Genomic DNA, 55,003 nt, shown 5'->3' with positions numbered 1-55,003 from the left:
GAGTTCACTAAAGCAAAGTTGTAGTGTTTGGTATAAGGAACAACTTTTATTTTTGGGTCTTTGACTGATTCAGCTCCTAACATGTGTGAATTTGGATCACAAAAATCAGTGAAATCAACCATTTAAGCACTTAGCAAATTTTGCTAAGTCATGAACCCTGACAGCCTGATAAGCCAACCTTGAGCACTGATTTTTCTCTGCTTTCTATTGCGAATTAGAACAAGTGCTTTGAACAAGTATTGTAGCTAGGTACATATGATCTACTAATTTCAGGTTTAGGAAGTTTTGGCTAGAAGTCCACGGATTAAGAGTTTGTTCGACGTGAAAACCCGTCGTCAGGCTCGGTGTGGTTCACTGAAACTGAATTGATCGACGTTGTCAGTGGCCGACCACCGGCAGAGCACACGCGCCTGCGTGTCCAGCGGCGACTGGCTGCGCATTCGCCAACTGCCCTGATCGCACAAGGCCACGACGCGCCTGGGCACGGCCTTAACCCTACCAGCGCCTGCCCGAGCCATCCCGCGCCCTCTTTTCGCTTTTTCTGGCCTCTCTTCCTCGCCGCAACAGCAGCTGAGCTCCCGCAGCTCCTGCCGTCGCCATAACATGTGCACAAGCTCATGCCTAGCCACTCCATCACCACCGCAGCACTCCATCATCACCCCAGCAACCCACTGCCTCCTCCCGTGCCCGCTGATAGCATTCGGTAAGCGCCAGCGTCGTGCGCAAGCTCGCCGAAGCTCCACCGCCAAGTCCGTCACCATGGCTGGGGCGCGTCCCTCCACCGTAGACTGTGTAGCCGTGCGCGTTAGGTTCGCCTGAGTTCAGGGATGCTCGTCCACGCCCCTTTGTGCCTCGCCGTGGCCTCTACCGGCATATAGCCATAGTCCAGCCCCACCGCTCCGCCATGGCCGCCTGCCATCATCTCTAGAGTCGACAATAGGGCCGGCCAAGTGGCTCATTAGATGCGCTAGGTCGAGTAGAAGGTCTGGTGAAGATGTCGCCGCCTAGCGAAGCTCGCTGTCGATGAGCCATAGCCGCGCAGTGCCAAGCAGCGCCGCTGCTCTGTTTCGTCTCGATGACATGTGGGTCCAACTGACGCGTAGGTCCCACCGGTCAGCGACAGCAGTGTTGAGGGCTAGTTCAAAAATTCCAGATTCAAGTGTGATTTGTGATTTTTGTATCTTCAGTTTGGTAGCTCCTAAATTTGTGAAATAAATTTTGTAGTGTTTCATTAGGAAGTGTAGTATTTAGGAAAAATATGTTCTTGACTTGTACAGTAGAAATTTTTGGAGAATTAAATAGGGATTTGAAATGTGCTTTTGAATGCATTCAAATTGGTTTATTTTATATCTAGAGTTCCTGTGCTCCAAAAATTATGAAATTTTTGTGGATAAGCTAGTATTAGCATATATGAACTCTGGTAAAAATTTGAGGACTAGTGCATGAGTAGATTTATAGTTATAGATTTTTCTTTTATCGATAGTCAATCCTTGCATGAATTTTCATAAATTAATTATGAGTCCAAAATTCATGAAAATTTGTTGGAGGTAATCCTAGTACCATATGGATGCTAAGAAAAATAGGAAATCTGTTGCTTGACACTTTTCAATAGGATTTTCCATTTATGCTATTTCAAGCCTTGCTTCCTTGTCATTTTTGTATAGAATGTTCTACTTAGTAAAATGACATGAAATTTTTATAGTAGTCCTTTGATAGCATTAGTAAGGCACTGTAAAGTTTTGAGAATTTATGAATTATATCTGATATATGTTTATTATTTAACCTAGATATCTAAATAAAATAATAAAGGCAATTAAATAAATAGTTTGGGCTTCACCATTATATTATCTTAAATGTATTTGGTATGCTTAAACTGTTGGTAGATTCTATGTTGTCAAATTTTGAATGATTACATGAAGTAGAAGTATTATTACTTTATATTGCATATTAAAAAGTTTCCAGACTGATTCTAGAGTTTGATGAGTTGCATGTTGAAACTGATGTGTACTGTAAAAATGGTTAATAACAAAGTTGTAGAGAATTTGATAAGCTTTCCAGAAAGTCCTAGGATCACTGTTTTTGGATTAGTAGAACTCCAGTTATGAGTGAAACCAGTAGCTACTATTTATGGCATAGTCGATGCATTGTAGAAGTAGTTAAGTAATAATCGAGAAGAGATATGCACCTACTCAATAAACATGATGCACTTGTTAACATTTATGCATTCGTAATACTTATGCCATACTCATGCATCTAGGATCGGAGGAAGAGATCACGTTGCTAGGAATTCGAAGAAGCAGAGGAAGGGAACCAGCAGGAGGATCCGCAAGCCGCAGCTCCCGAAGGCGTGGAGCAGAACCCTGAAGAGCTTCCTGGAGTGCCCTGACCACCTCCCTACTTCCTTTCTGCGAGGCAAGCCCCAGAGCATTATAAGTCTCCCAGTAATTTACAAATGTTTACTTACGTATTTATGGTTGATGCATTAGGTTATAAGAGTTGAATGAAACCACTTGATGCATGTACATTCCTTGTCCAGATATTACACCTTTAACCGGTATAGGTCTAGGATCGAATAAATGCTTAGCCATGCTTAGACCGGTAGAAGTCGGGTGATGTCCTGTCACCTGCGAGATATAGGTGGATACCGGAGCACGGTTGGCTATATCTGCCATCGTGGAACAAAACCATGAGGTAAAAGTAAATCAAGACCGGACAGGGAGGTCGATAGAGAAGCAACAAGACATGGAGGTCTTGGGTGTGGATCTATCCCCGTCTGTGTCGATCAAGGACCGTACCGTTGTTGGAACTTCTGACAAGATTGAACGCATGCCTCTCACTTAGCTGGCCGGATAACTCATTCCGACCGCGAAGCCGAGTAATTCAACTCAGGCCGGGAAATCGTTCTGTTGTGCGCTCCTTCGGGGAACGATCAGACTGAGCCCAAGGGCAGGCTTGGCCTGAGCATCCTGGCATTTAGTGTTCCAGATTGTGCGGCGCAGTATGGACCCACGAAATGTGTACCAGAGTTGTACCAAAGGTGACCTAATGCTATCGTGGCTGGTAGACCTGGGTTTGTGTTAGGAATAAATTCCCAGCTGGTTGAAATCGATTCGAATCGCCAGTCTCTCCCGGATAGTGAGAAACTTGACTAGCTCCAACATCGTAGTAACTGTGTTATGAAACATGATGGTTCGGATGATTATGGAATTACAACACCTGCTATGGTTACTATTGTATGCTTCTAAATGATATACCACATGTTTGGCACAGGATAGTTGCTAATCTAGAAATGGATAGTTATAGTTAACCTGATAAAGAAATTGTAACTGTACCATGACTCAATTGCTTTTACGCAAAATGTTGTCAAGTTACGTCCACTTATACAGCCTTGCATAATCCTTGGAGTCATTTTATTTCTGGTTCATGATGGGTAAGTCTAGCTGAGTACCTTCTCGTACTCAGGGTTTATTTTCCCATTGTTGCAGATGGCACTATGTATCATGGTTATTGCAAGAGTTGCTTCTATCCCGCCGTGGATGAGGAGTAAGCCTTGGGCAGGCTTCTTTAGTAATTCCCATCTTTGCTTTTGTGGACCGTGATCTGGCTTGGCACTGTATCAAACTATGTTGGAAACTTTATCTTCGAACTTATTTGCTTCCGCTTTATTTATCAAACTCGGTTTGTAATAACTTTTATTCGTACCCTGATGATGAAAAGTATCTGTGAACTTTATGTAATATGTGGCATGTATGTTGAATCCTGTACGATCTTGGTTGTTGTAAATCGTTTATCGAGACCCATCGCGGTACTCGACGGACTACCGGGTTTATATGGGTTCAAGTATGACAGTGCGACCGCTTGCGGATTACCATTGTACTTGTATTCTTATAAATTGGTCGGTTCTACGACAGCTAGGCATCAGAGTAAGATTCAACGTTAATTGTCATAAGTGTATTTAAAACAAAAGTTTTTGTTTTCCAAAAACCCTTCTCTAGCAACTATTAGTTATATAATAGGTATTTGAAATCTAAAGTGTGCCAATGATCACTTTCCTTATGCTCCAAATTAAGGACTATTAGGTGGCTATTTAAGTACTAACATGGGGGTTTTTACTTCGTCGTCCATACGGCGTGCTATAGTATGGATACCATTCACTTGAGTGGTAATGTATGGATCAAATGCCTCTACGCCAAGGTAAGATGAGTGTATGACCGCAAGATGTGAGCGTGCGGTCGGGAAGAGTTAGCTTTGGTACGGCTATGTATGCATGCTTGCATGTGTATATGGTACGTATTTAATTGTGGGTTTAAATTATTGTCGGGTAGATTGATATGGAAGTATATGTATGGGTATACATGTATGAAAGTATTTACATTTACATTCTGCATATTTCATTATGGGTTTAGGGCTGAAATGAAATTTTATGCAGGTACACTAACAACGAAACGTGTAGCTCGATTAGTTACGCTATTTATGAGAGAACGTATGTATGCCACCGTGTCTACCGTTAGAAACAAATTTTCCTAAGTTTGTGAGGACGTACGGCACGAGCATGCATCATGTTAAATTACCATTCACATAATTACATTGTTCCTCCTCTTATAAAATTCTTACTCGGTTATGTAACTCTTATCCATTATGGCATTGTCTCACCTAGGGGTACATGTTAATGGTGCAGATGGCACGCACCAAGCAGACTGCTCGCAAGTCCACCGGAGGCAGAGCTCCTAGCCAGTCAGCTTGCCCCACGTATCCCGTCAATGTCACACGTTCCTTGGAGAGTTTGGGATGCCTACACTCTTGTGGAGAGTGCTCAGCTATGTAGGCTATCCTGATGGAATGGAACCCCGCTACTTCTGAGCAAATGAGCGGTTGGGAGAAGGTCTCTTAGTTACTAGTGGAGGCCAGTTGTTCAGTCCCCGAGGTGACGATTCTGAGTGGACAGGTTGGTGTTATGAGTTCAACTGGCAGGACTGCTGAAGAAGCAGCTGCCAGGGCAGCCTTTGGGATCCTAAGAGATATCATGGATCGTTTTCCTCAGGAGCTGGCAGCCGCTTTGGTTGGAGTTTTTCCTGAGGGGCAACCCCTCCACTGACTCATGGCAGCAGGCAAGAGGAAGACCCTTGGAGATTGGTGCAGCAGAAGGGCAGAACAGTGACAACCCTGCCATGAGCGCCATGTTCACAATGATGAGAGTGTTAGATGGAGTTGAAGGTAGCCTCAGACGTGTGTCTGGTGCTCTTGGTCATGCCCACAAGGATCGACGTCAGCTTCAGCGGGAGCACGACGCCGAGATTGAGAGGCTCACTGAGGAGATGACTCAGTTAACTCACTAGCGAAATGCAGCCTGGACCAGGGAAGATGTCCTGAGAGCTTGACAGTTTGAGCTAGGACAGCAAGCTGGCCAATGCGGAAGAATACAACAATAATCTACATGAAGAGGTTCATCTACTAAACAATTAGCTCCACCCTTATGTCCCACCTAGAGCTGCAGAAATGGATCTAGAAGGGTACGAGGAAGAAGAAGAAGTGGAGCCTGAAGAAGAAGTAGAACCTGAGGAAGGAGATGATCCTACGTCTGACCTCGATAGTGATCATGATGAGGATTAGATCGCTTAGCACTTAGTGGAAGGACTAATGTATCACCTTTATTCATGTAATAGGACCTGTAGTTCGAATTTGGCATTAGTAACCAGACTATCATGTAATGTTGATTAATCGCACGTTTGGATGAACATCAGTGCAATTCCAGTCCTTTAGTCGGTAATCACGATTTAAAGTTGCATGCGTCATGAGCGTGATAAGTGGTCAAATTGGTGATGTCATGTTGCGAGAATGAATTGTTATGCCTCTAGTTTTTATTGTGCTTTTGAGAATTTTCTCCTAGTAATTTTAGTTTGGCATGAGTACCTAATTCATCTGCAATCTCTTGACATCCACCAATAATCGCTTATTGTTGCAAATTCGCAGATGACGCGCACCCGTGCTAGGAGCTGGTGGCAGCCAGGATGGCAACCAGGATGACTTGCCACCCCCACCGCCGCCGTCTGCTCAGGAGTTCTTTACCCAGTTCCTAGGGAGCCTAGAGGACAATGGAAGAAGCTTTGCGCCTTATCGCGCAAAACACTGCTCGTGGCCACCCACATCAACCAGGGGCCGAGCCAAATCAGCACAATACATTCAAGGAGTTTCTGGACACGAAGCCTCCGATCTTTAAGGTGGCTGAGGAACCACTGCAGGCTGATGAGTGGCTGAATACCATTGAGCAAAAATTTCTGTCTGCTAAGGGTCATAGAGCATCTGAAAGCAGAGTATGCTTCTCATCGAATTGCAAGGACCAGCAGGGATCTGGTGGACACATTTCCTGTCATCCCTGCCTGCTAATGCGCGAGTGACCTAGGAACTAGTTTAAGCTGGCTTTTAGGGGACACCATATTCCCCCGGGCCTGATGCTGCATGAAAGCAGCCGAATTTATGAGGCTCACTCAAGGAACAAAGTCACTCACAGAATATATGCACGCATTCAATAACTTGTCAAGATATGCTCCAAGTTTCGTGGATACTGAAGAGAAAAGGATAGAGAGTTTCAAGCGAGGTTTGGGTACCAAACTGATGAAGACTATGGCTAATTCTCGCTGTGCCACTGTACAATGAGTTTATTAGTGATGCCTTGACCCAAGAAAACCACAACAACATGCATGCAGTTGCTAAAGGTCGCAAGAGGGCATATGAGGCCGGTGCATTCGGATCTTTCCAGTCAAAAGCACCTATCACAAGCTAGGCCACAATTCCGTCCACCTGCACCCAAGTTTAGGCCTCCACCACCGAAAGCTCAGAATAATAGGCCACAGAAACCATTCCGTAAGGCGTTCACTATTGCCTTACCAAAAGGAAATGGCAATCAGGACAGCTCCATCCGGATTCAGAAGTAATCAACCATGTTTCAACTGCAACTAACTAGGGTCATTGGTCCAAGGAATGCCCCCACCCTAAGAGGAATGGCAACCCAAATCAGAACAATCAGAGACAGGCGAATGCCAGGGCACGTTAGGGACAAGTGCATTATACCGCTGTGGAGGAAGTGCCCGCCGGAGAAGTTGTCACTGGCTGGTATGTTTCTCGTCAACAAGCATCTCGCTGTTGTTTTATTTGATTCGGGAGCTTCTCATTCATTTATGAGTCAAGCATTTGCATCTAGATATGATCAAGAAATAATTGAAGTAAGCAAAGGGGGTTTTAACATAAGTTCAGCAGGGGGAACTGTTGCTACCAAAAAGATAGTAAAAAATGTACTCATCTCGATACAAGGGAGGGAGTACACAATAGATTTGATAATATTGCCGGGGTTGTCGATAAGTGTAATCTTAGGCATGAATTGGATGAAGTATCATGGTGCTCTTATTGACACTAGCACCCGCACTATTATGTTGAGAGAACCCACGGGAGGGAATGCTTTTCTAGTCCCACTCTCCCGCGATTTCGAACCCCAACATTTAGCCTATGCTATCCAAACCACCACAGTATGTGATATCCCCGTGGTTTGTGAGTTTCTAGATGTATTCCCAGAAGAATTACTAGGTCTACCACCGGATAGGGACGTGGAATTTAAGATTGAATTAGTGCCAGGTACCGCACCCTATATCCAGAAGGCCCTATAAAATGCCACCCAATGAGTTAGCAGAACTTAAGGTTCAATTACAAGATCTATTGGACAAGGGTCTTATCCAACCTAGCTCATCTCCATGGGGATGTCCAGCCTTGTTTGTGAAAAAGAAGGATAAGTCACTGAGAATGTGTGTAGATTACAGACCACTCAATGCGGTGACCATCAAGAACAAATATCCATTGCCCCACATAGACATCTTGTTCGATCAGCTAGCGAAGGCAAAGGTATTCTCCAAAATTAACTTGAGATCAAGTTACCATCAGATAAAGATCAGACCGGAGGATATACCTAAAACTGCTTTCTCTACTAGGTACGGCTTATACGAGTATTTGGTTATGTCTTTTGGACTAACAAATGCTCTAGCCTATTTCATGTACCTGATGAACTCGGTATTCATGCCCGAACTTGATAAGTTCGTGGTCGTGTTTATCGATGACATATTGATTTATTCAGAAAATGAGTCAGATCATGAGGAGCATCTAAGGATTGTCCTATCCAGACTGAGGGAGCATAAGCTATATGCCAAGTTTAGCAAATGTGAATTTTGGATGAGCAAAGTACCTTTCTTAGGTCACATTTTATCAAGAGATGGAATCTCAGTAGACCCATCCTAAAGTACAAGAGGTCATGGATTGGAAAGCCCCAACTTCGGTTCATGAAGTTCGGAAGTTTTCTAGGATTAGCAGGATACTATCATCGGTTTATTCTAGATTTCTCAAAGATAGCTAAGCCTATGACCAGACTACTTTAGAAAGATGAGAAGTACCAATGGACACCAGAATGTGAAGCAACTTTTCACACCCTCAGAACTTTGTTGACTACAGCACCTGTGTTAGCACAACCAGACATTGAAAAGCCTTTTGATGTATTTTGTGATGCATCAGGAATAGGTTTGGGATGTGTGCTTATGCAAGAAGGGAGAGTTATTGCATATGCTTCTCGGCAATTGAGAAAACATGAAGTCAACTATCCTACACATGATTTGGAACTTATAGCCGTTGTCCATGCATTAAAGATATGGAGACATTACTTGTTGGGCAATGTATGTCACATCTATACTGACCACTAAAAGCCTCAAGTATATCTTTACCTAGCCTTAGCTGAACATGAGACAACTGAAGATGGTTAGAATTGATTAAGGACTACAATTTAGAAGTGCATTACCATCCAGGGTAAAGCTAATGTAGTAGCCGATGCACTTAGTTAGAAGTCCCATTGCAACACTATGGAAGCATTATTGGAAGATGGATTCAACTTATTACATCCTACTATACTATACAATATCACAATCAGTTGTTCACTTGAGAGCAAAATCATAGAGCTACAGCAGACAGATGTAGGAATAAGTCACATCAAGAGAAAAATGCAAGAGCAAGAAACCAAACATTTTAGATTAGACGAAAAGAGGTGTATTATGGTTTGAGGACCGACTAGTGGTACCAAAAGACCGTGAGCTAAGGAATCAAATTTTAGAAGAAGCTCACTCATCCAAATTGTCTATCCATCCGGGTAGTAGTAAGATGTATCAAGATTTGAAAACCCGTTTTTGGTGGACTAAGATGAAGAAAGAGATCGCAGCCTATGTTGCTAGGTGTGATAACTACAGTAGAGTGAAAGTCATCCATATGAAGACTGCTGGATTACTTCAGCCATTGCCGATTCCAGGATGGAAATGGGAGGAAATCAGTATGGACTTTATCACAGGCCTTCCAACGACGCCACAAGGTCACGATTCAATATGGGTTATTGTTGATCGTCTCACCAAGTCAGCACATTTTGTACCAGTTCACACAACATATCATGTGGGGAAGTACTCTGAGTTATATGTTTCCCTAGATCGTGAGACTGCATGGAGTACCTAGGACTATAATCTCAGATCGAGGACCACAGTTCATAGCTTGTTTCTAGGAGCACTTACACCAGGCTTTGGGAACCAAGCTAATCAGAAGTTCAGCTTATCATCCGCAAACTTCAGGACAGACAGAGCGAGTGAACCAAATCCTAGAAGACTTACTTAGAGCTTGTGTTATATCTTCAAAAGGTTCATGGGAGAAATGGTTACCTTTAGCTAAATTCTCCTATAACAATAGTTATCAAGCGAGTATCAAAATGGCTCCATTCGAAGCCTTGTATGGCAGAAAGTGCAGAACTCCATTGAATTGGATTGAGCCCAGTGAAAGGAGATACTTTGGTATTGATTTTGTCAATGAAGCCGAAGAGCAAGTACGTATCATCCAACAACACATGAAGGCAGCTCGATCAAGACAGAAGAGTTATGCCAACAGAAGAAGACCACTAACTTCTGAAGTGGGTGACTATGTATACTTGAGAGTATCACCCATGAAAGGTGTGAAAAGATTTGGGATGAAAAAGAAGCTTTCACCAAGATATATAGGGCCATACAAAATTTTGGAACAAAAAGGGAAGGTTGCGTATAAGTTACAACTTCCACCAGAGATGAGTGCAATCTTTGATGTGTTCCATGTTTCTCAGCTAAAGAAATGTCTTCGAGTACCGGAAGAAGCTATTGCACCCACCAACGTGCAGCTCCAATCGGATTTGACCTATGAAGAAAAGCCAATTCGAGTATTAGAAGAGATGGAGAGAGTGACAAGGAGTAAGATTATTAAGTTCTATAAGGTGGTGTGGAACAATCATAGTGAACAAGATGCTACGTGGGAAAGAGAAGATTATCTACGAGAAGTTTATCCCGCCTTTTTCCAAGAATAGTAGGTCTTGCAAATCTTAGGGACGAGATTTTTATAAGGGGGAGGGGCTGTAACACCTCAGGTGTTAGCCTTGCATAACTTGACTTGCATAACATGAGCATGATCATCATGCATTCATAAACAAGCATTTACAATTGAAACATCTGCAACATTTGCTTGTTATCGCATGTTTCATTATCATATGCAACCTTTCTCGTTATTTCATGTCTCCATGTGTATCTGCAAATGATCATGAATGAAAACATGTACTTGGTAGAAGTGAGTCACAAAAACATGTAACCACACTTGGGTTAGCAATTAGAACATTGTTCATGAAAGTCACTTTTCTTAATCAAGCCTTTAAGGCATGTTTCCTGTGATTGCCCTAACTAGCTCTATGAGTGACTACTACATAAAATGATTGAATGACCTTGCAAATTGCTTAAACATGCTTAGGATATCATTATGAACAACTTTGGTATTTAGGGCTAGGGCTAATTTGGTCATTTAGTCATGGTTTGAGTATGTATCATAATTTCAAAGTGACATGTTTGACTAAAGTTGAACTAGGTGCTAGAGACCTTGCATGGAGGAGTTCACTAAAGCAAAGTTGTAGTGTTTGGCATAAGGAACAACTTTTATTTTTGGGTCTTTGACTGATTTAGCTCCTAACATGTGTGAATTTGAATCACAAAAATCAGTGAAATCAACCATTTCAACACTTAGCAAATTTTGCTAAGTCATGAACCCTGACAGCCTGACAAGCCAACCTTGAGCACGATTTTTCTCTGTTTCTATTGCGAATTAGAACAAGTGCTTTGAACAAGTATTGTAGCTGGTACATAGGTCTACAATTTCGGTTTAGGAAGTTTTGGCTAGAAGTCCACGGATTAAGAGTTTGTTCGACGTGAAAACCCGTCATCAGGCTCGGTGTGGTTCACTGAAACGAATTGATCGATGTTGTTAGTGGCCGACCACCGGCAGAGCACGCGCGCCACGTGTCCGCGGCGATGGCGGCGCGTCGCCAACGCCCTGATCGCATAGGACACGACGCGCCTAGGCGCGGCCTTAACCCCACCAGCGCCTGCTCGAGCCATCTCGTGCCCTCTTTTCGCTTTTTCCGGCCTCTCTTCCTCGCCGCAGCAGCAGCCGAGCTCCCGCAGCTCCGCCGTCGCTATAACCGTGCACAAGCTCGCGCCTAGCCACTCCATCACCACCGCAGTACTCCATTGTCACCCCAGCAACCCACTACCTCCTCCCGTGCCCACTGACAGCATTCGGTAAGCGCCAGCGTCATGCGCAAGCTCGCCGGAGCTCCACCGCCAAGTTCGTCACCGTGGCTGGGGCGCGTCCCTCCACCGTAGACTGTGTAGCCATGCGCGTTAGGTTCGCCTGAGTTCAGGGATGCTCGTCCAGTGCCCCTTTGTGCCTCGCCGTGGCCTCTACCGGCGTACAGCCGTAGTCCAGCCCCGCCGCTCCACCATGGCCGCCGCCGTCATCTCTAGAGTCGACAATAGGGCCGACCAAGTGGCTCATTAGATGCGCTAGGTCGAGTAGAAGGTCTGGTGAAGATGTCACCGCCAGCGAAGCTCACCGTCGACGAGCCGTAGCCGCGCAGTGCCAAGCAGCGCCACTGCTCTGTTTCGTCTCGATGACATGTGGGTCCAACTGACGCGTAGGTCCCACCGGTCAGCGACAGCAGTGTTGAGGGCTAGTTCAAAAATTCCAGATTCAAGTGTGATTTGTGATTTTTGTATCTTCAGTTTGGTAGCTCCTAATTTTGTGAAATAATTTTGTAGTGTTCATTAGGAAGTGTAGTATTTAGGAAAAATATGTTCTTGACTTGTACAGTAGAAATTTTTGGAGAATTAAATAGGGATTTGAAATGTGCTTTTGAATACATTCAAACTGGTTTATTTTATATCTAGAGTTCCTGTGCTCCAAAAATTATGAAATTTCTGTGGTAAGCTAGTCTTAGCATATATGAACTCTGGTAAAAATTTGAGGACCAGTGCATAGGTAGATTTATAGTTATAGATTTTTCTTTTATAGATAGTCAATCCTTGTATGAATTTTCATAAATTAATTATGAGTCCAAAATTCATGAAATTTGTTGGAGGTAATCCTAGTACCATATGGATGTTAAGAAAAATAGGAAATCTGTTGCTTGACACTTTTCAATAGGATTTTCCATTTATGCTATTTCAAGCCTTGCTTCCTTGTCATTTTTGTATAGAATGTTCTACTTAGTAAAATGACATGAAATTTTACTAAGTAGTACATTCTATAGCAAAAATGACAAGGAAGCACTGTAAATTTTTGAGAATTTATGAAGTATATCTGATATATGCTTATTATTTAACCTAGATATCTAAATAAAATAATAAAGGCAATTAAATAAATAGTTTGGGCTTCACCATTATATTATCTTAAATGTATTTGGTATGCTTAAACTGTTGGTAGATTCTATGTTGTCAAATTTTGAATGATTACATGAAGTAGAAGTATTATTACTTTATATTGCATATTAAAAAGTTTCCGGACTGATTCTAGAGTTTGATGAGTTGCATGTTGAAACTGATGTGTACTGTAAAAATGGTTAATAACAAAGTTGTAGAGAATTTGATAAGCTTTCCAGAAAGTCTAGGATCACTAGTTTTTGGATTAGTAGAACTCCAGTTATGAGTGAAACCAGTAGCTACTATTTGTGGCATAGTCGATGCATTGTAGAAGTAGTTAAGTAATAATCGAGAAAGATATATGCACCTACTCAATAAACATGATGCACTTGTTAATATTTATGCATTCGTAATACTTATGCCATACTCATGCATCTAAGATCGGAGGAAGAGATCACGTTGCTGGAATTCGAAGAAGCAGAGGAAGGGAACCAGCAGGAGGATCCGCAAGCCATAGCTCCCGAAGGCATGGAGCAGAACCCTGAAGAGCTTCCGGAGTGCCCTGACCACCGCCCTACTTCCTTTCTATGAGGCAAGCCCCGGAGCATTATAAGTCTCCCAGTAATTTACAAATGTTTACTTACGTATTTATGATTGATGCATTAGGTTATAAGAGTTGAATGAAACCACCTGATGCATGTACATTCCTTGTCCAGATATTATATCTTTAACCGGTATAGGTCTAGGATCGAATAAATGCTTAGCCATGCTTAGACCGGTAGAAGTCGGGTGATGTCCTGTCACCTACGAGATATAGGTGGATATCAGAGCACGGTTGGCTATATCTGCCATCGTGGAACAAAACCATGAGGTAAAAGTAAATCAAGACCGGATGGGAGGTCGATAGAGAAGCAACAAGACATGGAGGTCTTGGGTGTGGATCTATCCCCGTCTGTGTCGATCAAGGACCGTACCATTGTTGGAACTTCTGACAAGATTGAACGCATGCCTCTCACTTAGCTGGCTGGATAACTCGTTCCGACCCGAAGCCGAGTAATTCAACTAAGGCCGAGAATCGTTCTGTTGTGCGCTCCTTCCGGGGAACGATCAGACTGAGCCCAAGGGCAGGCTTGGCCTGAGCATCCTGGCATCTGGTGTTCCTAGATTGTGCGGCGCAGTACGGACCTGCGAAATGTGTACTAGAGTTGTACCAAAGGTGACCTAAGGCTATCGTGGCTGGTAGACCTGGGTTTGTGTTAGGAATAAATTCCCAGCTGATTGAAATCGATTCGAATCGCCGTCTCTCCTGGATAGTGAGAAACTTGACTAGCTCCAACATCGTAGTAACTGTGTTATGAAACATGATGGTTTGGATGATTATGGAATTACAACACCTGTTATGGTTACTATTGTATGCTTCTAAATGATATACCACTATGTTTGGCATAGGATAGTTGCTAATCTAGAAATAGGATAGTTATAGTTAACCTGAATAAAGAAATTGTAACTGTACCATGACTCAATTGCTTTTACGCAAAATGTTGTCAAGTTACGTCCACTTATACAGCCTTGCATAATCCTTGGAGTCATTTTATTTCTGGTTCATGACGGGTAAGTCTAGCTGAGTACCTTCTCGTACTCAGGGTTTATTTTCCCATTAGTTGCAGATGGCACTGTGTATCATGGTTATTGCAAGAGTTGCTTCTATCCCACCATGGATGAGGAGTAAGCCTTGGGCAGGCTTCTTTAGTAATTCCCATCTTTGCTTTTGTGGACCGTGATCTGACTTGGCACTATATCAAACTATGTTGGAAACTTTATCTTCGAACTTATTTGCTTCCGCTTTATTTATCAAACTTGGTTTGTAATAACTTTTATTCGTACTCTGATGATGAAAAGTATCTGTGAACTTTATGTAATATGTGGCATGTATGTTGAATCCTATACGATCTTGGTTGTTGTAAATCATTTATCGAGACCCATCGCTGGTACTCGACGGACTACCGGGTTTATATGGGTTCAAGTATGATAGTGCGATCGCTTGCGGATTGCCATTGTACTTGTATTCTTATAAATTGGTCGGTTCTGCGACAGTGACAAGCAAGTGGGTGTAACCCCCGGGCACCTTCTTAGAGGCCCAACTAGATCGAGCCCCTAGACCACAAAGGGCCATGTGATGGGGATCATCTGGAGTGCCTAGGCTGGGAGGTGAGTTTGTCGAGCGTAGTACTGGCACCCTTCGTAGGTGCGTACGATCTGCTCGATGTCGGCTACTACAGTGGGTCAATAGAAGCCCTATTGGAATACATTCCCAACCAAGGTTCTAGGCAGTGGTGTGGTGACCATAGACCCTACTATGGATATCGCTCAGCAGAAGCTTCCCCTATTTGATTAGGATATAGAGCTGCAGGATTCTAGTGTGGCTCCATTTGTAGAGTTTGCCCTCTACAAGAACGAAAGACTTGGCGCGACGTGTGAGACGTTGAGCTTCTATCTTATCCGTCGGTAGTGTGTCACGGAGGAGGTAGTCGAGGTAGAGTGTTCTCCAGTTGTCTAGAGGGTTGGGCTCTATCGTTGGAGGCTCTTCATGCTCCATGACCTCGGGGCTAGACAAAGTCATCGGTTGGTTAGCCCCCGGGGCTGGATCGGACGGACCATCATCAGCCTGTTCTGACCCTTCATAGCATACCGAGGGCTTGTGTTGGTCACTGGCGAAGACACCCATTGGCACCAGCTCTCGACCAGACACCTGCTTTTGCAAGCGCATCGGCCGCTTCGTTGAGGCACCTTGGGATGTGATTAAGTTCGAGGCTATCGAATTTGTCCTCCAGCCATCGGACTTCTTGGTAGTATGCAACCATCTTGGCGTCATGGCAGCTCGACTCCTTCATGACTTGGTTGACGACTAGGTGGGAGTCACCTTGGATGTCGAGGCATCGGATGCCCAACTCGATGGTGACCACACCTTGAGGAAGCTATGCCACTACTTCGAGTCACACAGGGCACTACACCTTGAGGGCATGCCCCTCTTCCTTCCTGCTCCACCACTAGGGCACCGCTGACCACTTGCATGGTGGCCGCTATGTATAGTAGGAGGGATTCTCCATCGCTTGGAGGAACTAGGATCGGGAGGCCTTGTCAGAAGTAGTTTGACCATGTCAAGTGCCTCCTGGGCCTTGGATGTCCACTCGAAGCGGTCGGCTTTCTTCACAAGGCGATAAAGGGGGAGACCTCATTCACCGAGGCATGAGATGAATCAGGCTGAGGACTGGTGAGACACCCTGCGATTCGCTGAACCCCCTTTATGTTCTGAATCAGGTCCCATCCTTATGATGGCCGAAATCTTATCTGGGTTGGCTTCGATGCCATGCTCGGAGACGATGAAGCCGAGCAGCATGCCCCTCAGGACCTAAAAACACACTTCTCGGGATTGAGTTTGATGCCATTCGCCCTGAGTTTTGCAAAGGACTACTTCAAGATTAGCAACTGAGGTGGTCAGCCTGTTTGGACTTAACTATGATGTCATCAACATAGGCCTCAACGAACAGCCCGATGAGGTCCCCGAAGCATCTGAGCATACAAGCGCTGGTACATAGCCCCAGCGTTCTTCAGTCCGAACGACATTGAAACATAGCAGAATGATCCGAAGAGGGGTGATGAAAGATGTAGTGAGCTGGTAGGACTCTTTCATCACGATTTGATGGTAGCCAGAGTACGCATCAAGGAAGCACAGAGTTTCGCACCCCGAGGTAGAGTCAACTATTTGGTCTATGCGTGGCAAAGGAAATGGTTCCTTTGGGCATGCTTTGTTTAGGCTCGTATAGTCAACACACATCCTCCATTTCTCGTTCTTCTTTCATATAAGAATGGGATTAGCTAACCACTCTGGGTGGTATACTTCCTTGATGAATCCTGACAGCCTGACATTTTTGCTATCTCTTCACTGATGGCCCTGCGCTTCTCCTCGTCGAAGCAACGCAAGCAGTTGCTTCACCAGCTTGGAGCCTGGATGGATTTTCAAGGGATCCTCAGTGACCTCCCTTGGAATGTCTGGCATATCTAAGGGTTTCCACGCAAAGATATCTTTGTTGCCGCAGAGGAAGTCGATGAGCGTGCTTTCCTATTCAGAGGAAAGTGTGGTACCAATACAAACCATTTTAACCTCGGGGCTACTAGGGATCTATGAGGAACTTCCTTGGAGCCCTCTGTCGATTCAAACTGACCTGGTCGACTTCTTGGCGTCGGGCGCTCCTTCGGCTACCTCCTCCTTGAGGGCGGACGAGTTCCTCGAAGGCGATGATTGCCGTGGCATGGCCACTAGCACTCGACCTCGCACTCATAGGCGCGCTAGAAGGAGCTACCTGACGGTGATGACCCCATGGGGACCAACATCTTTAGCTTGAGGTATGTATAGTTCAGGGACAGGCCATGAACTTCGCGTAGCATGGACGTCCCAGGATGGTGTGGAATGTTCTGGTGAACCCAACCACCTCGAAGGTGACGGTCTCAGTCCTATAATTGAACTGATCCCCAAAGGTAATGGGCATATCGATCTGCCCAAGTGGCATGGCCTACTTCTCAGGGCACGCTACTGTGGAAAGGCGCTCGGGTTGGGTAGAGGCGCGCTCGATCGATGCCCATCACGTCGAGCGTCTTGGTGTACATGATGTTGAGGTCGCTGCCTCCGTGCATCAGTACTTTGGTGAGTCACTTTCGGTCAACGATTGGGTCGACCACAAGTGGATATCTTCCTAGGTGTGGGATGGTATCCAGATGGTCAGTCCGATCGAAGGTTGTGGCAGACTCCGACCACCAGAGGAAGGGAGGTGTGGCTAGTTAGGCCATGTAGACATCGCGGCGTGCGACCTTCTAACGACATTTGGAGTCATAGGCCGCTGATCCTCTAAAGATCATGAGGCAGCCATCTGGCATTGGAAAGCCATCATCCTTCTCCTCGGCGTCGTCCATAGTGGGGGCAAGTTCCTTCCCCTGCTCCCCTTTGTTGGAGCCTTCAAGCAAGAACCGTCGCATGAGGCTGTAGTCCTTGAGCAGATGCTTAACGGGAAAGGCATGGTTCGAGCATGGCCCTTCGAGTAATTTTTTGAAGTGGTTCAGAGTGCCCTCCACGGGCTTTTAACCACCCTTATGGTCAGCAGCGGCCACTGAGCGAGTCCTTGTGTTGTTGCTTCTTATTCTTCCTTTTGGCGGAACGATTGGAGGTGCCTTCGCCGGCACCCTTGTCCCACCTTGCCTTGCCCTCGAGGCGATCGAAGATCGCTCCGATCATCTCTTCTCCTGAGGCATGGCTAGTGGCGATGTCCAGGAGTTCCTTGGTGGTTCACGGGCCCTTGTGTCCTAGCTTATGAACCTAGGACTCGCAGATCGTCCTCGATAGGAAGGCTCCTATTATGTCGGCGTCGGCGACGTTAGAGAGCTCGTTGCACTGTTGAGAGACGCACTGGATGTACCCACAGAGGGTCTCACCGATCTTCTGACGATAGTTCTAGAGGTTCTATGGGTTCCTAGGGCGCTTGTATGTGCCCTAGAAGTTTTCCACAAATATCTTCTTCAGATCCGCCCAACTCTAGGATTGCGTTGGATGGTAGGTGTTCCAACCACGCTCATGTCGAATCGGTCAAGAACAGTAGGAAGGTTGCGGATAATGAAGTCATCATTATCCGCACCACCTGGCTTGATAGGCAAGCTGATAGTCTTCGAGCCAAAGTTCAGAGTTTGTCTCCCTAGAGTACTTAGGGATATTGGTAGGTGGTCGATACCTTGGCTGGAAAGCAGTGCTAAGGATGTGCCGGCTGAAGGCCTGAGGGCCTGGCAGGCCAGGGCTCAGGCTCCGGTCCTCGCCGCTGTCATAGTGTCCACTATGACAAGGATGATAGCAGTTGTGGGCTCCTTCTCTTGGGTCGTTATAGGTGCGTCTATGGGCGTCGAGGGTGCTGCGCGCGTCGCGGTTGTGGCCGAGACATTGATGTATCAGGATCGCAGCGCGCTGCCTACCGCCTTGTGGTGCTTGGTGGACTGATGCGTCCCTGGCGGGGCGCACTGAGGGCATACGCTGGCTGGTGTCGAGCTCGCGTTGCTGAGACAACGAGCCCTCTACCTGCTGCGCCACCGCACGCTTAAGTAGCGTGTGAATTTTGCGGTGGGCCCGACGATCCTCGGGCGTTGCGGCCTCTGGAAGGCCATGGAGCAAGGCCGCTATGGCGGCGATGTTCTGGCTTGCCCGAGCAAAGTGAGGAAGGGTTTTATCGTCGGCGATGATCCTTCGGTTTACGTCACGGGGCATGGCGCGTGCGCGCCCACCGTCTCCGTGGTGTTCGATCTTCCGATCGACCTCCGCATATTCTCAGACAAGCTATTGTCCGGCTTCATCGATCTCTCGCTTTTGGGCTCTCAGCTGCTCCACCCCTACGCGAGGTGGGGCCACTGTCTCCCCTTCGGTTTTGCCGCCGAGGTTGCCTGCTAGGATATCCTCCTCCGCGGAGATGCTCTCGACGTGTTACTCAGGGGTACCCGCCATGAAACATTCCTAGAAGGAATGATGTCTCCCCGTGCTGGAGTTAGAGCCAGAGTCTGACCCCGGCCTCTCCATGAGGAGGCCGTGGAGGGATTCCGTGATGCTTTCGATCATCCCCGCGAAGTTCGTGGGGGACGAGATCGTACGCTGTGCCACAAGGTGGCTAACGGTCGCCACGGCGTTGTGGAGACCGAACGGAAGCGCCGTCGGGCGCTCCGTGCGGAGTGTTTTAGAGAGGGGGTGAGGCGGCGCGGGTCCTCCCTGGACGGCTGGGGTCCAAGAGAGACGCCGGGCTAGCACTCAAGCCCCCCATAGCTGAAGCCGATAGAGGGGAGAGATTGAATGGCTGCGTGGGCCAATGCCAACTCTTCTCCCACCGTGACGATGAAGTCCAGGTCATCAAAATACACGTGTGCGCCCGGGACGCAGCTGATTGTGTGGCTAGCCATCCGACGCCTGATTTGGAACGCGCAAAGACCCCTACCTGGGGCGCCAACTGTCGGCGTTTCGAACAAACACCAACTAGTAATTTTTAATTGTTGCGCGTTAGGGTCGGATAGTGTACTAAAGGACACACGGTTTATACTAGTTCGGGCAGAATGTTCGTACGTCCAGTTTGCTGCTGCTCGTGTTATTAGTACCAAAAAAGGTTCGTAGTAGGGGGTACAAACGGTCGAGAGAGGAATAGGTCCCAAGTCTCTGATGGAAAGGTCAAAAGAACGCCAAGAGCTCGGTTGCTGCTTGGTTGTGTGTTCTGTGTGGAATTGATCTATCCCCTTAGTGAGGCGTCCTGCCCTCCCTTTTATAGACCAAGGGGAGCAGGGGTTACAGATGAGAGAAAGAAAAAAAAATCAAAGGCAAAGAAGGTCCTTCGAGGGCGCCGGGTCTTTCTTTTCCCCTGAGTCTGTCCTGCTGACATGGCAGACCACGCCAGGGTTAGCATGTTTCGTTGATCCTGATAGGGCCGGGCTCTGACTTCGTCTCAGCGAGTGATCATGTCCCATCCTCCCTCGGCGAACGGTGCGGTGTGTCAGGGCGCCGAGCCATGACTCTACGGGGAGTAGACGGGAAAATGACTATACGGCTGTTTCTGTAGATGATGTGAGTTCTTCTTTGGATTGTAGTGGTTGTCGTATGCCTGTGTTAGTATCCGCGTCCGAGGGTTGATGGCGGCGCCTACAACACTGTAGGACAAAAGTCAGCGCCTACAACACTGTTCGGGCTCTGTTAGGTCAAAATGGCTTAAAGTGCCTGTCCCATTGTATCCTGACGGTACCTTTCTACAGGCGTGCAGAGCATGGTCCTCGGCACTACGGTTGACCTGAGTGTCCTATCTTATGTCCTGCTCGTCATCATGAAGAAGCAGGGTGCAGTCGTCGAGCGGGGCGGAGCCTGCCCTAAGCCGTCGGGCGAGGCGGAGCCAGCCCTCAGCCGTCGGGTGAGGCGGAGTCTAGCCCTCGATGGTCGAGCGAGGCGAAACCAACCTTTCATCGTTCGAATAAGAAACGTAGTAGCGTTCTTATCTGATCGAAAACGTCAACGTTCGATGTTTATTAGTATTATCTTATTGGGTACCAGTATTAGGTCCCGATACAGCTCACCGTGAATCGAAGGAGGGGCCTCCTGGCTTCAAAAGTGCCGGCCGTTCGGAGGCACGAGCGGCTCGCATGGACTCTACCAGTCCAGCTGCACGAACTGGCAGGATGCTGAACCCAAATGCGCGGGGCCGCTCCTTGCTGCAGTGCTGCGAGCGCGGGCAGCCTAGCATCGCAGTGGAGAATGTAAGGGAGAGGAGACCGGTGGAAGAAAGGGGAGAGCCGGAGAGGACAACGGGATTCGGAATCCGGAAATCACTTCTGTAGTATCACCTTTCTACAGTCCTACGGTTAACAATCCGTATTTCTATCCCAGTGAGGATATAGACGCTCGTGTGTGTATACATACGTACATATATTCATTCATATAAATATGCTACGTCCGTAAAAACAAAGTAATTTAAGTGCATTCTCGACTAGTGTCTGAAATTGAATTAAATATATAGATAAAAATATTAAAGTTTATGACATCAAATAAACATATTATATAACGAATCCAATGGCATCTATTTGGTACTATAAATATTAGTATTTTTATATAAATTTAGTCAAACTTAGCATACTAAAATATAGGTATTATTCTAAAATTGCATTTTTTATTTAACAGAGGGAGTACATAAACACACTGCATTAGTGAATACCTTAAAGAAACTAAATCTCGAGCACTGCAGACACGTCTATCACTAAAATAACAATATTAAATTTTAAAATAAATCTTATAAAAATATAAACACTCATATCAAGTCGAGACCTTCCAATAGGTGGACCGGTTCCCATAAAAATCTAACTAGCTAAACTATACTAGTGTGTGTCTCCATAGTTGTTTAATCTAAAAAGTTAAGTTTGGAGTGTTAAATGTTCGATACTTATCCATTGTATAATTTATTTTAGTTTTATCATAAGTTAAATTCCTATATCTCTGATCCAAGTTTTTACAATAAATACATTAAGATCTATGTATTACCTATAAAATTTAATGAAATTAATTTGATGTTGTAGATGTTAGTAAAGTTAAAAAACATAACTTGGAGAAAAAGTTACGTGAACTATAGTTTGAAGCATAGGGAGTGACAAAAAATTGTGGATCTAACACACTAAAATATCATAATACCGTGGATTTGATAAAGAATATCAAGAAAACCTATATATATCTCATATCAATGTATGGCAAAACTAATGTATCACACCCCATATAATTTTGAGCATACACATAGTTTTGTGATACTTTGTATCACAACCCATATAAAATTATTAAATTTGTAGTTTTTCTCCTATGGTGGCACTTTATTATATGAACTTTTTCAATCAATATTCTCTATTTAAAAAGAGATGCAATTCTCAGTCAAATAAATCCAAATTTAACTAAATCTATATAAAAATATTAATATTTATTTATGAAGTCAAATAAGTATCACTAGATTAATTATAAAATATTTTTTTCACTTTTTCTATATTTCAGGTGCCTGAATTTTAAGATGATTTCAGGCAATACTTTTGTACCACCAATTAGTACAAATAAACTGTCACTTTTGTGATTTGTTATTTGCCTTTGTGTCATAACATAGTAAATTTTTGTCCTTATCTTCCTATAGAAATAATTGTAAATTGTTAATTATATTTGTGCCAACATAAATTAGATATTTGACGGGTTTGTGGTTTTGTCTAAAGAGTTCTTTATTCTCGGTACCGAAAATTGCAGATTCCGTCTACCGAAATTGCAATGAACAACATTTGTAATTTCGTATAAAATATATGCAATAACCGTTGAAAATTCAGGCACATGAATTTTAGCAAATCCCTATTTTTTTAATAGTAAACCTACTTAGTAGATACTCCTATTAATGTTGTTTGATATAAATTTGGTCAAATTGAAGATTAAGTAAGTTTGACTTGTTATTATAAATCTATAATTGTATTTTTTGGGGGATAGAGGTAGTAGTTGTTAATGGTAATTTCATTTTGTATATTAAAATTTACTCCCATGGACTTCATGTCGGCATGGATAAAAAATGTGCTGCAGACACCAGAATTCCAAAGATGCCTTTGACGGCCCCGGTCACGGGCCTGTTCGTTTGGAGGAATTTAGTTGGTTTAGAGGTATGTTGGTGAAATTTGTGGAAGAGAAATATGATTTTAATAAAAAAAAGAAGCCGATCGAAGCCGAATTTAAAAGCACGCGAACGAGGCGTGTTTGCGTGTGTACTTTCGCTGCTACCTTCTGCTGCGGTAGTCCCATCCGGCCATCCGTCGCGGTCCGCCGCACGGGTGCGCGCATCTTCGGCGGCAGCAAGCTGACCGCGGGAGGAAGAAACACATCACACCACCCTAAGCTCCTAATCCAAATACTATACTCTCCTTTCTCTCTCCCCTGTGTGCTCCCTTCCTCCTCCCCTCGCCGTGCGGGAGAACCGCCGCCTCAGCTCCGTCTCGCCGTGGACGCAGTTAGCCGCCGTGGACGCAGGTATAGCTCTACTCTCTAGGCTTCACAGGTGTAGACCTAGGCTACCAACACAGCGCGGCGCAGCCGAGCGGCTCTAGGCCGCCGGTCCCTCTCTCTCTCTTTCTATGAGGGATCCTACGTCCTGCCGCAGCTCAGTCCGCCGCCGCCGCCTATCGTGCTAGTGGTGTGGAGATCCATGCCGACGCGGATTTGGAAGTAATCCTAAGCTTGCTCGGATGAGTTGGTTCCATCTTCAATCGAATCTTCGTATCCTCCCCCAATCTCCATTAGGTTTGCTGCGAATTGATGTGTTGCTGCGTGGTGGCCGACTAATCCAATCCATCATTATCGATCCGTGGATTTGGTTAAATTCAACATCAGTTGCCCCCTTGACACCGCATGACTTCTCGTTGCCGAAGTAAGTGCCAGTGTAGCTTGGTTTCCAAAAAAGGGTTTCCCGTGGAACCTTTATGCCCCACACCAAGTCCACCCCTGGCTGGAGTAACTTTAGCTTGATTCTCTACCCAGTTTATTCCTGTAAAACTCAGTGGGCTTGCATATGAAACGGAAGGTCCTTTTATTAGCCTTGTTGTAAATCCTATGCCACATTTATGGGACGCTGTTGCTTAATTTGCAATTATGGAGCTGATTCAGTGTGAATTTTGAGAGGTCATCATACATTTGAATTTGTTGATTTCAAACTGTAATTATACTATATTTAGTGTGAGTTTGTCCTTGTTGTTTCTATATGCAGCTGTGACTTTAGGCAATTGTTGGAACATCGAGGATTTGCTGATGGCTGATGCTAGCATAATGGATGATTCTGCTGCAAGCACCAGTGGGTTCGGCGACAAGGATCACAGTGTCTCTGCTGATTCCCTTTCTCAGTGGCGCTCCTGCGAGCATGTTGATAATGGGATCCCTTCAACATCCCCTCCCTTTTGGGACACCGATAGTGAAGACGATGATCCTGGTGCGTGATACCTGCCTTTGAGTTTTCTGATGTTACCTGTTGCTGGCATTACAGTCTAACATATTAAATCCATAAAAAGTAGAATATCATCATCACAACAAAGAAAACAGATACCCTTCTCTGAGGACTGGAGTCTATACTAGTTGGGTATCGATATTAGGGATACCCAAAGCAAGGAAGTTAGCGCCCACGCTGACTTCCCTGGATGGCTCGAGACGTATTAAAAGGTCTCGCCCGACCCCAAGGCCGCGGGCTCCGTCTCGCCCGACCTCGAGGCCGCGGGCTCTGTCTCGCCCGACCCCAAGGACGCGGGCTCCGTCTCGTCCGACCTCGAGGCCGCGGGCTCCGTCTTGCCCGACCTCGAGGCCGCAGGCTCCGTCTCGCCCGATCCCCTTGGGTGCGGGCTCCGTCTCGCCCGACCCCAAGGACGCGGTTTCCGTCTCGCCCAAGGTCGCGGGCTCCGTCTCGCCTGACCTCGAGGTCACGGGTTCCGTCTCGTCCGACGGGGACCCATACCGCCGCCAACAACTCCAGGTCCAAGCGTATGGGCCTGGGTCAAAACTCTGACGCTAGGGAAGAGGCTGGCACGCCTCGATGTAACCCGTGGCCATGACGGGCCATACCTGGGGATTCACATCAAGAACAGTGTCGGGCGTGCCGGTGCTGTTCTGCCTAATCCTCGTACGGATGCTGACAGGCGCGTCAGTTCACCACAACGTCCGCCGGGACAGGAGTGGAACGCCATGACCGACACATGACGCCTGCGCATGGCTCCTAGTGACGAACAGGGCCACGACATGGAGCCGTCCCTGTTGACATTTACAGGATCGGCGGGACCCGCATGAAGGAGAAGAAGGACCCGACAACTCTGGAAGCCTTCTTCTCTCTCTCGTTCTTCTCCTTTTCCTCCTCTGTAACCCGCGCTTTCCCTTCGCCTATAAAAGGGGAAGCAGGGCGCCTCATGAAAGGGGGGATCTTGACACAAGAGCACGACACGAGCACACGGCTGAGCGGCAAGCGAGCTCTCAGCACCCGCCCACTCCTTCCACCAGAGACTTGGATCCTCTCCCTCTCTTGCCTGTTTGTAACCCCTACTGCAAACCAAGTGCCGGTAACACGAGCAGTAGTGAACTGGACGTAGGGACGTTCCGCCCGAACCAGTATAAACCCTTGTGTCCTCCGAGCACACCATCCGAGTCAGACGCGCAAATACAAATTTACTCGTCAATGGTCTGAAAACACCGACAATACTGGTTGCTTATGATCCATAGATGCAGAACTGTCAGAATATGCCTGGAAATTATGGTACAGTGTGTCAGTATGGGCATAGATTCAAACCTCTGAACTGAAAGGTTTATAAGTTTCTTGATGTTTGAAGAAAGCAAAAAATAACATCATGGTTTACTTCTTTTGTTTGCAAAATTCGTTCCTATGCTCCACTTCTAATGTCAAGAGTTTACCAGTACAATACAGTCTTCCCGTTGAGTATTGCACTTTGGGTTTTTGTACTGTCCCAATCTTAAGGGGTGTCTCGGGACTAAGTAACTAGGTTACCTATCCTAACTTAGCTAGGTTACCTTGGCCTATTTTCTGCATCTTGCAGGAAGTATAGTTTGTATAAAGTATTGTTTTCCCTTTTTGTGGGTCAGCATAATCTTAGATTATGATATAACACTTCAACCTTAATTCAGTTAACTCTTTTGAATCCACAACTTTTGTGTGGTTAAGCATCCAATTTGCTCGTAACCCTTTATCAAACACAAACTTAAATTTTGAAATGTTTGATACCAGAACTTCAGATGGCAGAACAGGAAAGCTGCTGGCAAATCCTAAATGCTTAACTCTGTTCACTCCACTTTAATTGAGGGTTTTCTCATGTTACATCTTGAAATAGTGCACACTATTCAATTCTATAAGAGCTGATAAGTCAGATGATAAATTAGCTACTCAACACTTAGTGTTCGTTTAACATTAGTCTTGCATATCGCTGGAGCTTCTAAAGATGGTTTTGTTGTTACCTTTATATTTGAGAGGTTTGCAAGGTACTGAATATTGTGTAATTGATTAGTACCGGCCAAAACCTTGATGGGGCTGCTCAGTATGCTATGGGATTTGGTTTAGTTTACAAGTGTTATTAGCATTATGCATTGTGCTTGTGCTCATGTACAGTTGTCTCAAATTGTAATCCCATGGGTACTAGCTCAAACATTTTATGCGGTAACCTGTATACCATTTGGGTAATTGCTACATGCAGTTTTTTCCCATCCATGTGATGAAGAAATCACTAAGTTATTACATTTAACTTCCTGAGAACTCTTTTCCAATGCCCATATATAATCTAATTACCTATTGATGTAGGATGTTGTTATTTATAACGTGATCCCTTACATATAATCATGTCTGTTAGGATTAATCTTGTCATAAGGCATATTAGTGCTAGACATGCTTGTGTAGGCCTAGATGGTTCCTGGATGAGAGAGCTACATGAAAACAGCAGCTCTGAAGTTTCTAGTACTAGCTAGTTGTTAGTTCATTTAGTCGACTTGAAGGTTACCACTGCAGGAAGCAACAAGCAAACTGCTGGGGGTGAAAAATAGGGCAAATTGGCTTTTACTTCTAGCTGGAACAGCTGTTTGCTTAGCTAGCAAGTAGGGTAATGTAAGCTGTGTACTATTAGGTCGGTTCCTGTAGCAGTCCTGTAGTAACCAACCCTGAAACCATAAAAGGGTCAGGAACCCTCCTGTGTAGTAGAAAGTTTGAGATATAGAGAAGATAGAGCTTGGTCGTGAAGATCAAGCTAGCGTATGGTGTGTAGTAAGCTTGTGTGTATGTGTGATAGTATAGCTTGGTTGTGAAGATCAAGCAAAGTGTGTAAGCTTGTAGTGTGAAGCTTTAAGATCAGTATAGTACAAACTTGTGTTACTAGCTACTTGTGTTATTGAAGAGAGAATCAAAGTGATTTTGTTTCCAACAATGTCGGTGGTTAGCTTCAGCGTTTTTGCATCAGTATTTGTGCCTGGTTGATTAAAGGACAAACATAGGTGCTTGTTCTTAGTTCAGATCTTGACACACTGCTTGCTGTTATCACTTCCTCACATGCGTTTCTTTTTCCCTTTGGTGGCATTTAGAATTGTTTTAATTTACTAGTAGAGTGGATAGAAGGGCGGGCCTGGTGCAAGCGGTAGAGTCTTACCGCCTGTGACCGGAAGGTCCCAGGTTCGAGTCGCGGTCTCCTCGCATTGCACGGGCGAGGGTAAGGCTTGCCACTGACACCCTTCCCCAGACCCCGCACAGAGCGGGAGCTCTCTGCACTGGGTACACCCTTTTTTTACTAGTAGAGTGGATGTTGCAGTGTCATTTCATTTTGCGCATATCTGTATGATCTCAGGGCCTAGACCTTCAGATTTATTTGGGAGATATACTTGGAAAATTGAAAACTTTTCGAAGGAGAAGAAGAGAGAAATGAAAAGTGAACCGTTTGAAGCTGGTGGCTACAAGTGGTAAGATTAAATATTCCCAATGCTGCTGCGGCATTCTGCATTCCTCATTTCTACTTTTCTTATTGGTCTGGTGATGAATGCACTTTGAAATGTCTGTGTTTAGCTTTGTTTTTATTATGCTATTAGTCTATATTAACATGCTTTTCTTAGTTGTACTTCATTACATGTGGCCTATCATGTATCAATCATTGCTATTATTGCAGTACAGTGCTCTCTGGCTCATGTTTCTTCACTGTTTTGCGTGACTATCACATGTTTTCATAATGGTTTTAAAACTCTAGTGCCCTCACTGTTAGTGTTAAACATTAAATTGTGATAGGAATCATGAATCTCTGCAAACTGGAAAGAATTGTCTCTATATAATTGTTATTTTGATTACCTTGTCTTATAGAAAGTTCAAAAATGGTTGAGAACCTGTTTGATGATCTACAACATCATTACCAATAGCTGTCCTGTTACTTGAAACATTCCTTGTCGTTCAGTTTTTGGAGCCGTAATATTCACTCCATGTTTCCATACATCAGTTATCACACTGATTTTTATATTTGCTATTCTATGGGCCTAACAACTATTCTGTGCAATTGGGTAAATCAGTGTCTTAAAATGCCATAGATTGCATTCCTTTATGATTTGCTACAAAGCAAGCTAACACCATATGCTCTTCCCACAAGGCCACAACCTTTGAGGACGACATGGAAGTTCCATACTAACCATAAATTAGCTTTCATTCTGGTGATGTAACCAGGGCCTTACTAGGATCTGGCCATTTTATTATTTTATTATTTATTAAATTTTGGTGATGGAACTACTAGAGGTGTTAAAACCATTAAGTTGAAATGTATCACAGCATGAGTTATGTGTATACCACTATTCTGTACCGCTTTTGTTCTGAGAATTTCTGCTACAAACTCAGAAGCCTAAGTTTCGGTCACTGTTAAGAAGGGATGCTTTTGCTATTAGTTATGTATTGTCACTAATTTTTGGCCTTTATCGGCTTCCATGGAGTTTTGGTTGCTTCTTCAACCTTTTCTGAATAACATAAATTCTTATATTTATGATTTTTTCAATATTTGTCTTGCTGACATGTGATATGTTGACCTTTGCTGGAATATTGTGGATTTTCTCTACTTGGTTTTATTGCATTCTTGGGATCCTTCCAATGATTTTGTCTACTGCTTTAAAACTTAAATTAGGGCGCAGAGCATGCTATTAGGTCACCTTTTAATCCCTAGACCTTTTCTTCTGCATTCTAGTTTCACCATATTTCTATGATCCTTGAACCAGTTAGTCTATGTAAAGTGCAAATCATCTTATTTCCGCATGGCATGCTGTTATCGCTGTTACGAATAAAGGGAGACTGAATTGGATCGTACTATTGAGGCCCAATAGGGACTATTTATAGAGTACTCCCTCCGTCTCATGATAGTAGGCGTAACTGTTTTTCTTGCTAGTCCCAGGATACAGGGCGCTTGCTCGGCTTGCATGCAGAATTTACTGCTGCTGGTTGTTGGACTAGTACTACTCCCGTCTCGTTAGCGCACGTCAGTTAGAGTAGACAGGGAGAAAATTTCCATGCACATGCATGCGCGCGGGCCAGACGATTTGGTTAATGGTGACGTTTCCCGCAGTTATATTTGGAGGTGGAAGTGAAGAGGCAGCATTTATTTAGAAACGGAACTGAAGAGACTCATGCGGTAATTAGATGCTCCTTGGTCTTAGCGTTTTTTGAGTTGCGCCTACTATCCTGAGACGGAGGGAGTACATGGGAGACACAAGAGGGAAAAGCCCTTGACTACTATACCTTAGCACCCCCTCTCAAATGCAATGTGAATTCAATGTCGTTGCATTTGGAGAGTTGACACGATGCATTACACACGATGCATTACACTTGAAAAAAGAGAGACGAATTACACCAAAATCCAAAATAGAAGATGTCGTCGAAGCGTGCAACTCTTGAACACTGTCGATGTAGAAAATGATCTCCTCCACAAGAGGGTACTGCCTTCACAACACGTACTTCAGCAAATACTTTGAGTCTTCACAACACAGTACTTCAACTCTTCATATATGAACCTTACTTTGGAGACTTTTAAACTCGACAAGAAAAAATAGATGTGTCAAATCAAGCCAAAGGAAGAATAGAGAGATCACTGCTGCAAAACGGCGAGCAGTAGCATAGAATGATGATGACGATGACAAATAAACGGCCTTTGATCATGAAGTGTAGCAAAATGGCTACGAAAGAGACCAAGAGGGCATAGTCGCATCAATGATGATGACGATTAGCTAAATCAACGGGACTCAGCTAAGCAAAGAAAAGAAAAAAAGTTGGCTGATCTGACAAAATATGTGCACACGCACGGCTTAGACGAACTGTGATGTGTAAAATTGGACTTGGATGGACACCGATGCAACTGATGCAGCGATGCAGCGGAATTTAGGAGAGGGCCTCAACACACTAGCAGCAGCACGGATGATAGCAAACCAGAACAGAGAAATCCTTGAGATCAGAGCAGCAGCACAATGCAGAGCAGAACAAAGTAGAGCAGTAGAGCACAAGCGGAGCAGAGCAGATCGCTTGACCAACCAGGGGCGGGTGAAAAGCTGCAGCAATTCCAGTCAGAGTGGGCGGAGACAGACGGACGAAGACAGATGGCCCCCGCGGGCCCGCATCAATTCGATGGGGAACCTCGACGAGCAGGCCTCTCATGGCAATGTCGGGCGGAGGCGGGCGTAGCTGTCCGTGAAGGGTGACGACGAGCCGGGCGTCCGCGATGGGCGGAGGCATGTGTGGACGGCGCACGCTCCCCCGACGAATGGCGCGCAGAGGAATCACGAAGACTGGAGTTGCTGCGAATAAAGGGAGACTGAACTGGATCATACTATTGAGGCCCAATAGGGACTATATATAGAGTACATGGGAGACGCAAGAGGGAAAAACCTTTGACTATTATACCTTAACAATTGCTATCGTTTTCCAGTAGTTGTGCTTTTTCTGTATTTGGGATTATAAATTCTTGAGCAGCTCAGTTTGTAATGCGCACTGCTTGGATGCTCTATAAGTTTATCTCTTGCTCATTTTGCAGGTATATTCTAGTTTACCCTCAAGGATGCGATGTCTCCAATCACTTGTCATTGTTTCTTTGCGTTGCTAATCATGAAAAACTTCTCCCAGGTTTGATACTACTATGTTGCCTATCCTTTCCTTTGTCCTCCACATATCCTTTGCCTTCTAATCATGGTCTTGATGCTTTAAGGATGGAGCCATTTTGCACAGTTTACTATAGCTGTAGGCAACCTTGATCCAAAGAAAGTTAAATATTCAGGTGAGCTGAACTGCTGTTTTCTTCCTTCTGAGAAAAAACAGCCAGCTTCAGAAGTTGACGAAGTAACTTTGCAGACACCTTGCACAAATTCTGGAAGAAGGAACATGATTGGGGGTGGAAAAAGTTTATGGAGCTATCAAAGATTCAAGATGGTTTTCTTGTTGACGACGTTCTTGAAATCATAGCTCAAGTTCAAGTTATCAGGTAGTTAGTTTCATAACGTTTCTTAAAGAAATCTGATTACCATGCTTTTAAAATACCAGTGATGTTCATATGATGCACTTGGAGTTGATATGATCTTGTTGGGGTAATTTGTGCTCTTCTTGATAATTCAAACATGGATTTCTTGTCATCTTGTCCTATTAAAAATTCTAACTTTATTACTACAAGGTGTAATTGCTCATTTAGTAGAAACTTTCTTTCAAACTTTTTTTAGTCGCAATAAGCTTTATTCTGTTGCATTTCATCCAGATTTGAGATTTCCTTATGTTTGAGGCCCTCTCTTTACATGTTTACTATTGTTTAAACCAATATTATGTTTTCAGCTAGGTCTGAGAATTTTGCCTAAAGCCGCCCGCCTCGGTTAAGGCCACGATTAACCGTGACCTTTGGACCGAGGCGGTTGGCTTGCCCGCCTCGGTTAAGCCATTTGGCCCGCCTCGGTTAAGTTTCCTGTAGTAGTGCTTGATACTGAGTTAAAAAGACCTTCTTGATATGATATTTTACTTCTCAAAGATCTTAAAAAGAGAGATGTTGAGTTTTCATCAATTGATCACAAAAACAAATTGTAACTGTTGTCTCTTTTGTTTTTGGATACTGGAGAGAGAAAGCAGACAGACCATTTCGTTGCCTTGATCGCCCTTATCGTCGAGAACTGCTCCGTGTCTACATGACAAACATAGAGCAAATTTACCGACGTTTTGTTCACGAACGCAGAAGGAAACTTGTCAGGCTTATTGATGACGACATGAGGTGGTCCAGGTCAGATAATGGGCCTTTGAATATTGTGAACGCAGAATGGTTTAATACTTGCCATTTTATTTTTTTGTATATAATCTATAATGTATGCTGACCCTCCTTTCTGTTGCAGTTTCCGTTCTTTCTGGCTTGCGATTGACCCAACAACAAAACATCGCATGTCCAGAGAGAAGAGCGACATCATATTGAAAATAGTGGTGAAACATTTTTTTGTCGAGAAAGACGTGACCTCAACATTAGTTATGGATGCTCTGTATACAGGTTTGAAGGCCCTTGAGGGCTGTAGCAATGGCAAGAAAGGAACGGTAACTTCAATGGACTTGGAGGAGCTATCAGCACCTATGGTCCATGTTGATATGGACATGTTTGTTTTGGCTGGTGACTTCATAGCTTTGCTTGAGAGGGCAGCTTTAGAGCCCTTGTCTTGTCAATCTCTGTCACCAAAAGATGACAAATGTTCCCAAACCCTTGCCAAGGTAGGTATTGTTATATGATTAATCCGATCCCTTAGTTTTATCATTGAGATTGGATTTTCTTCCCCCAAGTGAATTCTATCATGATTCCACAACATTAGCATCTGTTTAGTTTCATCACATTGATATGAATTAACTTTGTTTTGCTCAAAATTTATCCACCTGTTTCTCATCCAGTATTTAATCTATTTTACTTGCTAGCTAGAACACCCGTCGCAAGTGTGGCCACACTAGGTAGCTGTGATGTCTAATAAGTTCATAACCTAAAGAGACTGGTGTCAATTGAAAGCATCATAGTATAATTTCTTGTATTATTAATTTTGATTTCTCAAAGCTAATTACTCACTTAAATTAGTCACTCTCCAGGTAGTTGTACTCGAATAAATGCAATATTTGCTTCACAAACAGATTTGTTACAAGCTTGCTTATTCCCCTTGAATTCTTCACTTTCTAGAACTCCAAAATCATGTAATCTACATTTCGCAATCAGTCCTGGAAGTTCTACCTCTGATGGTGGAAGGCAAAAATGAAACCATTTTCCAGTAATATAAGTGGTAGTATAAATCGAATTGTCAACTGTTCTGCTTGTGGTCTTTGTGTCTTGAAATTGCTAGCATTATTTTGCACAATATAATTATTGTTTTGCTGCTTAGTTTTTTTTTCCCTTCTCATTCTCATCCTTCCAGGATGGTGGTACTGGAGAAATTAACAAAGTTTCTATCGAGCGTGAAGAAAGGCGCCTAACTGAGATTGGTCAGAAGATACTTGAAATATTTGTTCTATCTCATATATTTAGGTATTTTTTTTGGTTTTTACTATCTTCTTAGCTCCACATGGTTGGTTTATTGGTCAGACTATGAATGTTTTCAACCATTTTGTTTCTTCTGGTATCATCTCATGTTTAGACATCGTCAACCAGAAGGTTCATGCCGCCGATTATCTAGAAGTTTTTTTTTTGAACCTAAAATACTGCAGGGGAGGCCCCCACAGTAAAGTTTTTATTTAAAATAAAGCGAAGCCCAACAACTGTTCGAGAAACAACAAGGAGAAGAACTGTACAAGAGCAGAAGGAAAGAAGAGGGGTCCGAGGTGGAGCAGAGAAGAATGACAACCCCACAACTGAAAAAGGGAGAGAGCCAACAACACTAGACTAGGACTGCTAAAAGGAATAAGAAAATTGCTCGATTATCTAGAAGTTGTTTAATGAACTTTTGCTTTTCTGCATCAAAGTGTGTTTTTTATGCTCTTTATTTACCAATGTTTTTATACACAAAATTCGATTCATTCTGTTCCAGTATCTTGACATGCCCTGACTACTATTTCATGCATTGCTTTGTTACATTTTGCTTTCATGTTAGTGGGATTGAGGTTGCCTATCAAGAAGCTGTTGCTTTGAAGAGGCAAGAGGAGCTTATTCGTGAAGAGGAGCTCCTTGAAAATGAGATGAAGGGGAAGCGTGGCAGTGCCACTGAAAAGGATAAGCGTTCGAAGAAAAAACAGGTTGCGTTCTTGATGTGGTTCGGTGCACCCAGTCTTCTTTTTTAATTCCTGATTCAATATAATGTGGTTGGCATCAGGGTGACTTGATGAAATCATTGCTGCTGACCTGCTGTAGTTTGCTTGAACAAGTTTGTTGGGTGCATTTGGTTTGAGGACGAAGTTAGATGGGATATGGCCATCCATGGATCTGGGGGTGGGTTTATCAATGCTTGTTGTTTGGTTGGATGGATGGGGCGAGCCATTTTTCTGTTTGGTTGGATGGATGAAAGTGGATGGGATGAGAATTGTTAACTAATTGTATCTATTATTTTAAAATAATGACAACTAATTATACACTATTAAATATACCCTAACACTAATTTTGTCATGATAATATCTAATTAAACATAGAATATGTTAATAAGCACTACTACTACCTTATTGGCACTGAAAACATACACTAATCACCATATTAACACTTATCAAAGTTAATCTTGTCATCATAATTACTAAGTAATAATATAATATACTGATAATCCTTAATTTATTTACTAAAGACAGATTAGAAAACATGGATGAGCTCGCTCGGCAAATTTTTGGTGGCAAGGTTATCTAGCATCTGGGATAATATTCTCCTGTCAGGGATATCCATATCCAACTTGCCCATGAACCAAACAGCACCTATCTATCGATGGCCACATCCCATCCAGGGACATCATCCAACTGAACGCTCCCTAACTGGAAGAACATCCAGCTACGTGAATCTGTGCATTATGGAACTATTATTTTCCTGCTAGGATTCTTAATGACCTGATGTGTCTCGTCTTGTTTTGATGGCTTGATGCATGGCAAGTTTCCTAGTCGTTGTCTAGAGTTTCAAGCCTAGATTGTTTCGCCATCGACTTTGTTACTGACAGTTTACTGTGATGACTTCCTGGTGTTAATTGATTGAAACCAATCAATTTTCTCAGTGGGTGGCCTGAGAAAAGGAAAAAAAAATATATGGGGGCTGAAAGTGACTGCTGCTGCATTTTACACATTTCCTTTGACTAGAATCATCATGTTTTAAGCACATATAAATTCCAGTGTCAACTCAGGGATATTTGGTCAAGTTTAAACTGCTCTGCTTAGCTAATACCTACACAGGCCTCTCTGATTAGTGACTCCTAGATTTTATTATTTTTGGTTCTTTAAGCAAAGTTCATACTTTTGCTTTATATATAGTTAAATTAATGAAGCCACAGAAGACAACTGTTCTTCTGGCGAATGAGTTGTAAAGGTGAATAAAAACCATGATGGTATGGACTGGGTTCAGGTCAGGGTCCGAGGACTGAGGGTGGAGGCAAATTCGCTCTCCAGGGGAATTTGGAAGCCCTGAACCGCCAGGGGTACGGAATAATGGCGAGATCTCTTGTCAGCAGCTGACTCATCCCTGTGGCAGGAGGCTTTGATCGTTCTGAGACTAGTTTATTTCTTGCCTATTCTAAAGGAAATGACATGCTTTGTATATATAGATCTATCTGTAACATGTGTACTAACAGACTGATAAGGCTAACAGATGGGGTTTCGTAAAAAAAAAGTTTCATAAAAAAAGGCTAACAGATGGATATGGATCTAGTAAACTATAATTAGCTAACCATGCATTGAAGCCAACTATCATGTAAATCATGTGTGCATGCTAATCCAGCTTGCTAGTTCCTGGACGCGAGCTGCTTTTGGTTGGTGCACTGCTTCTGTATGCTGCTTCTACCTTTCCGTGTAGCCGATGGCCCTAAGCCCATGGCCCCATAACACATCAAGTACCATGTAATTTGGATTAAGTTTTTATTTGTATCCGTAAAATACATTAGCTCTAAATTCTGAGCTCTCAAGGTCCTCAAAGTTATCATGAGATGCTTCTATCAAGTTACCAGGAAGCTTTGCATGTCAAGAACTCATTTTTTGGTGGTACCATAATACATGTTGAACTAGTGATTTTTCGAGCCTCTACTTTACTGGCATCTTTCTTATTGATGCCCAGTTCGTCATTTTCTTTTTGCATTAAGTGACATTTTATAAATTTGTTTGCTTACACTAACAATTTCAGCCAAACAAAAGAAGAACAATCGTAAGGTTAAGGACAAGGAAAGAGAAGAGAAATCTGATTCAAATTTTCTAGAAAGGCGTCATGGATGGAAGCACAAATCATGACAGGGAGGACTCTAAGCAGGTAGGGCAATCTGCTGTGAAAGCTGATAACTTTGGAGAAGGTGCTTCAGATTTATCAGACAAACTAAGTGGATCAACAGAGGTATGCCAAACTGACACGTGTGATACGATTATACAACCTGTGAATGCAATGAATGATGTTGGTATTGAGATGAACAATTCACAGACATGTAAAGATGACGATTCTACTGTGGACATCGAGACACTGGTAACATCTGTGTCTGCTGCTGTGAACAGCATACGAGGCAAAATAAATAATTTGCTAGACAGTACAAGTCTTATAACGCCTAATAGGTCGGTTAGCATTTCATCCAAACTTCGCGATATTTCTCTTGGCAGCTTGGATTTAATAATTTATCATAACTGAATCGCAATTTGGCGCAACAGAGGAAGAAGTCGGCGCAACAGGGGCATCAGCAGTATAATCATTTCCCAGTATGAAGATGACCTTCCCTCATCTAGCTGCTCAGACCGCAACATGTCTGTCTGTGGTCCAGCTCCAAGGCGTGACCAGGAGACTGCTCTACTCACCTTAAAAGATCGGCTTCGTGAGCTTGGGCAACGACTACATGAGGTGAAGCATCTGTTCTCAAAAAGTATTGGACACTATTTATAATTATGCTTTAATTGTTATTGAATGTTCACTTTAATTTAGGACAGATCTGCCTTACTCGAGCGCACTCTTTAAGTTTATTTTAGCTTTATCACAATTTTATACCCCTGAGTCTGGTTTGCATTGTTGATATACTCAAGATATAGCTGCCGATTTTCAATTTGGAATTTTAGATCATCTTTTGAGATACTTTTTTTCGCTAAAAACATTACTTCATGGTTTCTGGCTAAGATTTTCATTGTATTTGACTGAATTATAGTACTTGTAGAAAACTCTAGGATTTTTCTGGGAAATCTACAAAATGTAAGATGCAGATCTATGATGCTATAAATACAATGCTTTGGAATTTGATTGCGATTGCTACATAGTTCAATTGCAGGGACAAACACCAGAGCTGTTGCTCTAATACTGTGGATATGTTTTGGCGAGATAACACATCACTTGATTATCATGATCTAATTGGCAGAGCAACAAGTCTCCCTTTTCTGTTGTATATGTACAGAAAGCACAGACCACCTCCAGCTCTGTGAATACGCTGTAGCTGGATACATGAAGATTGCATTCTAAATGTTTTGTTTCTTCTGAAAACGTATATTTGGTGACTATATTTGTAGCATATTACTTGGTAGATGTCCTACAAAAGAATTTGGTGATTCATTTCTTGAGTTCGAAGCTTATTTAATCTTATACTAAGATTATACATATTCTGTAGCACTTCTATCTATCAGCTATCCTGCTGCTTTATTTAGCTGCCAGTAAAAAAGTTGATTAGTTTGTTTGCATTTATGTTTGTTTCAGAAAGAAATTGAGGGCAGGGAACTGCTCAAGGCCCACTTGGAAAAGAAGGCAGCTGCTAAGGCCACAGTGGGTTCATCCTTAGCATCCTCATCTAACTCAGAAAAGACCCCCCAGGTTCTGAAGGGGCCAGAGCAATCAGAGCAATCCTCGGTAATTGTTAATGATGCAAATATTAATGCACCACTTCCAAAGGCTGTACCTGTAGCCATAAGTGACGACAGCAATGGAGCTGTTCCAGCAACGGCAACATCCACCATGAACACCAAATCTGTGCTTGTCAGTCCCACTCCAAGTAAACTTGAGCAAGTTTTGTGTGAAGAACATATATCAAGTTCAACCCAGCAAATCAATAAAGCTCCTCTGACGCCCTCAAGATCACCACTAGTTGATAATAAGGCTAACCCAACTCCCCCAAAATCACCTGTGCCACAGGCTGATACAGTTGTTAAAGCTACTCCAGCTCCACCCAAAACACCATTGCCACAGATTGATACAGTCGCTAAAGCTGCAGCTCCCACAAAATCTTCTACATCACAGCTTGATAAAGTTGCTAACATACAAGCTGCCCCCAAATCACCTGCACCCCAGGCTGATGAAGTTGTCTCACATAACTCAGTATCGCGACAGATTCCGTCCGCATCTATCTCCAAGACTCAAGAAGATACGGTTTCTGAGAGGGTTTCAGTTGTTTCTGTACCTGGAACTCCTACGCCAATGTCAAGGCCTACAAGTGCACCTCTGCTACAGGTACCAAGATCAACTATGCCACCTACACCGTCAGTCCAAGTTTCTCCGTTGCTTTCACGTTCATTGACTGTGTCTGAACGGCCAAACAATGAGCCTTCACCTCCGGCCCCAATTTATGTAACACAGACATATCGAAATGCAATCCTTGGTAAGGGCCATCTTGATACAACTCCAGCAAGTCTTGAGCAATTAACTTCTGTTTGCCCAAATACTGCAGTTTCACAGCCATGGTCAGCATATGCGATGGCAACATCGGTCATGGCTCCTCCTTTCGAAAGGAATGACCAATTACCAGGTAAGCAAGGCTTCATTTTTGGGCCTAGCAGGGCAGAAGCCCTTGATAACCGGCACTCATGGAAAGGTAACAGTGATGTTAACAGACATATGTGGAGGGATGATGTTCCTAACCAGCAAATGACCAATTGTGATGTGCATGTGCGCCAGTCGAAAGATATTTCTTATCAGCAATTAAGCAGCAGTGGGACAGAACAGCGCAGATTGGGTGGACTACAGAGTAGGGAGCTCCAAAGGGAGATACCTGCTGCAAGCTTTGTTTCACGCCAGCAGTATGGGTCAGTGGCCGAAGAATTCCCTCACATTGATATTATAAATGACTTGCTTGATGAAGACCAAAGCAGTGCGCATATGGCAGTCTCTCCCCTCCATGAGTATCATACATTTGGTTTGCCATTTTCTTCAGGAGGCAATATGGCAGACTCAGAAATAGCTTCCGTAAGTAGTTCTGTCCGGTTTGACTTGACTGACCCTTACTATGACGAGGGTTACAGGAGGGCCTATGATGACACACAGAATGCTCTGCATAGGTTGGATGCTTACCCCAACGGAAGGTTGGACTCAACTGCACCGCAGCGTTGGCCATATAGCCATCCAAATCCAGCTGTGAACCTTGCAAATAATCCTAATGTATTTCCACAGCAGATGGGAGAGTATACTAATTTAGCTAGTGGGAGGGTGAATGGGGAATATTCAGATTATATGTATCGCTGTGCCAATGGGCAATGGTGATGCCTGTATACGACCCATAATAATACTTGTAACAAACCATGGTGCCAAGTCTAAAGTTCGCCATGTCCTTTAATTTGAATTGTTTTAAGTTCAAAATAGGAAAGAAGGAATACACCCCAACCTGCATTCAGCCTATCTCGTGCTTGTATGTTATTTATGTGGTTCGTAGAGCATATAACTGCAGATAACAAGCCAAGCGTATATATCGCAGCCCTGTCGCCTATTGTTCGCGGAATTTTAAAGTGCTTGCTTTCGATTAATGTGTCTTGAAAAAGTGTTTTGACATAATGACATGATTGGCTTCTTGGGAAAAAAGCTTGATGTGATTATTTTTACGGCATCTGCGTCTGATAACTACAGGACGAGAGGCATTTTCAGCCCGCCTTTGCTGCAAAATTGGAGGCTAGAGGCGTTTTAAAGCGTATACGTTATTATTATAGTTTTGTCATAAGTCGATCTTATTTAAGTTTAATGAAATTTATAAATAACTTAATTAATACTTCTTTCGTTTTAAATTCTAAGATGTTTTGACTTTTTCTAGATATGTTTCTTTTATCATGTATCTAGACATAGTGTATATCTAGGTGTATAGTAATAATATATATAGAAAACTTAAAACATCTTATAATTTAGAATGGAGTGAGTACATTTGAATTTTTTTTATATAAACTCAGTTGAAGTTAGAGAAGTTAAACAAACATCTTGGAACAGAGGATGCACCTACCGGATTACCAGGTCATGTCCACTACCAGGTACTTACGGAACGTCTCAGCCTATCCGGTTTTGTTTGTTGAAAAATTATATGCCTTCTATGCATCGAAGATTCCTTTCCGTGAATTTCCTTCAAGATAATTACAACAGTATCTGGTGCCTACTTACGAGAAGAATTTCTTTTCATTTAGATGATACACACATGATGCACAATTCATATGTTGATTCGGTATCTATTGCACAAATAAGTTTTGAGAAAATGACTAGTATACACATTTTGGAATTCTACTTCTTGTCAATAGCAATTGCTCGCAGTTCTCTCAGATTGCAAGCAATTTCCTGTATAAACATCAAACCTTCGCCGCCATTCCTGAGGGAGTTGATGCTATGTTCAAGAAAACTGCAATCTCCTTCTAGTGTCTTCAGTCTTCTGTTCAACTTTGCAATTTCTTCCTGCACTGCAACTAGATCAACCTCCCCACTAGTTGTCGATGAGCCAGCTTCCTTGCTCTCTATCGAGCTTTTCTGGCAGTGTAACGAGAAGGCTTCTATGACATATACTTTGTCGGAGAGGTCATCCTTAACATCTGGACTGGGTAAATCAACAGAAACACTGTTGTTGGAGTAGAATTGGAGCTTTTGCTCCAATTTTCTCAAACCACTTGCTATATATGCCCTCTCCTCTTCCAAACTCACCAAGGAATTTATGCCCTGCTGTGTGTTAATCAAAGGATCTTCAAGATCACTAACGTCAAGCATAGCTGTATCCCTATTTTCTTGTTTAAAAGCCGCTTGATTGCCTCGTTCCTCTATTGCTCCACCTCCATACTGTCTCCTATAGTTTTCGAGCTCAATTTCCAGTTCCTCTATTTGTTGTTCTCTTTCAGCGAGTAACTCGTTAGTTTTCGCCAGCGCTTCACTGTCATATTCAGCTTGCTCTTCCATCATCCTTTGGTAATGCGAAGCTTCCATCTGCATTGCAGCCTTGTCATCCTGCAACTTGGTGATCATAGCCAGAGCTTGACTTGCAGCAATGGCTGAGGCGTTCCTCTCTTCTTCCAGTTCCCTGCAGAGTAGGTGTATTGATTTCCGGTCAAGATCAATCTGTCGTCTCAACCGGTCAATGGTGCTCTCACCTTCCATCTCACTGACAATGCTTCCGTCTAGAGACTCCAAACCGGAAGCATTCCTCTCAAGTGAAATTCTATTGGTAATGTTCTGCACCACCAACTCATCACCACGTCCATATGCACGTGGGCTAGGGCCTGGATCGACCCATGGTGCCTCAAGCCCCCTGGAAGCTGAGAGCTGAGATAGCAGTAGCCTCAGTTCTTCGTTTATGCTAGAAGTAGAGTCCTTTCCAAGGATTACATCCGTCAAGGTAGGGGATGGCAAGCTACCCTTGTTGCCAATGGCAAGTCTATAGGCTTCATTCATGCTAATCTGAGTGCTTAGAGATGGTCTCCTTTCAACAATGCTGTCACTTGTTTTTGGGTATTCCTCGGTGGCACTATGATCTTGAGGTACTTCACCACTTGATCTTACGGTAGTTGCTGATATATGAGGTTCGTCCACATAATCTGAGCAAAATAGCTTAATGTAAGGGCCAATTTTATTAATGTTTGTGTTGGACATAAATCATTTTTTTACTAACCTTTATCTATTAAATCTTTGGGAGCACTATCAAAAGGACCTTGGACTATCAGTTCGTGTGCCCCCATGTCACCAGTGGGTTCAATTTTCTTAGTACAATCTTCAACTTCACCACACGTTTTGGAACCAGCACCAACTTGTGAAACATGGATATCCCCGCAATTATCTAACAGAGGAAACATGAAGTCCTTTATTTAGGTTTAATTATCAAAGGTGTATAAAGCCAATGGGAAATAAAAGCCAAACCTTTCTGATTTGAGTCTTCTGAAGCACCATGATGAGCATTCTCTAGCACCAGTTCATTTGTATGTGGATCAGCTGCTGACGCACTTCTCTGATGAAACTCACCACTTGATCTTCCAGTAATTTCTGGCACATGAACTTGTTCCAGAATACCTAGCAAATTTTTGCTGTGTTAGGGTTAAGTGGAGAAATGCTAAACACCATTTCATTTGTAATCAAGAATCAAGAAAACATACATTTTATATTTCCTTCTTCTGAAACAGCATAGTGCTCCTCTAGTATTCTGAACTGAGATGTATATGGATCAGCGTTGCCTTCATTTGTGCTCTGAGATGGTTCAATCTCACCAGGAACCTGTGGTAGCTCATCACTTGGCATAACTGGAATTTGTGAAATACCAGCATCTGCATGATTATTCATCCAATCATATAATTTATCATTTGAAAAGAAGTGGCAGTAGAGGCAATCATTCCAGTTTGTGAAGCAAAATTTACCTTCTAAACCTGAATTTTCTATAACAAGTACAGGATCATGCCGGGGTGCCCATTTTCTGGATAGGCTTTCTTTTTCTTCCGTCTGGTCCACATCACCTCCGCTATTTGGATGATCATCCACAGCAGGACACGCCGAAGATGTATTGCAGGTGTCTTCAACACTGGGCTCCTTCTTGACAATTATTTCAAATTCCTTGATCACCACAGGGGAAGGAAGAACGGGTTGCTCACAAACTGCATCTTCTTGTAAGTCTTCGTCCATAACACTGGCTTCACGAGATTGTGAACTTTTCACATCATTGGCACAAGGGACCTCAATCTCAGAGTCAGATGTCATCTGTAGCAGACCGTCTCGCTCATTAGACCTGTAGTCAGTTTGGTGGTATATATCTTTAGGCTCCAAAGGCTCGTCGACTTGACATACTACAGAGTACTCTGTGTAAGTTTTTGGTGAGCCAAACGCTCCAGTAGGCTCTAGTTCTGCATTCTTTCTAGAGGACAAAGCTACACTCCGTTGCTTAAAATGGTGTCCACAGCACGAGCAAACTTTTTCACGAGGGGAATTCAAAGTATCATCAATTCTTTGTTTGCTATCAAGTACATTGGCATCCATCAGAGTCTCATCTGTTTTATCATCATCGGAGACTTTCCCACAGCACCCTTCACACATATTTTGGGCTCCCGCGAGCTTCTGGTGGAGGCTGCAGAAGGCCAAGGATGAAATCTCTGACTTGTGGGTTTTGCAGATCAACTCCCTATAGAAGCATGGTTTCTCGTTGCCCAGGACGTGATCAAGCCTTGAGCAGAAAGGGCATGGCGCTGGTAATCTGCAGAGACGGGCGAATCTAGTGACCAAGAAGCTGTAAACCTGCATCTATGAACAGCAGGAGCATCAGGATCCACTCCAGCAACGCCGTGGACAGTGCGCTCGATAGTCGGGGCAAGATTGGCATCCTTGTACCCATCTCCAAAAGTGTCTCAAATCTTCAGAACAGTGGCTTTGGAGTAGGATGGCTGCAAGGAACCAAACCAAGTTAACGAACAAATTGAAGTGTGCGGTATGATGTTAGAAGTATGTGACATCTACTGCGTGATAAAAACTAACAAGAACCTATGTGAGCAATTGGTATCAAAGCTCAGTACGGCTACTGTCTTGAGAATATTTATGGTGAACTATTAAAGCTAATCATAGATGGATAAAAGGCAGGGAGCCCAAACACCAGGCTGGAAACCACTAGATATACATAAACTAAAAGCGTCCCGCACCAAACTTAGTGGCAATTGACAGATACCGACCACCAAGAGAATATTGGAAAGCACAAATTCAAATAAACGCTCACCAATCATGCTACATGAATACTTGAACAGGAAGTAGTATCTAACGAACACATCAGAAGTTTGCTGTAAGGACAACGCCACGGAGCATGAGAATTGGATTAAAGATGGCAGGGAATTCAAAGCTATTCTTTCCACGGAACCAACTAAACTCAGCTAACATAACCAAAACTGGAACCCGGACATAACGGGGAGTCCAAGTTACCAACAAGATTTTCAAGTAGCTAATCAATAGCACAACCATCCAATCCACTAGCAGAAGGAACTGAAACAACAAAGAAGCTCACGAGCCGAGAGCTGACCATGACATAGACGGGAGAATTAAGGTTACAGACAGACCTGGCATGGAGTCAGTCAAGGATGAGCAAGAACGCACCTGGCGATTGGCGAATGAATCGCAGTCCCACGAGATCACGATCTGTGATGGCAGCAGGATGGCGGGCGGTCTTGTCGGGAGCAGCGAGCGTCCAAAAAGGTGGCTGAGCAAGCTAGCTAAGCTAACTAGTAGCAGTAGAGGCGGAAATTAAAGGTGGCGTGGCGAGCACCGACCAGTTGCCTCCCGTCTTGTTCCCAGCTCTCTCTATTAGGGGAAATGTTTAATTGATTCCCTCTTCGCGGAAGGAGCCAAAAACGCAAGCGGGGCGAGGTGGTGGCGGCATAGATGAGGGCGGTGGCGTCGCCACGCCGGGGGCGTAAACGGGGCCGCGGGCTCGCCCGGACTGGACAGCGACGCGAGCCGGCCTCGGCCGAAAGGCGGGCGGTGGTTGCGCTCTCGGTGCGTTTGCAGACGTGGATCGGCAGAGTAGGTTGAATGCTAACCAGTGCGGGATAAACAAAGGTTTGAGCGAGTGATTAGCGTGCGTTGAAACGTAAAACCGTGGTTAGGCGGGCGCGCGTGCCGGATCCAGGCCTCCCTGCTCAGGAAAAGATTCCCGCAGCAGCGCGGTTACGCTTAATGGCCCGTTCGGTTGAAGGGGAATGGCTCCCTGCAAATAATCCAGGCTGGTTGAATAGGCTTCGTCAATTGAAATTATTTCTGGCTAGGTTTTAGCTTAACCGAACGTGCCCTAAGTTGAGAAACAGTGAGTCCTGTAGTCGCGTGTGTTCATGGAAGGTTATGACAGGTAAAAAAAAAGTTAACCAGCTCCAAGGTTGACCGCGGACAGAAGGTGGAATAATGTGATTTTTTTTTTTGCGAATTGGAATAATGTGAAATTGGAAGGCTAAGATATTTTTGGATGCCAGCAGTCAATTCATTAAAACTTTGATCACTACTAATTTCGTACATTGAGATTTAATGTTTTAAAACCATATGTATTGTTATATGGGTTTATCGGAAAAAGGTACTTGTAGGAAAATGGTGAGTGCTAGTATTTTAAGATAGTGTTCGGTACAGAACGAGACTAGCCCACTATTACAGGTGTTTGGTTGGAATGCTCGCAGAGTCAGAGACATCCTACCTAGAATGTTCCATATAATTTGGACTAGCTCGTCCCACCCTCACGACATGCTTCTCCGTTTCCTCTCTGCTACTACTAGGCAGCCGAGCTCTCATGTGGCGACAATAGGGCGTGGTGTGGCTGGGCAGGCCATTGGCAGGAGATGGCTGGACGCGGGCGAGCTCCTTGGGCGCAGGCTCCTCCAGCGTGGAGCTTCCCGACGTAGGCGAGCTACCTAGTTGTAACACCCCTGGTGTTACGAGCTCGCTTAGCACGGAGATTACGCCCTGAGAAATAGATCTATAAGTATAATGAGTTAGTTTAATCAAATGCGATAATGAAAAACATAATCCCTAGTTATATGGATAAGTTAATAGTTTGACTTAAAAAGTGATTTTTATGAAGCAATAATAATCTAGAACGTGTGTTTGGGATTTTAATAAAAATTGAAGTACAAGTCGAGTAGATGAAAACACAACTTGGGGTTTGGAAAACAAATGTTGTTGACTAGGGTTTTTGCCAGCTCAAAAATTAAATTAGAAATTAAAATTAGCTCTTTTCGTTGAATCGGCAAAAAAGTTGAAGTTGTGTTGAAGTACACTTTTTGGCGATTTTTAAAAATGTAAAATAGTTAAATAACGCCCTGATGTTTTGGTTCTATTGTTGGTATGAAGTGTGTGCTATGTCGTGAAATGGTGGTTTGTGAAGTTGGGTAAATTTTTGATCATTTAAAAATTCAACCAATAGTGCTTAGGGATGTTAGTTCTAACTGAAACCTTGAATTCTTTTAAGTATGAAACAATAGTAGACAATGCCATTTTGGCATTTGATTTCCAACAAAAGTGGTTAAGCACTACATCTATGTTTTAGCATGATCGGTTGTAATTAGGTGTATACGAGGACGTGGTGCAGGTCGTGGTTACGTTCGAGTTACGATGCTTACGCAAAAATTGATCGAACTTCGCTAGAACGCGTTGAGGCCATGTCGTTGGCGCTCTGTTTGTGAACCGGCACCTGTAGCGAGCGATCTCAGCCGCTCACCTCAACTACCTCGCCCTGCTCGCTCTCGGTCGTTCATTCCACCCACCGAGCTGCTGCTGCCACGTACTGTGTTGCCCCTGTTGGCCGCGCTGTCCTAGGCCGCCCTGCCCCACGCCGTGATTGGGAAGTAAATGGCGAGCTCGCACAAGTTTCCTTGCTTTTCCTCTTGCGCCCGTCCGGTCTGCCTCTGCTAGCTCTCCCGAGCCGAGCACCCGCCATGGCTGCGCTCGCCCATCGCCGGCCCTCCCTCGTGAGCGCGCGTGAACCCCCATGACCCCGCGGCGCTGCCCCTCCGTGCGCCTCCTCCACCGACCGCATTGCTGCCATGCTGGTGCGCCGCCGTCGTCGCGCCGCGCCTCCCGTTCGGTCGCGCCCGCGACAGCTGCTCCGGGTGACCTCCAGCGTGGGCTCGGCGAGGCCAGCCGATTCATCCACGCCCCGCAGCGCCCCGTCATGGCCAACCATCTTTTCCGGCCGGGTTTCGATATGCCACCTCCCTTGCCGTGGCCGCGCGTGGCCACCGTGCCATGCCCCGCCTCAGTCCACGCCGCGGCCAGGCCTGAGCCCTATCGTGGCCCGCACGCTTCCTCGGCCGTCCAGTCACCGCCAGCGCGCCCCACCGCTGAGCCACTTCACCTCCGCCGTTGTTGCGGAGCCTTGGATCCACCATGCACGTGGCCAGCACCTTCCACGCATTTTCACCTGAACCAATCCCACCGCGGCGTTTATGGTGAGCCCCTGATCCTTCCCCGCCTCCATGTTTTCCCCGTATTGCCGCCGCTTCACCAGGTCGGCCTCGTCGCTAGCCGCCGCGCGTAGTCATCCCATGGACGCCGCCATGGGTGTGTCCGTGACCAGATCGGCTCGGAGCAACCCCTAGCCTAACACGACTAGTAGCGGCTCCGCCTCGACGTCCTGTGCCCCGCGCGTACGCCGTTGGGGTGGAACCAAGCCCGATGCCCTCGCCGTCGCACGCACCGTTCACCACCGCCATTGCACACCTCTATCGCACGTGGCCGAGCCACCACGGGGCTTCTCTGGTGGGCGCCGTTTGCGCCCACCGGTGCGGCGCGACCCCACAAAGCCCCCGCACCACCATCTTGCCGTAGAGCCTTCCCCGGTCGAGCTTGGCCGCCGAGCAGTCGCCGCACGGCGGCGTGCTCTGCTCTGGTGCTCGCGAGGACTAGGGAATGGAGAAGCCAAACATTTCTAGGGTACTTGATACAAATTGGATGACTCATATAAATAGTGCTTTGGATCTCGGGTTGGTTTTCACAATACTATATGGTCTCTTATGCAAAAAGTGGATCCCCACCTAGGCTCTTCCTAGCTGTGCCGCCCTTGTGCCGCCCCTAGGGCGGGTGCCGCGTGCCCCGCGTGGGCCGGCCTGCTCTGGCTGGGCCACGCCGGTTGGCCGCGTGGGCTGGCCTCCCGACGGATTGGGCCGACTTGGTTCGAAATGGACGGCGAAGCCTTTTTCCTTTTTATCACTTTTATTAATCACTTTAAATTGGCTGTGATTTTTAAAATCATAATAAATCAAATAAAAGTCGTAAAATGACAAATCCATTTTTTGTTGAACTCTACACAGATTGTACTACGCAGTTAATGCATAAAGTCACATGCTTTAGTGCAAAATAATTTACCTTCAAAATTAATCTATTGTTGCTGTAATTAATTAAATTAATTTCCTTGCTCCAAATGCTATGAAAATTTTATGGTAGGTTCATCATATGGTTAGGTGTCCACTGTAATTTTTGTAGCTGCGGAGTAATTAAATTGCTAAGATAGCAAATGAGGCCTAGTTTGAATATATAGTAAATCAAATAAATGAAATAAAGAAACACCTTGGAATTGTATAACTAAAACACTTGTTGGGAAATGACACCTTTCTCGACGATGTTGATACGTAGACTAGCGCGTTAGAGCTATCTCGTTAGCTTGTGAGACGTGATTAGATTTCTAAGCATTTCGGTTGTTGTTGATTATTTACATCTATGCATTTGTATCAATACCTATCATAATAGGAATGACAGTGGATTGATGGTATCAACTGGAGTAACTGAAAAGATGGTGCCAGGGATCATGTCACGGAGATGAAATGCTAACTTTTGGTTATATTTTACCCAGGCAAGCCCCGATGCATAACCCCTATTATTCTGCACTTTAATTTATACTTGTGCATTAAGTTTAAGGAGTTGAATGAAACCCACTTGCATATATATATATCTTTATCCTATGAGTCTTACTAGTATGGCAGAATCATGTAGATTGCTATGCTACAGAACTCCGATAGAAGTCGAGTGATTGCCTGTCACTGGCGAGAGATAGCGAATATATTATTGTTGTTACTATATCATTATCACCTGGAATGGTACTTTAGATTTGGACTTGGTTTGGCATTCGAGCGAGGCTCGGATTGTATTTGTTTCGTCTATGTCAGTTAAAGACCGGTCGTTGCATTGGATTATAGGCAGGTCATAGACTTATTATCCTGAACACATACTTGTGTATGGGCACCGGAAGACTCATTGCTCTCTTGTCATGGGTTCTGGCTCTTTTCGGACTGACTGATTGGAGAAGGAGATGGTGGAGGTCTAAGCATCGCTCTAAGTCCGGGACTCAGGAGCGGGGGCTTAGAGTCCAAGTTTGGACAAGGACCTGGACCCCATGATAAGAGAATAGTGGGTTGATCCTGTTTGTGCCTAGGGTACAAGTGGAGCGTGTGTTTCAGGGTACCCAGCTAGGCACATTGATTCGTGAATCACCGGTGATCCGGTATGACTTGTCTACAATCTAGCACCGTAGTAAGAACTAGAAGATGAAAGATGGTAAAATAATTCTGATTGCTTACCACCTGCTTGAAAGTAGCACAGGTGCTTACATAGAATGGTTAGTTAATGAACTAATGTTGACTGCTAATAAAAATTGAATATAAGGACGCACGCTTATTAATGCTTCCTACAGATACAATAAACCCACAAGCCAAATAGCCTTGCATATTCTTGGAGTCTTTTCTTTTCTCCTGTCGGGTAAGTCTTGCTGAGTATAATTGAATACTCCGGGTTTTATTTCTCCCTGTTGCAGGTGATAGGCGGATGCTAGAGCTGACTCTTATGTGTGGATCCCTCCTACGAGCTCAGAGAGGATTCATTTACGCTGCGATCATAGTTTTTATTCATAACTCTCACTAAATGTTTTTATAAATAGAAGTTTTATAATCAGTTGTCATAGTTTATATATTAATGCTTCATCATGTCATGAATAGATATTTATTTCCGCTGTAACTCTGATCATATGTTTATATTCCGTTATTAAATTAAATTATTAATAACTCTGATAACATGTTCACATTCTGCTATTATAAATAATAAATATTATACTCTGATGTTACATGGAAAGAGATGTAAGAAATGACTAAAATGTTGTAAGCTTTATTCTCTCATTTATGATCCTGATGGAAAAATGTGGATTTTTGGGTTCTCCCTTGGGATGTGCTCGACGGAACTGCGTAATTTGGTGTTCTCCCTTGAGTACTTAGTGTCTAATAGAAGACAAGTACTTCTGAAAGACATTAGATTAGACGGTTCTGCCACACTAGCCCGACGCGGGCTTCTCTGGGCATGAAGCTCCCTAGCCCACGAGCTCCCCGACAGTGCCCCAAGCTCCGTGATGGCGGTTAGCGCCCCAAAGGCTCCCCAGCCCAACACAAGCTCCTCGATGGTGCCAAAAAGGCTGGGCAAGCTCTCCAATGAGACATGGCGGGCTCTTGGCAACGAATGGCAATTTCTGATTAAATGCGTCTAGACGATGGAAAGCAGGTCCACGGATTACTGTGTCTAATGGTGTGAAAACTCGCATCCACTTCATCTCACTAAATCCTTTCAACCGAACAAAAAAACTAGAATGACTCTATCCCTCGAACCAAACACGAGATGAACCTCATTTCACATGAAATGTCCTAATGGCTAGAGGGGGGTGAATAGCCTAATAAAAATTTCTACAACAATACTTAACCAAATGGTTAGATAATTATGAGGCGAAGCGAGTGTTGCGCTAGCCTACTCAAAATGCAAGCCACCTACCACAATTCTAGTTTAGATAGTATCAATTCACACAAGAACAATGACACTACCCTATGTTAGTGTGCTCTCAAAAGCTAACTAAAGAGCCACACCAACCAAGCATGCAAGCTCTCACAACTAGCTACACTAAAGAACTTGTCAACTAATTTGCGGTAAAGTAAAGAGAGTGATCAAGAGGGTTATACCGCCGTGTAGATGAATGAACCAATCAATCACGAAGATGAATAACAATGATGACCAATCACCTCGGAATCAATGATGAACACAATGATTTTTACCGAGGTTCACTTGCTTGCCGGCAAGCTAGTCCTCGTTGTGGCGATTCACTCACTTGGAGGTTCACGCGCTAATTGGCTTCACACGCCAAACCCTCAATAGGGTGCCGCACAACCAACACAAGATGAGGATCACACAAGCCACGAGCAATCCACTAGAGTACCTTTTGGCGCTCCGCCGAGGAAAGGTCAAGAACCCCTCACAATCACCACGATCGGAGCCAGAGACAATCACCACCTCCGCTCGACGATCCTCACTGCTCCAAGCCGTCTAGGTGGCGGCAACCACCAAGAGTAACAAGCGAAATCCGCAGCGAAACATGATCACTAAGTGCCTCTAGATGCAATCACTCAAGCAATGCACTTGGATCACTCCCAATCTCACTATGATGATGAATCAATGATGTAGATGAGTGGGAGTTCTTTGGCTAGGCTCACAAGGTTGCTATGTCAATGAAAATGGCCAAAAGATGCTCCCTTGAGCCGGCCATAGGGCTATAAATAGAGCCCCAATCAAATAGAGCCGTTATACCCCTTCACTGGGCAAAACACGCTCTGACCGGACGCTCCGGTCATACTGACCGGACGCTGGCCCTCAGCATCCGGTCGCCCGATGGACGCTACGTGTCATCGCCTTCAAACGCTGTTCGTCAGATTCCAACGGTTATGACGCTGACCGGACGCTTCGGTCAAAACTGACCGGACGCTGAAGCCCCAGCGTCCGGTCGTTTCCAGTAAGGTCCCCGAGGCATGTTTTTTTTCGACCGAACGCGTCTGGTCCACCTTGACCAGACGCAGACCAGCGTCCGGTGCTCAACCCTACCCACTGTGCCGTCTGACAGCTCGACCGGACGCAGCCTTTCAGCGTCCGGTCGCTGAGTGACCCAGCGTCCGGTCAGTAGACCGACGCCAGCATCATTTCGACCAACTCCATTTCAACTCTATCTTCTCCACCCTTGCTCCAATGTGCCAACCACCAAGAATTTGCATCCGGCGCAATAGAAAATAGGCATGACCTAAACCCATCTCAACCCTGCACACACCTTGTGCACATGTGTTAGCATATTTTCATAAATATTATCAAGGGTGTTAGCACTCCACTAGATCCTAAATGCATATGCAATGAGTTAGAGCATCTAGTGGCACTTTGATAACCGCATTCCGATACGAGTTTCACCCCTCTTAATAGTACGGCTATCAAACCTAAATGTGATCACACTCTCTAAGTGTCTTGATCACCAAAACAAAATAGCTCCTATGGTTTATACCTTTGCCTTGAGCTTTTTGTTTTTCTCTTTCTTCATTTCAAGTTTAAGCCCTTGATCATCGCCATGCCATCACCATTGTCATGCTATGATCTTCATTAGCTTCTTCTACTTGAAGTGTGCTACCTATGTCATGATCACTTGATAAACTAGGTTAGCACTTAGGGTTTCATCAATTCACCAAAACCAACCTAGAGCTTTCAAAGTCGAGTAGATAAAAACACAACTTGGGTTTTGGAAAACAAATGTTGTTGACTAGGGTTTTTGCCAGCTCAAAAATCAAATTGGAAATTAAAAGCTCTTTTCGTTGAATCGGCAAAAAAGTTGAAGTTGTGCTGAAGTACACTTTTTGGTGATTTTTAAAAATGTAAAATAGTTAAATAACGCCCTGATGTTTTGGTTCTATTGTTGGTATGAAGTGTGTGCTATGTCGTGAAATGGTGGTTGGTGAAGTTGGGTAAATTTTTTACCATTTAAAAATTCAACCAAAAGTGCTTAGGGATGTTAGTTCTAACTGAAACCTTGAATTCTTTTAAGTATGAAACAATAGTAGACAGTGCTATTTTGGCATTTGATTTCCAACAAAAGTGGTTAAGCACTACATCTATGTTTTCGCATGATTGGTTGTAATTAGGTGCATACTAGGACGTGGTGCAGGTCGTGGTTACGTTCGAGTTACGATGCTTACGCAAAAATCGACCAAACTTCGCTAGAACGCGTTGAGGACATGTCGTTGGCGCTCTATTCGTGAACCGACACCTGTAGCGAGCGATCTCAGCCGCTCACCTCAACTACCTCGCCCCGCTCGCTCTTGGCCGTTCATTCCACCCACCGAGCTGCTGCTGCCACGTACTGCGTTGCCCCTGTTGGCCACGCTGTCCTAGGCCGCCCTGCCCCACGCCGTGCTTGGGAAGTAAATGGCGAGCTCGCACAAGTTTCCTCACTTTTCCTCTTGTGCCCGTTCGGTCTGCCTCTGCTTGCCTCTGTCTCTGCTAGCTCTCCCGAGCCTAGCACCCGCCATGGCTGCGCTCGCCCATCACCGGCCCTCCCTCATGAGCGCGCGCCAACCCCATGACCCCACGGCGCTGCCCGTCCATGCGCCTCCTCCGCCGACCGCATCGCTGCCGTGCTGGTGCGCCGCCGTCGCCGCGCCGCGCCTCCCGTCCGGTCGCGCCCGTGACAGCTGCTTCGAGCGACCTCCAGCGTGGGCTCGGCGAGGCCATCCGATTCATCCACGCCCCGCAGCGCCCCACCGTGGCTGGCTATCTTTTTTGGCCGGGTTCTGATATGTCGCCTCCCTTGCTGCAGCCACGCGTGGCCGCTGTGCCGTGCCCCGCCTCAGTCCGCGCCGCGGCCAGGCCTGAGCCCTATCATGGCCCGCGCGCTTCCCCGGTCGTCCAGTCACCGCCGGCGCGCCCCACCACTGAGCCACTTCACCTCCACCACCGTTGCGGAGCCTTGGATCCGCCGTGCACGTGGCCAGCACCTTCCACGCATTTTTCACCCGAACCAATCCCACCGTGGCATTTATGGTGAGCCCCTGATCCTTCACCGCCTCCCTGTTTTCCCCATATTGCCGCCGCTTCACCGGGTCGGCCTCGCCGCTGTCCGCCGTGCACAGTCATCCCATGGACGCCGCCATGGGTGTGTTCATGACCAGATCGACTCGGAGCACCCCCAAGCCTAACATGACTAGTAGCGGCTCTGCCTCGACGTCCTGTGCCCCGCGCGTACGCCGTTGGGGTGGAACCAAGCCCGATGCCCTCGTCGTCGCGCGCGTCGTTCGCCACCGCCGCTGCACACCTCTACCGCACGTGGCCAAGCCACCATGGGGCTTCTCTAGTGGCACCGTTTGTGCCCACCGGTGCGGCGCGACCCCATAAAGCCCCCGCACCACCATCTTGCTGCAGAGCCTTCCCCGACTGAGCTTGGCCACCGAGCAGTCGCCGCACGCCGCTCATGCTCTGCTCTAGTGCTCGCGAGGACTGGGGAATGGAGAAGCCAAACATTTCCAGGGTGCTTGATACAAATTGGATGACTCATATAAATAGTGCTTTGGATCTCAGATTGGTTTTCACAATACTATAGGGTCTCTTATGCAAAAAGTGGATCCCCACCTGGGCTCTTCCGAGCTAGGTCGGCCTTGTGCCGCCCCTGGGCCTGGTGTCGCGCGCCCCGCGTGGGCCGGCCTGCTCCGGCTAGGCCACGCCGGTTGGCCGCGTGGGCTAGCCTCCCGACGGATTGGGCCGACTTGGGTCGAAATGGACGGCGAAGCCTTTTTCCTTTTTATCACTTTTATTAATCCCTTTAAATTGGTTGTGATTTGTAAAATCCATAATAAATCAAATAAAAGTCGTAAAATGACAAATCCATTTTTTGTTGAACTCTACACAGATTGTACTACGCAGTTAACGCATAAAATCACATGCTTTAGTGCAAAATAATTTGCCTTCAAAATTAATCTATTGTTGTTGTAATTAATTAAATTAATTTCCTTGCTCCAAATGCTATGAAAATTTTATGGTAGGTTCATCATATGGTTAGGTGTCCACTATAATTTTTGTAGCCGCGGAGTAATTAAATTGCTAAGATAACAAATGAGACCTAGTTTGAATATATAGTAAATCAAATAAATGAAATAAACAAACACCTTGGAATTGTATAACTAAAACACTTGTTGGGAAATAATACCTTTCTAGACGATGTTGATACGTAGACTAGCGCGTTAGAGCTATCTCTTTAGCTTGTGAGGTGTGATCGGATTTCTAAGCATTTCGGTTATCGTTGATTATTTACATCTATGCATTTGCATCAATACCTATCATAATAGGAACGACAGTGGATCAATGGTATCAACTGGAGTAGCTGAAAAGATGGTGCCAGGGATCATGTCACGGAGATGAAATGCTAACTTTTGGTTATATTTTACCCAGGCAAGCCCCGGTGCATAACCCATATTATTCTGCACTTTAATTTATACTTGTGCATTAAGTTTAAGGAG

General features: G+C 44.7%; 2 pseudogenes; one reads left to right on the top strand and one right to left on the bottom strand.

Annotated features, from left to right (window-relative positions):
- The first annotated feature begins 23,148 nt into the window (after positions 1-23,148).
- LOC136456642 (TNF receptor-associated factor homolog 1a-like) lies at positions 23,149-39,596 on the top strand (annotated as a pseudogene).
- A 740-nt stretch (positions 39,597-40,336) lies between these two features.
- On the bottom strand, positions 40,337-44,701 carry LOC136459137 (myosin-binding protein 1-like; annotated as a pseudogene).
- Between the last annotated feature and the right edge of the window lie 10,302 nt (positions 44,702-55,003).

Source organism: Miscanthus floridulus, chromosome 6 (assembly GCF_019320115.1).
Source record: "Miscanthus floridulus cultivar M001 chromosome 6, ASM1932011v1, whole genome shotgun sequence".
NCBI lineage: Eukaryota > Viridiplantae > Streptophyta > Magnoliopsida > Poales > Poaceae > Miscanthus > Miscanthus floridulus.
This window is presented reverse-complemented; position numbering and strand designations above follow the sequence as displayed.